Below are 72089 nucleotides of genomic sequence, written 5' to 3' on the forward strand. Positions count from 1 at the left end.
GGAAGCATGTGTTATAGAGAAACTGATTTTATACAGACTGTTATGTAGAAGGTCACGGAGGAGGTTGATATAACATTGTTAAGGACATCCAAGAAAAATATCCTGATCAGAGGTTTATCGGAAACAAAATGCAAGGTTTTAACTTGTAGTTTCCATAAGCATTTATTAAAAATTAATTTTATAATTTTTTATTTTCTTTTAAATTTACAAAAATTCTGTTATAAATGAATGTATTTTATATAAACAAGTTACCTTTAGGTTTTCATGTTTAAACATTTTTCTGTCGTTGGGAACATCGGGACAAGAGCACACATTTTAGTGCACCTGTGACTGACTGGATTCATCCATTAATAACTAACTTACACTTTCAAATTACCAAATTTGAACACACTTCAAACTTACACATTTTTGATATACATAGCTGTGTGACTGAGCTCCAGCCAGAATAAGGTAAAAGGAATACATGTTATGTGTGAGCCTAGCCTACAAAACCTCCCCATGAGAGATCCTCCGTCCTTTTTTTCTTCTTCTGGCTGAACACAGAGGACATCTGCTCTAGGAGAGCAGAGCCATAGGGAAGTAGCTTCGTCCCCTGAATGGATTTCATGTGAATGAAAAATAAAATCTATTCTACAAACTACTGGAATTTGGGGATTTATCTATTAAAGTGGCTAGTGTTACCTTAAAGAATACACCTCTTCAAACAACTATTTTTCACATTCATTTATTCGAAAAATGTTTAGCACCAAACAGCAGGTACTACATCAGGTAATTAGGATACAATGGTAAATAAGACTGGTGAGGTGCTTGCTCTCTTGGAGCTTACGTTCTCATGGCAAGGAGAGACCCACTAAGCAAGTAAGGAAATAAGTAGTATACAAACATCAGATAGTGGAAAGCGCTATGAAAGAAATCCAACAGAGTGAAGAGTAACAGGATGAAGAGAATAATTTAGATGCGGGGTCATGGAAGGTCACCTGAGGATATCACATCTCAACTGAGGATATAACATTCTGAGGCCAGAATGATGCCTTTGCCACATTTCCAAATGCTTCTTTTTACAAGAAGTATTTGTCAAAATAAAAGCCTCCTCTGTAATGTCTTTTCAAAATAATCCTTCCAAACACTGTGAAACGCTTAATATTTCTGCTCCCTTCTCTTTCTGGCATGGATTGGGTCTTGCTTTGGCTAGGGAAGAACAATAATCGATGGAGCCCAGCCACACTTCAGAAGCTGTTTCTCTAACACCTGTGATCTCTAGGTTCCACTTGAATGAAGATGGGTGAGAGTAATAAGAGACTTATCAGGGACAACTTCATAAATTATATAAATGTCTCACCACTACGCTGTACATATGTAACTAATATAAAAGAATGTGGAATGTTATCTATAACTAAAAAAATAGTCATGGGGATATAAAGTACAGCATAGGGAATATAGTCAATAATATTGCAATGACTATGTACAGTGTCATATGGGTAATAGACTCAAAAGATCTGCAGAGGGCTATACTCAAAATATGAATCTATTTATGTAACACATGCAATTAAAATGTAGTGTATTTGTCACATATATGTTTGTATTTTCATGAGAAAGAGATAGAAAGATTGTGCATTAACAGCCTGACCTCTGGGGAAAATGGGCAAAGAGAGAGCTCAGCATTTGTGCTTCCAATCAGTTCTCTGAGTTTCAATCACAAAGGTTTAAAACCAAAAATTGAGTTAAAAAGGGAAAGTTTTCTACTTAGCACTTAGTGTTGGGATTCATTTTGAGAGGTTTTCAGTATTGTTAGTATGTGTATAAAAATAGAATATCTTGTAGTTGCCTATGTATCGTAATTGCCCTATAGTGCAAAACTAAAACAAAATATGTTCAAGGATGTTTTAAACTAAAGAACAAAGTGCTGAGATTTCACAATTGCTAATCTCTGTGTAAATATTTGGCTCACCAAGTTAGACAAATAAAATGACCTCGTTATTTACACCCATGTAATGGGAAACACTGAACATTGGGGGAGACTTATGAGAAAAATAATTACTCTTTTTTAAAATTTCATATGTCAAGGAAACAAGACAAAATTTTTATTCTGCTCACAAAGAATGAACTCTGAGCAATATGGAAATCCTCCACCAGAGTATGAATCATTACATGGAAATATTTTGTCAATTATACAAAATATTTTGTAAATATTTACATTATACGTAAATATTTTGTATTTCTACAAAATTTTTACTGATCTTAGCCTTTGGCTTACTATTTCTATATTTAGTAATTTATTTTATAAAATAGATGCATAAAATTGAAACTATGTATATAAAAGCACATTTATTATGTTTCCACTTGGTTCTCTACTAGACACCACAAATTAAGGTGTCAAAAATCACACGCTTGATTTTCCCCCTCTGACTCCCAAGCACGGTCCTTTCAAAACCGATTTATTCTTCGTCTTTCCCCAATTCAGTAAATGGCAACTCCATCCCTCAAGTTGCTTGGGACAAAAACCTGAGTTTTTATGTTTGTTCTGCTTTAAAATGATATAGTTTATCCAAATGTTTATCATTACTTCTGTAGCCATTCTGCTGGGTCACTGTCATCTTTCTTCTGTACTATCAAACTATCCCTTACCTGGTCTGTTTTCTCATTTGCCACTCTTCTGTCATACTCTACAAGGCAGAGAAGTGTCTTACAAACATAAATCAAATTGGGTCAGTTGTCAGGTCAAATTTCTCAGGTGGCTTCCTCTACACTGAAAGCAAAACAAAAGCTTCTTACTGTGGCCTGTGTGGTCCCCAGTACTTGTAACTGTGTACTTCTCGAAGCACATCATCCACACTCCTGCCCACTGGTTCCTCCATGCTGTCCTCAGTGACCCTCACGCAGTTCTTTGGAGAAGTTTGTTTCTTCGTTAGCAAATTTATACTTTCCTTTCCCTAAATATTTGCATGGGCTGTGCCTTCCATCCACACATATTTCTATCCCCAAATCTTACTTTCTCAGAGTTCTTCCCTGACCCTACTATTTTAAACACTCTCTCATAATATTTGTAGTCTCTTTATTGTTTGTCCCACCTACTAAAATGTGAGGCAAGGAGTTTCCTTATTCACTGATGTTTCCCCTGGATCTAGAACTGGTGCTGACACTAAATAAGTGTTAAGTAAGTCGGTAAACAAACAACCTGAGAAAAACTGGAAACATCCTAAATGTCTATCCCATGGGAGTGGTTAAATATATTAGGGTGGTGCAAAAGTAACTGCGGTTTTTGCAATTATTTTTAACCTTTTCAACCGCAATACCTTTGCACCAACTTAATGGTACCATTTAATACTGTGTACCCATGAAAAAGGATGATGTTAAACTCTATATACTGAAAGAAAAGGCTATTTGTGATACATTAGTAACTTTAAAAAAGCAAGTTACAGAATATAATGTATGTTATGAGTCTATTTATGTAAATGCAATTAAAAATGTAATGTCATAAAAAAATGTAATGTCATATATATGTATTTGTTCATATATATGTTTGTATTTTCATTAGCCAAAGATCGAAAGATTGTGTATTAACAGCCTGACCTCTGGGGAATGGAATTGTGGGGGGTAGGTTTATATGTTTCACTTTACATATTTCTGTTTTGAAGTTTTGTAATTATACTTTTAAAATAATACATTTTAAAGCTCACTCAGAAAGTTCTTAGGTTTAAGACAAAGAATTAAAAGAATATCATGAACAAAAATTATTGCCAAAGTACCTAGGAAAAAAACAACTCAAACAGTAGTACTCTCAGTGGTACACATAGAAAGGACTAAGTAAATTTCAATTGATAAACCAACACTCTTGTCAAAGAAGCCAGTTTCCCCTTAATATCTGCAAGATCTAGCTGTGACTATCTGGATCCTTGCTTCTTAAAGGAGACTCATAGAATCTCAAATCAGAGATTAGAAATCAAAACTCTTCATTTTATAACTACAAGAGGTTATTTTTTTTAAAGCACAACAACATATTTATCATTTGTTTTTAAGAAATTGTTTTTATTAGTGGTTTATTTTTAATCATTTGTTTTTAATAAAAATAGGATAGTTGATATAAAAGCAGACTGTAAATTATGTAAAAAACACAGAAAGCAAAATTTGTCTTGATGTAGTGGGAGTTAGATTTTTCTTTCTTTCAGCTCTTAGACCCATTGTCCAGTATTAGGTAGCCAGCCTAGTTCTTTCTCCTATGTTAGTTTTCATTTTTGAAGCTCAAAAATATCTACACATCTCTGGTACCAATGATATGTGAAAGTATAAACTATAAAGAGTTTATCATGGGGTTAAAATTTCAGATACTCCAAGAATCAAGAGTCATCTATTGTAATGTTATAGTATTTTAAGAGAGTATAAAAAGAGCAGCGAGTATGGAGGGTCCACTCTTGGTGGCTACAAGGGACAGAATCCAGAGAGAATGTCCATAAAACTGTTGCACTCTTTTGGGCTAATGAAAATGGGAGACCCTAAAGGAAGTTTCCAAGCGTTGAATATGATAGAAGTTAAGTCTGTCCTTTGGAACGCGGCTGCCTGCTTAAACTTGATCTCTAACCACTAGCTATCACTGTGTCCTTGTTGACATTCTGTGGAGCTACTGACTAGAAGGCTACTCTGAGAATAGTCTTAAACCTTCCCTGTGTAAATAACTTCTCTTTGTATTTACTCTCAGGGAGGTAGCTTTGTCCACCTTTCAACAGAAAGAAAAGAAATGAGATATCCTAAAGACAAATTACCTTTGAAGTATGTTTATATAAAAATAATTTTTAAGAGGCATAGAATAAAAAGTGGGTCTGGGTATTAAAACTACATTAATATTCTTGAGAAATAGAAAGACAAGTAATTAGTTTTATTCATTCGACTGCTGCTAATTTTGACAGCATTGAAAAATGTGAAACAAAGCTTTGAAGTATTGACTCTAAATTTAGATCCTCATCGTTAAGGTGCATACATATCTGGCTGGAACTCATTTATTCATTTAAGTTTGGTTTTGTGGGCAACCACTGCTTCAAATTGAGTATTTTGTACATGATTTATAGTTGCCAAGGTACATTCAGGAAGAAATATGTATGAAAAAAAATTTTTTTTTCAATATAAAATCTTTGACACCAGAGCTCTTTATTGTTGTGACTTAAAATACCTTGAGAGTTATCTGGTTTGCATTTAATTTTCCTCTACTCTTCCTGTCTTTCTTCACATTTACCTCTCTCTCTTTTTCCTGTGTGTGCCTTTTAATACTTGTAGTTCAAGTATTATGTAAATATAAAGAAAGCACTGGTATATACCAGTCTTCTCACATTCTCATTTTATATTACAAAATCTTATATGAGATCTTATATGAGTAAGGATCTAAAAGTGAAGGTCTGGGCTTATTGCTGAATAATGAATCCTGATGCTAAGAGTTCACAGGAAGACACCACTAGAATCCATCCCATCCATCACTCTACCTCTCCTTATGTATTTACTGAATATCCACTATGCACTCTATACTAAAGTAGACTAAATTAGTACTTTAAAAATAGCTATTGTGTTTGAGAAGCTTATTTTCTTGGCTGAGAGGCTAAGATGGCCATCTTGAAACAATTATTGAAAAATATTAGGCATCTCTAACTAAGGGCTAGGGAGGATTAATTAAGTGTAGGGAGGATTCATGTGGATTGGAATAGTGAAGGAAAGCTTCAAAAGGACAACTGGGTGTTCAATTGGGTAAGATTTGAGTAGGCAGGTGAAAGGAAGAGCTTATGAGTAAATATAAGGAGGCAGACATGACACATTCTATAAAAAAGGTCATATTGAAAATCACTTTGGTATCGTTGACTAATGCCAGTTGTCTTTCCCTGTCTTGGGGTGGGAGGTGAGTAGGGTAGAATATGGAGGAATCGGCAAAGGATAGGGAAGACCTGGCTGGGAGAAAGGCAAGTATCAGAATAGAACTTGTACAGGCCTTTTAACTACTCTCACAAGGAAACCTTAATGCTAGTAATTGAATCTGCTCACAAAATTGTCTATTTTTGCAAAAAGAATTAAATGCAAAGGAGATTAACTATAAGTCCCTGTTGTTGAATAACAAACCACCACGATAACTCCACAATAATACCAAATATTTTGAGGCTCTTGTTTACTGTGCAATTCTCCAATTCTGGCAGAATAACTATGTTTATTGTCTCGGCTACATGCAAGTCTGCTATCATTTCAGATTTTTTTCAACATTAATATGACCTGTTTTGAGCCACAAGAGAGTAGGAATTCCATGAAACTCATTTGCTACAGCGCTCAGCACCAACACACTAATTTAGTCAACTCTTGAGATGCTGTTGTCTGAGGTTGAGGTTATGCTAACTTAAATTAGTCTATTTAAGCTAAAATGGAAGATTGATATTGATTAGCAATGCAGTTTGTCCCCATGCTTGAACTGTTCTATTCCAAGTTAGATGTTACCTTCTGAGTAGAGCCATTCTGTGAGTGTCAGAAGAGAGCTAGAGCTCAGAAGAGCTCATATGATATTGTAATTGATAGTGAGTTGGAGGTATAATATGGTGAAAAGAAAGGTTGACATTAAGCCATTATTAGGAATATAATCTTTTCAAATAAATACGTGGTTTTTCTTTCCTGGAGTTGGTCATTAGTTTATTGTCAGGGGCTCTCTGTACTGTCAAATTGGTTAAGCGGTGTTAGACCGTCTTGAGGATCATGTAAACTTCTCCTTGAGGTTCCAAACTGTAGTATATACCCAAACAAACAAATCCCAAAGTAAGTCACATCTAATAGAGAGCTTCAACATATTTTTGGTTTATATTCATCTCTACAATCCTACTTCTTTCCCTGACATGACAAAGAAAGAGCCCTGCTCTCTATGGTCTGCTTCTCAACCTTTCCTTGTTCCTTGAATTATTCTTCTTTCCCTATTAATTCCAACTCGTCCTGCCTACAGGACCTCTCTCTCTCTCTCTCTCTCTCTCTCTCTCTCTCTCTCTCTCTCTCTGGACCTGTCTCTTTTGCTTTCAACAATTTTCTAATCTCTCATATCATAAAAATATTCAGTAACATCTTTACCCATCCATCCCCATTTGCCATCTTGTCTTTATATCTTCCTGTCAAATTAATCTATAGTGATTTCCTCTGCTTTCTGGCCACCCATTTCCTTGGGAAGATACAAATCTTTTACCTCTCTACTCTCCACGTGGTGCAAAAGTCTATGACAGTCTTAAATATAAGGAGCTATGTGAACTTATAAGAAGGGCAAATCACCCCATTGTGAAGATAGAGGTGGGAGATGAGCCATAAATGGGACCGAAAGGATGAGCAGGGATTTGGCAGATGATGAAGGGAATAAGAGTGTTGCAGATATGGGAAATCATGTATGCAGGCATCAGGAGGTGAGAGATCGTGGTGCATTCAAGGAATAGAAATTCTGTCTTGAACATAGAGAGAAGATAGAGGACATAGCAGAGGTCCAATTACTCAGTCTTAGCATCAATGAGAGCTAGTAAAAGATTTTGAGTAGGGGCCTGCTGTCATCAGATTTAGAAATGCTGCAGGATGGAGAATGCATTGGAAGAAGGACAAGAACAGATAGAGGGAGACTAGTTAGGAGGCTTTTTAGAAATCTGGGCTAGAAATGATGGTGGCCTGAAGGAGGGTGGTGGCAAAGGAGATATTTAGGATAGAGAATAATAGAAATGGGCACTATATATATATATAGCTATCACTGTTGACATTCTATGGAGCTACTGACTAAAAGGCTACTCTGAGAATAGTCTTAAACCTTCCCTGTGTAGATAACTTCTCTTTGTATTTACTCTCAGGGAGGTAGCTTTGTCCACCTTTCAAAAGAAAGAAAAGAAAAACAGAAATTATATATTATATATATATATATATATATATATATATATATATATATATATATATATATAATCATCAGCTGGTATGCTTTAGGGACTGTTCCAGGCATTAGGGACACAGCAGTGAATACAATACATAAAAACAAGTGACTTCCCTTGGGAAGCTAATGCTCTAAGGGCAATGTAGACAATAAAGAAGACAAAGAAGCATAATATATGTATACTCCATAGTGATAAGTGCCAAGGAAAAAAATAGAGACCAGAGGGAGAAATGGAATATTGTAGGATATGACTGTGTAGGCAGGGTTTCATTTTTGGTATGGAGTGAGAAGTTCTGAAAAGACTTAAGGAAAAAAATGGAAAAGGAAAGAGGGAGTTAGCCTTGTGAATATCTGGATAGTAAACAGTAACGTGCAATTCTTGAGATGGGAACATGTCTGGTGACTTGAAGCACATCAAGGGGACCAGTATCACTGGAGTGAATTGAAAGAGGGTGAGGGAGGTGACGGTTAGTTTTATAGGTCAGCATGGCTAGGCTATAGTTCTCAGTATTCAACCAAACACTAACCTAAGTGTCTCTGTGAAGGTCTTTTGTAGACGTGGTTAACATTTATAATGAGTGCTCTTTAAAAAAAAGAAAATAATTCTTGATAATGGGGCGGGGTCTCATCCAATGAGTTGGAAGGCCTTGAAAGCAAAACTGAGCTTTCTATGTACTGTAGACTGAATGTTTGTGTCCCCCCAAGGTTCAGAGGTTGAAACCTAATCCCCAGTGTGATGGTATTTGGAGGTGGAGTCTTTGGGAGGTGATTAGGTCATAAAGCTAGAGCCCTCATGAATGGGATTAGTGTTCTTATAAAAGAGACACCAGAGAGATCCCTCACCCCTTCTGCCAGGTGTGGACAGCAAGAAGACAGGTTGGCTATCTGTGAAGCAGGAAGCAGGCTTTCATTCACCAGACACCATTTCTGCTGGTGGCTTGACCTTGGACGTTTAGCCTCCAGAACTGTGAGGAATTAATTTCTGTTGTTTGTAAGCCACCCAGTCTTTGGTATTCTATTATAGCAGAATATAGCCTGAACTAAGATATCCTAAGGAGAAGAAATTCTACCTCAAAGCAGCAGCATCAATTTCTGCCAAGAGTTTCTAGCCTGCTGGTCTACCCTGCAGATTTCAGACTTGTTAGCCTCCCGCCATCATGTAAGCCAGTTCCCCAATTCCTTGAAATAATTTCTCTCTCTCTCTCTCTCTCTCTCTCTCTCTGTATGTATGTATGTATGTATGTGTATCTGTATATAAAATCTACTGGCTCTGTTTCTTTGGAGAACCCTGATAATACAGGTAGTAAGGTAGTGGGTAAGAAGACTGAATCACCTATGTCCTTGTAGGTCGTGGTAAGGACTTGAGCTTTAGGTTTTAGACGAGAAGCTAGTGGAGGATTTTGAGCTGCAGCATGACATTATCTCCTGTTTTAAAGCATCACGTGGCTGCTGTGTTAAGATGAGCACAAAGGGGAATAAGAGGTGATGGTTGCTTGGATCGGGGTGGTAGCAGTGGGGGTGTTAAGAGTTGATAGAATTCTGGATATATTTTTAAGGTACAGCAAAAGCAAATGGAATTGTTTTTATCATGGATGTGGGGAGTGAGACAGAGGAATCAAAGATGACACTGACTTTTTGGCCTGAGCAACAGGAATAACGGGGTTTGCAGCGGGTTTGGGATAACATCTAAAGCTTAGTTTTGGCAACATTACCTTGAAATGAATGTTGGCCACACAGGCAGAGATAACAAGAAGGCATGTGGATATGTGTCTGACGTTCAGAGAGGTTTAAGCTGAAAATGTAAATGTGGGAATGATGACTGATATTGAATGTGTGTTGTGGGGATCAGAGGATTTTGGTGAGGTGAGGGATGAGGGTGGGCGGAAGGAAGGAGTCAGGCAGAACCCCAGGTTTTTGGCTTGGACACCTGTTAGAAATGCCATGCTCTGTTAGGGAACACAGATAGGGTAGAGATGCTAGGTTTTGCATTTGTTGATTATAAGACATTATTTAACTGGAACCTGGAGATAATCTAGGAGATGATGCAGTCTAATTTTATTCTTTTATAGATGAGGAAACTGAGGTTCCAGAACACCTAGCTTGAATTAGATTGCCCAGTGTTCTTTTTTGCAGTGCTAGAGCATGTGGGGAGCCATGATTTCTTGTTATTCTAAAAAAGCCTTGCAGACTGGCTCAGTTTATGATTAACTTGTTTCGGCTTCTAAGGCATTATCTCTGCCTGCGACTGGAGGGTGCTTGTGAGCTGCTGAGAAAGTAGGTCGGAGTGACCAGTTCTCGGACACTGAGGACTGAAGACTAGCAGGATAATTGGTGGGCTTTGTCATGAGATAATGACTTTGGGAAAGTTTCAAGGATTTTGTATCTTGTATGTAAAAGTTATGAATTTACTCTTAATGAGATAATAGCATTGAGGCTTGTTTAGTAGTTTCTGCTTTTCTGTGTTTTAGGTAAAAGATAACTTTCTGTGATGTAATGCATTCCTTTATCTGCTGACTGTTAAAACTGCACGTATTCTTAGGGTATATAAACGGTGGTAGTAAATAAAGCCGGTGCTTCAGCATCACTGGAGACCGAATTGGCATCATCATAATTGTGAGTGTCTTTATTTAATTCCCACTCCCCCTTTCAGGTTCTTCGTTGATTTGTGGCTGCTGGTCGGCCACAAGAGCACCTGCAATTATAGAGAAGACTATAAAAATAAAAGGCTTATCTTCCTAATTTTGAGGTTGACCCAGTCATTCCTAGACAAAAACAAAAATAGAAAAGAAAAAATGTTCAGTGGTCAGATGGGCTCTAAGGTCAAGTGGGAATTCTGATCTATTTCGGGGAAGATGTAATGTCCAGTGCAGATTAAGACTATCCCAGTATTTTCAGGCTCAGTATTTTAATTTCAGGAAATTAGATTATTGATATTGGGTCAGGCCAGAATGGACCTTTTTCAGGTAGAATAGCTGGGCATCTGCATTGTAGCATTTTATTTCACCATAAAATAATTTCTAAACGAAATGCCTTCAACTGCTATCAGAGAATTCCATTGGCTTATCTTGGATATTGTTTGAACACCAAGGAAAGCTTGGGTGAAAGGAAGCAGAGGGTGGTTAGGGTGATGGTTCAACTCTCCAAGAATTCCCCTGAGGCCATGGGATAGTGAGGTCAGCAAACTTGGGCTCAGATTCTCAGCTTGACCTCTGACTAGCTGTGTGATTTTAGGTACATTTGTTGAACCTCTTTGGAGTATAGTTACCTCATTGATAAAATGGGCATAATGATGCCACACACAGAGAGTTGCCCAAGGGAGTAAATCTGTCAGCCAGCCTGGAGAGGAGGCTGTTAATAATTGCTCCTCGTCCCCACAGTAAAATCCTTATTAACCATTTACTCACTAGCCAAGTCGGTATTGAGGATGTACTAAGAGTGAATTTTAACCCTTTTCCGTGGCCTGATTCCACACCCTTTCTAATTCTTGTTTCCATTAAAGAGTAGATTTCTGGCAAGTGAGAACAGTGGCATGGGGACAGTGCAGGAGAGTGTTTCTGAAAGTGAGCATGTGAACATTCTCAAAGGGAAGAGAAGAGAGGCCACTGAATCCTAGCAGTCCTGTGGCAGGGCCCCAGGATGACAGCAAGGGATCAGAGAAAGGCTTTCTGGTGTCCATGCAGGGCAGGTTCCTTGCCACAGTCAGGATTTCTGTACCCTACAGAAGGGAGAGCCATCTGTCAAGGTCCTAGTGTACAGGGCCAGTGTACTGTGACAGTTGACATTAGGAGTCTTTCCCCATTTACCCCAAGACAATGGAAGCCTCTTTGATTTTGGTGAGACCCTCAGAAGTAGCCCTACTTATGGCTAAGATGGATTTTCCCACTAACCTGTTGAGAAGTGGGTTCAGGGTTAAGATTCACTCCATTCAAATAAATTATAAATTTTCAAATTTAGAGTCACAGCAGTAATTGCCTGATGTCAGTGAATTGGAGCAAGCTTTTTTAAAAAAAGGCAAAGAAGTTCAGAACTCCTATAGCATTCAGTCCATTAGTCCCCTTCCAGCAGAGCAGGGCTCCAGCCTCTAAGGGTCTCAGTCCCTGTGTACTGCTGCTGTGTTCACAGCTGTTTCAAGTCCTCCAACAATGCCTACACAGGATGGCAGGGGCATTAAATGGCAAACTGTGCCTAGCATGTAGTTCACATTCAATAAAAGGAACTGATTACCATTTTTTTCAGCATAATAACCAAGAAGTAGTTCATAATAACCTCAGTAGCATAATAACCTCAGAATCGTTAAGGCCAAAGTTCATCCAAGTGTTAATTTCAGACAGGTGTGTTAAGAGCCAAAACATGTTTGTTGTGAAAAGAGGGAAGTTGTCAGTACACTTTGGGCCTCAGTTATCTTACTGAAGTTTCTCTACTGGCTTCCTCCTAGCCTACTTCACAGTTCCACTAAGCAAGCTAGAACAGGTATAACTTAACTAAAAGCATAAACAATTACATCTATTTCAAACTGAGTTAGCAGCTGTCTGGAACAGACTCTACGCCTTCTAGAGTCATTCTCAGATACTCTAGCAAAGTGCTACTGCAGTATGGCTAACGTATGGAGAGGAATCTAAGTTACAGTATTCAAATGCAATATATATATATTTTTAAATATTTTATTGGGGAAGGGGAACAGGACTTTATTGGGGAACAACGTGTACTTCCAGAACTTTTCCAAGTCAAGTTGTTGTCCTTTCAATCTTAGTCGTGGAGGGCGCAGATCAACTCCAGGTCCAGTTGCCCTCTTTAGTTGTAGGAGGCGCAGTCCACCATCCCTTGCGGGAGTCGAGGAGTCGAGCCGGCAATCCTGTGGTTGAGAGCCTGCGCTCCAACCAACGGAGCCATCTGGCCACCTGGGAGCTGAGCGGCAGCTCATTGACTTCATTCTAGTTGTGGAGGGCGCAGCTCGCTGGCTCATGTGGGAATTGAAGTGACAGCCCCATTGCCCAGAGCTCACGCTCTAACCAACAGAGCCACCCGTCTGCCCCCAAATGCAATGTTTTGAAAAGCAGGCATTTTTGACTTGGAAGCCTTTACATCAAGCTAATGTTGAATACAGTCAAACAGTAACTGTATTTTGATTCTCTGTATTAGAAGACAGTAATTGATGGGAAAGAGGGAGAAATTTATTGTAGGAATGATACCTTCTGTGAAATTTTCTTACATGGTATAGTGTCTAGAGTGTAGCCTTCCTTAAACAAATTGTCACATGATCCTGATAATCTGCAGTGGCACTGATGAGATTACTTAACTTGTTCAATAAGTGTTTAGGACAGCACCTGACACATGTTGAATAAATAAGGTTCTGCTTAGAGACTGGATCAACATCTTTTACCAGGAAGTGTCTGAATCTAAATGTGGCTCATTTGCTACATTTTATAGGGGTCAGTGACTCTGATTTATGTTATCTGAGTATGAACCTTTTGATACAAACTCTTTATATGTATGTATCTAACATTGTCCTGAAAATATTTTTCTTTAATAGAAATCCAACAAACCTTATTTTTTAATTTATCGGTCTGATCTTATATTACCATCTCTCTCTGAGCCTCATTCTCATCTGAGAAATTTCCAGACACTAAAATAAAAATAAAAAATTCAGACAGATCTTTGATTACATAATCCATTTTCTTTAATTTGAAAGTTAAGCCATGTTCTGTGCCAATCAAAAGATGGAAATACAAGTTTAAGTTTGATCCATTTATTATTGTTGCCACTTATGAGTCTATTCTCCCAATTCTCTGCTGTAAGTCCCAATGACGTTTTTTTACTTGAAGCATGTGTCCACTTCTAGTTTCCTTGTGCTGAAATGTTTGGTTTTGGAATGTGAGGTACCTCTCAGGAAACAGAGTGGTAAGGTGTAAAATGAATGTTGGAGTGACATGTCTTACATCACGTGAAATTCATTGTGAAATGCCACTAGAGATAGTCTTTCCTTATATTTAGAGAGCTTAAAGTCTCTATTTTATGTACAATAGAAAAAGGAAATGTGCATTATTTAAAATTTAAGTGTAATTAAAAAAAATATATATCTTAAACATTTATAGTACAAATGTTGCAAAGCTTTCATATGAGCCACAAAATCTTACAAATTATTGTAAAACTGCTTTTGTTCTTTTTCTCCATTTTCCATATGGTCGATTGCTAAGATATTTCTCTTTCTGTATTGCATGACATTAGCCTTCAGTTAAAGAACAGAGGTAATAAATGAGGACTGCCAGAGCTTCAAAAGGTGATATGAAAGAAAAAAAGATAATTAGAAAAAGCACAAGTCCGAACATTAAAATTCTGATTAATATTAGACGAAATGAACTTAGCCCTGGTAAATCAACTTTCAAAAGCACTTACTGTCCTTCAATTTTTATATCCAATAATTGCATCAAACCTAATATTGATCTTTCGCTTTAAAATTGCCATGAAACGCTCAGGAAAGATCCTAAAAGAAAGATACATGAAAATAATTAGGAAATTAATATTAAGTGCATTTGTAAGATATCGTCTCTTAAAATACTTGTTTATCACGTATCATGTCCATGTTCATTTTAAACAAGATTAAGAACTTTAACTCACTATCATTACTGCATGTTATTCCCAATTAAATCCATTTTCTTTTCAAAAGGAAAAGGAAGGAGGTTTAACATTCTTTAGGGTAGAAGTGATTTGAAATATTCAGTTTTTGAAATAAATATATGCCTATATTTTTCAAAAGAGCTAAGAGAGGAGGTGACTAGAACTGAATCATTGAGATGCTAGAGGCTTTTTTAAAAAAAGAACCTGACATTGGAAATGCAGTGAGAAGAGGAACTAATTTTATACTGTATAATCCAGAATATTACTAAAATGTTTCACTAAGAGACTAGGAAGTAGAATTGCTAACAAAATTGCAGACAACAGACTTGGCTTTGAGTAGAATGCTGAAAAAGTTATTTAACTGCTGATTTTAAATTCCTCATATGTAAATGGAAAAAATTAACACCTACCCCACAGTGTTCTTTGAAGAATCAATGTGTTAATATAAAATACCTTAACCGGTGATAGACTCATAATAGGTCTAATGTTTTTCCCCACCCTATATTTAAAAATAGTGAGGAACTTATCACATTCCAATGAGTCTGAGAGAAACTAAACAGAATATGTAAGTCAGTGTAACTATATATAGACATCGGCTGAAATGGCATTAAAATAAAGTTTTGAAATTGCGTACCGAACATTCATGGTCAGGGCAATGATAATGACAGGGTAATTATAAAAATAATAGCGGTATGTAACATTTGTCGAAAATTTATAGTGTATTAAATACTTTAAGTACATTATTTTATTTATTCCTCACAGCCCTATAAAGTCTTATTATTGTCTCCATATGACAGATAAAGAAACTAAGCTTCAAAGAAGTTAAATAACATTCATGTTCAGACTGTAAGCATGTCATACAAACATAGCTTCATCTAATTTGAGTCTTTATGTTAAAAGTCTAGGAAATAGAATTAATTTATTCAATCAGCAAACATTTTGGTGCCTCCTATGTGTTCACCAACTCTTCAAAGTGTAGGGGACGTAGTGATTAAAAAACAGGCAAAATCCCTTCCCTCAGAGTTACATCCTATAGGACTGTAATCACCGAGTGCTTACATAGATGATGTGACAAGTAAAACGCTAAACACTTCACAAGTTTTAACTCAGATTTTACTCACCAAGGAGATCCTTGGGATTTATTATCTAAACCTCTAAGGAATGTTCAACCACAATTACCAGAAGAAGGGGCTAAAAAACCTGACACATGTCACTTATGCTTTAGATCTCTTGCATTTTTTTCAGTCAGTGACTCTTATTTAAAGTATGCTCTTTGAACCAACTGTCTGAGGCAGTTGTCCACTGCCATACAGGTTTCTGGATCCCAGCTCAAACCTCCTATATTAAAATCTCGAGAGATGAGATCCAGGAATCTATTTTTTAAATCGACTTCCCAGGTGATCCTGATACCAGTACCACGTTGGACAAGCCTGATTTAAAGGACAGGCAGGAAGAGGTGTTTTTTTGTTTTGTTTTGTTTTTTTAACCTAAGGCACCTACCTCTTCAGTTTCCCCTCATCACAGCTTTCCCAAATGAGTAATGAAGCCATGTGTGACGATGAGGCATTCTTTAAACCAGTGGTTTCCAGTCTTGTCTGTACATTAGTGTTACCAGCAAAGCTGTATCATTTAGAGACCTGGCCCCACTCCAGACCAAATAAATAAGAATCTTGGGGAGTAGGTCTCAGGCATTAGCATTTTTAAAACTTCCAGGTGAATTCCAGTGTGCACCAAAGTTGAGAGCTATTGCTCTAAATAAATGCATATTCTAAATCTAAATAAATGCATATTCTAAATCTGAATATGCATACAAATCACTCGTGGATCTCATTAAAATGCAAATTCTGATTCAAGCGATCAGGAGATTCCGCATGTCTAACCAACTCCCAAGTGATGCTGATGCTACCGGTCCATGAACCACATCTGAAGTAGCAAGGCTCAAGAATCTCTAAAACTATAAAAGATGATTTAGCAATTCCCATGCTTCCATGTGATTTTGCACAAAATAAGAGCTCACGGATTATCTGTTATATATTTAAATGAATATCTAAAACCTACATATGGACTCCTCCAATATCATTATTCTATGATTCCATTATGTAGTAATATTTAAAAACTGTCCTTCATAAACATTCATTTATAACATAAGACTTCCAGAAATATATACATTTCTTTCTTTAAAAAAAAAACAAAACTTAAAACTTGTGGAAATTATTCAGTTCATTTACCCAACTGCTATACCAATCTTGCTTCAATGATTAACAAATGTAGTTTAAAAATTGAATAAAAACTTGAATAAAAACATGTAATAGATAAATATTTATAATACTGACAAACATAACTGCTGCTTACCTTTCTATCACTGTTAAAAGGTGTATAGAACGTGGAACAAAAATCATTTTCTTCTCAGTCAGGATCCCATTTATCAGCTGGTGCACCACTTCCTCAGGTTCCAGGGTGGGTCCCAAACTGAAATCAGAAGCAGTCTTCAGAAACAAATCATTTCACTGAGGCATCGGCTTTAGTTTAGTGCTAAACAAATAAATTACCATACGAACCATGAAAGAACTGGCTTATAGAATCTAGCCCATCATAGTGCTCAAAAATGGTAGCTACTTTAGCGTTAACAACAATTATAACAACAGCAACAACCATTTAGTTACTGCTTATCATGTACTGCACACCGTACTAAACATTCTACACAGATTATCTCACTGAAGTTTTACAACAACCCTATGAAGGAAAGACTATACTCCCTATTATGCAAATGAGAAACATAGAATAACTAGGACTCAAAAATAATTTAGCTGGATTAGACTGACAATTCATTTTTAAATCTTCAGAAGTCTTGGGAAAGAAGTTAGATACCATTCTACTAGTTTTATTATATACTAAAACTTTTTAGTGAACATTTTCTAAATGTCAGAGGAATTAAAATATAGGAACGTGCCCGGCTCTAGGTTCTTGATCACCATATGGAACCCTTATATTGTGTTTGATTATCTAACGTTATCACTTTATTACTAGGTCTTGATTTAATTTCAACTTGTTACTTAGTTTCATGTTACATCTTCACTGTGTAATCACCCTGGTATATGCACTACTGAGTAGGAGGTGGTCCCTAAAATGTGTCCTTTGTTATTTGGGTGTTAGAATAAGTGCACTAAGAATAGAGTTGCACAAGAGTTGGCCCCGAATTTTAACATTTTACTAATGACTTTGAAAAAAAAGACGCATAATTAAATACACTCATGAAATCTGCCAATGTCTCCAAACTGTTTGGGTGATTAACATTTTGGGGAGGCAGATTTTCAATGGTGTGACTAGCTAAAAGAAGGAGACAAAAAGAATTACATGAAATTTCTTAGGAACAATACAGAATTGTTCATTTAGAAAAAATATATACAGTAAAGTAAAAGTGGGACAACTGAGCAGGGTAGCCTTGTACTTAAAAGTGAGTATGGTAAGTGGATTCATGAAGGAAAGAGAGCAGAGCATAAATATATATGATATGATATTTCATTCTCAGCATACGTCAGTCATTGATTAGAATGCTGTGTTCACCCCAGGACCCTGAAGCAATAGTATTATATATGCAAAGTTTTGCGATGTGACAGGAGAGAAAATATAATAACGAAAGTGATGGCTTTTGGTCCATGGCTGTAAAAAGGAAGGCAATGGAAGCCTGAAGAAGACTAAGCTATCTTTTAGCCTGTGGCATAGGCGGTTATGGGTGCCAAAGAGATGAATCTAGAAACTGAAGGATGCCTGTGCCTTGCAAAGTGTTCAGAGGGAAACTCACTTTCTAGCATACTGCTACTCAATATTCCCAAGTTCCATGAAAGCTCACAAATACCTATCTAAACAGGACAGCACACTCCCTTATTCACACTGTGGCCTTGCTAACCTACCAACCAAATGGGGCTGTACTGACTGAACTCTTTTTAGTGTACTTGATCTCTTTACCTAAAACAGTCTTAGCCTCTGTCCGAGGAATTTCATTAAATTTCATGGCTATCCAATCATTTTTAAAAGACCAAAAGTAAAGGCTTTCAGAAAAAAATTCGGCAATCTTAATCATTAAAAGGTCAGTATGTGGAATTTTTTTAATCTGGTCGTATGTGGAATTTTTTTTTCTGATAGTCTAATGTAAATAAGAGTTTTAAATCCTATTAGATAAACATTCATAATGGATTTTGTAGAAAATATCCAAAAACACTTTGGGCTACCCTGTTGGGGAGCAGAAGGAGAATACATGTGGGAGTATAGGAATACTTAGAAAGAAAGAGTATTTTCAGATAGAAGGACTGTGTTTGATTATCTAACTTTACACTTAAGTAGCTGAATAATTTGGGGAAAGCTATTTCTACTCTTTAAAGTTATGGTTTTTGTTTTAGTGTTTAATCTGAAAAATGAGGATAAATGTTTAACAACAGACTTTAAAGGGGACAAAACTTCCAGTTTTGTAGCATTTTCCAATTTCTATGGTTAAATACTCATTTCTTGGCCAATTTCAAGCTACCAACATGGTGTCACTGAATAAGTGTAATCTATCTTCAGTCCACTGGTAATATGATGATTAAATGGGAAATGTACATATAAGCACTTTCTACAGTTATACCATCAAATTGTTACTCATCACCTTCTCATATAATACCTTTTTATGGTAGTAGCCAATAAAAAGTGGTATCTTTCTGTAGCACATTGAAAAACTAAATTTTTAGAGCAAATAGATTTTACTATATACAGAGAGTGCCAAAAAAAAAAATGTATACACATTTTGGGAAAGGAAAAAAACTGTATTAATTATACTCAACATATACCAATAACAAAAATGAATACAAATCATGTTTGACTTCTGCAGTTACAAGAGGTGCTCAAAGTGGTTACCATCAGCATAATTTTAATAGTTTTTTTCCTTTCTTAAAACGTGTATACATTTTTTTGGCACCCTCTGTATACATTACATGTCGGAGAGTAAACATTTTAAAAGGATGTTCAACAAAAATAATTCTTGGTTGTCAAAAAATTAATGAGAACATCCAATTACACTTAATGTTAATTAATTCAGATTATGCTGCATTATTTACATCACTAATTGGAAAGAGATAACTTATATGAGAGAAAAACATTTCATTAAAAATTGTTCATATACCTAACAATAGAGTCCCAAAATACATGAAACAAAAATTGACAGAATTGAAGGAAGACATGAACAGTTTAAAATAAAAGTTTGAGACATTAATCCCACTTTTAATGATTGAACAAGTAGACAATAGATCAACCAGGAAACAGAAGACTTGAAAAAACAGCATAAATCAACTAAACCTAACAGCATCTACAGAACACTCTTTGCAACAACAGCAAAACACATATTCTTCTCAAAGGCACAAGGAACATTCTCCAGGACAGATCATATGTTAGACTACAAAACAAAAGTATTGTTAAATTTAAAAAGATTGAAATCATACAAAGTATGTTCTCCAACCATGATAGAATGAAATTAGAAATCAGTAACAGAAAGAAAACTGGAAAATTCAGAAATATGTGGGAATTAACTAATGGGACAAAGAAAGGAAATCACAGGAAATTAGAAAATACTTTGAGATGAAGGAAAAAACATAAGATACAAAATTTATGAGATGCAGCAAAACCTTTGCTTAGAGGGAAATTTATAGCTATCAGTGCCTACATGAAAAAAGATCTCAAATCAATAAACTAACTTTCCACCTTAAGAATTAGAAAAAAAGAACAAACTAAACCTAAAACAAACAAAATGAAGGAAATAGTAAGATTAAAGAAGAGATAAATAAAAAAGAATCAATGAAACCCAAAGTTAACTCTTTGAAAAGATCAACAAAATAAATAAATCTTTAGCTAGACTAACCAAGAAAAAGAGAAGACTCAAACTATTAAAATCAGGAATGAAAGTGAGAACATTAGTACAAACCTTACAGAAATAGAAATGATCATAAGAGAATACTATGAAAAAGTATATTCCAAAAATTAGATAACCTAGGTGCAATGTACAAATTCCTAGGACTACACAAAGCACCAAAATTGACTCAAGAAGAAATAGAAAATCTGTGTAGATCTTTAACAAGAGATTGAAACAGTAATCAAAAAACTCCCATCAAAGAAAAGCCCAGGACCAGATGGCTTCAAAGTCTTTCAAAAAAATAAGAGGAGAGAATACTTCCTAACTCATTCTAGGAGGCCACAGTACCCTGTTACTAAAGCCAGACTAAGATATCATTAGAAAACTACATACCAATATCTCTTATGAATATACCGTGTTTCCCCGAAAATAAGACCTAACTGGAAAATAAGCCCTAGCATGATTTTTCAGGATGACATCCCCTGACCATAAGCCCTAATGCGTCTTTTGGAGCAAAAATTAATATAAGAAACGGTCTTATTTTCAGGGAAAGACGGTAGATGCATATATTCTCAATGAAGTACTATCAAACCAAATCCAGCATCATATTAAAAGATCATATGCTATGGCCAAGTGACATTTATTCCAGGAACGCAAGGTGGTTCGCCATATAAAAATCAACCAATGTGATATATCATATTAATAGAATGAAGGAAAGCCCCATATGATCATTTCAACAGGCTCAGAAAAAACATTTGACAAAATCCAATACCCCCTCACGAAAAAAAAACAACACTTGACAAACAACATAAGGGAACTTCCTTAACCTGATTTTTATAAGCAGGTGTATAATGTAGTCTGATGTGTATAAGCAGACTGGAGTAGAGAAGATAACAGGACTTATTAAATACGAAAAAATAACTGTCAGCCTTTCTAATAATCAAAGATACATTAATGTAACATAGAAATACTGTTTTTTCCTATCATATTGGCAAAGATTAAAAGTGTGCTAATATTCAAAGCCTGCAAAGGTGAGAGGAATGGACACTTTATACCCTGCTGGTGGGAGGATAAATTAGGGCAATCCTTCTGGAGGGCAATCTAAAAATTCTATCAAAAGTAAATAAGTTCCTATTCTTTGATCCAGCAGTTCTATCTCCAAAACAAAAAAAATAAATAAATAACAAAATGGTTGGGAAAGTGAGCAAATACACACATATACACATATAGGTACATATGTACACCTACATATGAATATATAAACACATAACATATATTTGTATATGTATACATGCACACATCAACAAGGGTATGTATTTATTACAATAATGAAAGATCAGCAATCTAAATATCCATCAATGGAGAAGTCATACACCCAAAGGTTGCTGGGCTAACTTTAAAATAAATAAGGTAAGGGAGCTCTGTATACTGTGTTTCCCCGAAAATAAGACCGGGTCTTATATTAAGGTTTGCTCCAAAAGATGCATTAGGGCTTATGTCCAGGGGATGTCATCCTGAAAAACCATGCTAGGGCTTATTTTCCGGTTAGGTCTCATTTTTGGGGAAACACAGTATATCAACATAGAAAGGTGAAAACAGTATATTGTTAAGTCAAAAAGGACAGCTTATAGAATAGCATGTACCCGAAAAAGAAATGAATTAAATTAAGAAGTATAGCCTCTTAAATTGGAAAGTTATAACTGGAAATCTAATTTTTCAGTAAAGTGGTTATCTCTGGGATAGCAACATCTTTGTAGGGGTTTCTCTGTATATTATTTAAATTTTGTTTATAATCATAATTATCAGAAAAGCAATAGCGATATTGCCAGTGAAACAGTTAATAAGCATTTAAAAAATGATGATTCTCGGAGAAAAAAAAACTTCAATTAAAATTTTGTAAAAAAAATAGGGCTAGGAATAGTAGGGCATTTGGAGGTAAGTACCTGGTAGGAATTTCAGTCTGCCCCTTTGGGGCTGTGTGAACTTGGGCAATTTTCTTAACTCCTCCCAGTTTCAGTTTAATCCATAAAATGGGTACAGTAAAATTTGTCTTGCAAAATTGTTGTAAGGATTAGGGCAGGTGTAGGCAGACTACAATCTGGGGCCAAATGTAGCCCTCCTGGAGTAGAGCTTAGAGGTAATTTATATAAGGTAAAGCACCTAGTAGAGCACCTGGCCTTCAATACATGCTTTTAATAAAACAATCTCTTGTTTTAACAAAAATAACTCCTGGTTGTTAAAAAAAAAATTACACAGGACACCTGATTAAACTTAATTCCAATAAATTCAGATGATGATGTGTTATAACATTTACAGTAAACCAGTTTCTTTGCAGTGTGTTAGATATGTAAATATAAGAACCAACAAACTACATCTTTGGTGTGCTTTAAAAGAGAATTTAAGTTCCAGTAATAATATGATACCAATTATTTTGAATCAGTCATTAAGAGGGCAGTTCAATTTGCTTCTTTCAGAAAGGCTGTCCTCTGTGTAAAAAGGGAAGTTTGGTCTGAATCTCAGTTCTGCTACTTACTGGCAAGTTACTTGACCTCTCTAAGCAAAGTATTATTGTGAGGTTTAAGAAAACTACTACAACTTTTATTTAGTGCCCAAAATATAAACTAGAATAAGATCTTCTGTTCTCTAACTAGAAGAACTAAATTTCTATATTAAAACCAACTTAACCTCTGGCATCCACTCTAGTATCAGCTTATCTTCAAAGGCATTCATGTGGCAGGACCAAGCCCCAGACCTTTCCTTAGCCCAGTTATTTTCCTGCAACTTGCCTAGAATTATGCCAGCTTCCCTTTACACTTTCTCCTTACAGTAAATTTCCCAGTTGCTTTTTAATTGTACCAGCAGACCTTTGCCAGGAGAGGGCACTCCTCCCCACATGAAGGTTAGCTTTGTGCAGCCTGTCCTGGGGCAAGGGTAAAAAATTAAATTATAATTAAAAAAATATATGGTGTCTGTTTTTAACTGCTGAAAGACAGTCTGAGTGAAAAACCTGACTCAAACATATTCTTTTAGTATCTAAATCCTGAAAATAATGAAGGAAATTGGCAAATTTTATCCTTGAGGATGGTACTCACATTTTCCTTCGATACCCCCTTTCAGTTTTAGTGAAGTCTTTGCATTAATTCATTTTTATGGAGATATAATTGACATACGACATTGTGTAAGTTTAAGGTGTACAACGTGTTGATTTGATAGACTTATATATTGCAATATGATTACCACCTTAGCATTAGCTAACACTTCTATCACCTCACATAATTATGATTCTTTTTGTGGCGGAAACAGCTAAGATCTAGCTTCTTAGCAGCTTTGAAGTCTGTAATACAGTACTGTCTATAATCACTATGCTGAGGGAAGGAAGCAGTTTACTTATTGCTTCCAGAATCCTATGTGTAATATATGCCAGTTATATAAAATTTAGACATTTAATCTGTCCAGGGATATATCTAGAAGGATGTTCATCAATATGTTAACAGTAGTTTCCACTGGGTAGAAGGTTTTAAGAAATTTTTAGAAGAAAATTTCTTATTTGTATTTTTCTGTATGTTGGAATGACAAAGTATACATCACATTTACAAAGACATTATTTCCAAAACAGGAAACATTCAAAATTAACCTCAGAGCAGATTCTTATGAGTTTATTTTTTAACCAAGGAAAGACCACGGTCTGCTCTCATTTTGGAAGATAATCTCCAGAGTACCAATGGAGAATGTTTTTCACACTGTGGTCCTGGGTTCTTTCTATCAGAATTACCTCTGATGCTTGTTAAACACACACAGTTCCAAGTCTCCATCCCTACCACTACTTTGTCCTGACCAAGGTCAGTAAGTCAACATCTCTGGGGGTAGGGCCCCGACCTGGTTCCCAAGCACTCCTGGTGAAAGGTATTATACGTTAGTCTAAGAACCAGTGCTTAGGGGAAGGAAAAAAAGGAGGATTAGCAAGTTCACCTGTGTCATTCATGTTTACATTTATGTACATTCTCTCCCTCCTTCTTTGTCTTTCCACCTGTTTTCCCACAATCTACAGAAGCTGAAACTGAGATGAATGAAGGGCATGGAATATCAGATGTTTTTTTGTTTTTTAAATTATTTATTTAATTTTTTTTCAGTTATAGTTGACATTCAATATTATTTTATATTAGTTTCAGAATATCAGGTGTTTTAAGGATTAAAATACTCAGGAAAACCCAAAGAATGGCTCATATTCACACAATCACCAATCCTTTTATCTCCGTTTCTGTCTCAACTTACCTGGTACTTGGGTTTTTGATGAAGCCAGTGTTAATGAAATTAGGGCAGAGACATGATGTTTTGACTCCAGTTCTTTCTAAGGCAGCCAGTTCTTCAGTCAAAGCTCTATGAAATCCAACAGCAGCAAACTTGCTTGAACTGAAAATAAACAGGTCACAAAATAATTCAGGAAAGCTGCCGCATCTATTTAATTCAGATGTCTGTTTTCCTTAGGTAAGTGTGGTCCTCTGTCAAGCAGCACAGATAGCACCTGAATCTCAAGGCTCAGCCCAGACCTACTGAATAAGAATCTGCATTCTAGAGGATTCTCAGGTAACTTTATAGGCACATTAAAGTCTAAGAAGCACTTGATGTAGAACATTTACTGTATCTCAACATCATTTATCAGAGTGACAACTGAGTAGGTGTAAATGTCTTTTAGGAAAATTGGTAGGGTATTTGTTTTGTTGTTGTTTTCATAAAACAATAACACAGTAGCCTGCTCATTATTATGCTCATGAAATTCATTGGAAAATTCTCCTGGATAAGTCCTATTCTTCCTTTAAGTCTCAGCTGGACTTCCTCAAAGGAGCTTTTCCTGACCCCTAGTCTAAATTATTTTCCCATTATATGGTACTCTGCAGTTTTCCATGACAGCACATCTTGAATTTCTAATTAAATATTCAGTCAGGTGAATTTTTTCAATGTCTGTCCCTCATACCTTTACTCTAAGCTCTGTGACTATTTTGGTTTCCAGTGAATCCCCATGGCCTGGCACAGTGCTTGGCCTGTAATAGGTGTTTAATAAATATTTGTCAAATTAATGAATCAAAATGCAAAGCTATTCTTATTGTCATAGCTCCTTCATTTGGAAAGAGAAGGGAAATTAATCGTATTTTAAGTGGACATTACTTTTCCAATTAGGGTTTTGTTTTTTTAAAAAACTTTATTGAGATATAAATTCACATACCATATAATTTACCCATTTAAAGTGCAGAATTCAATGTTTTTGGAATATTACATTATTTATGTTTTAAAAATTGTGTGAAAAATATATAACATAAAATTTGCAATTTTAACCATTTTTAAGTGTGCAATTCAGTGGCATTAATTACCAGATTGTTTTTCCATTAAGTTGGTGCAAAAGTAATTGCAGTTTAAAAGGTTAAAAATAAATGCAAAAATCGTAATTACTTTTGAACCAACCTAATATAAATCTTTATGGATTAGCAAGTATACAAAGCAACTATAAATTCTTGCCAATTAGCCTGTGCTTTGGAAAATACAAAGCTGTTGAAAGGAAAGTTCTCTTTCACCTTTTTTCTTTTGATTTTTTTTAGAATTTTTATGTTTTATTGGGGAATAGTGTGTCCCTCCAGGACCCATCAGCTCCAAGTCAAGTAGCCGTTCTCAATCCAGTTGTGGAGGGCGTAGCTCAGCCCCAAGTCAAGCTGCAAATATCTTCAATCTAGTTGTAGAGGGCACAGCTCACTGGCCCATGTGGGAATCGAACTAGCAACCTTGGCACTATGAGCACCATGCTCCAACTAACTGAGCCAACTGGCAACCCCCTTTCTTTCTTTTTAAAGCTTAGACATATATTGAAGGCTTAAAAGAAAGATTGCTATAATAGATTCAATTATATAAAGTGTAAATTTGTACTTTGAAAAATAAAACAAATATAATCATATCTAAGGTTGATTACTGTAAGCCAGACACTGTCCTCAGTTATTCAGATTCATTGTTTCATTTAATCCTTACAACTCCATGAAACAGATATTATGATGATCCCCATTTACCAAAAAGGAAACTGAGGCACAGGAGGGTTATAGAACTTGCCCACAGACACAAAACAGAGTGGTAGAATCAGGCTTTAAATCTGGGCAATTAACTAGGCCTCTATATATTATACTCTAAACTTTACTGGCTCCCAACCAAGTGAAGAGGCAAATAAACTAGTAAAGTATTTGCAAAATGCCTATAAAACAAGGGTAAGGGTTGTCTTACATGGCAACTTTTGTAAATGAGTAAGACAATACTCTAATGGATAAATGGCTAAAAGACATTAGCAGAAAATTTATAAAATAAAAAATATCGAGGGCCCGCCCGGTGGCTCAGGTGGTTGCAGCACCGTGCTCCTAATGCTGAAGGCCGTGCTCCTAATGCTGAAGGCGGCCAGTTGGATTCCCACATGGGCCAGTGAGCTGCGCCCTCTACAGCTAAGATTGTGAACAACAGCTCTCCCTGGAGCTGGGCTGCCAGGAGCAGCCGGAGGTTGGGGTGAGCTGCCGTGGGCTACTGAGTGCTGCCAGGAGCGGCCGGCAGCCAACATGAGTAGCTGGCAGCCGGGGTGAGTGGCTGGTAGCCGGCGAGAGCTGCCTGCCATGAGCTCACGACCCACGATCGGCGACCGACTACCTCAGGTGGGGTGTGGGGAGCACAAGGCTCATGATACCAGCATGGGACAGGGAGCTGTGAGCTGTGGAGTGAGGCGGGGAGGTGGAAGAAGGTGGGGGGGGAATAAAATACCAATAGATATATAAATATAAAAATGTTTCATTTCATGAGTGATTAATGTTTATTACAAAGTAAAACAAGATAGAATTTTTGCCTAGCAATAATGGTCAGGATATGAGGACATTTTTATTTGTTTGAGTGGTTTTTCAATGTACAAGTTATTTTTATTTTATATAATTGAATTAGCAATCTTTTCGTTTTAAGACTTCTACGTGTCTAAACTTAAAAAGGAAAAATGAGAGAGAACTTTCCACAGCTTTCTGTTTTCCAAAGCACAGGTTAATCAGCAGCCTTTCTTGGAAGGCAATTTGGCAAAAGGTATCAAGTTCATTAAAGTACGCCATGCTCTTAGATCCAGTAATTACTCTTTTAAGGATACCAATAGATACATAAATATAAAAATTTCATGAAGGCAAATAGTTAAAAACAAAACAATATATTATTTATTTATTTGTTTGTTAGTTCATTTATTTGAGGTAACATTGGTTTATAATATATAAGTTTCAGGTGTAGAACATTATAATTCAATATCTATATATATGACACATTGCTCACCACCAAAGTCTAGTTTTTATCTATCACCATACACTTCACCCCATTCACTCTAGAACTTGAATGTTTGAAGGCATTATTAGGAAGTCATGCTTTCCCCCCACCTGCTGGACTTGGAGTTGAATGGATATTACTCTGGAACTGCTGGTAGCTACCTAGGGCGTTTGGAGGCAAGGACCAGGTAGGAATTCCAGTCTGCCCCCTTGGGGCTGTGTGATCTTGGGCAATGTTCTTAACTCCTTCCAGTTTCAGTTTGTCCATAAAATCGGCATAGTCAAATTTATCTTGCAGAATTGTAAGGATTTAGGACAGGTGTAAGGGAAAGAGAGCCTCCCTGAGACTTGAATTTATACAAGCAAACAATTCCTCTTTTGGCCTGGGGAAGTTTAAGTTTTGTGTTCCTTGCAACTGAAAAAGAGTCCAGACGAATAAATTACCCAACATTAATGGATAAATTAAATAGTGGCATACATGTACACTGGCATACCATTCAGGAATTCAAAATGATGTTGCACATATAAATTTACTAACATACAAAAACATGCATTTAAAAAGCAAGATTTGTATGTAGATTTTTTGCAATGCCTGACTACATATCTGCATTTAAAATGCCCTAAAAAATTATAGCAAACACTTATCATGGTTATTGCTGCATGGTGAGATTATCAGTAAATTTTCTTATTTTTTTCTTTTAATAAGTGTATTTTCTGATTTTTCTTAAGTGAGTCAAAAGTGCAGGAATATACTAAAACTTATGATTAATGATCTTGAGCAGTGAAAACAATTTTATATTTTTGAACTTCAGAGTGAATTTATTTTTAGATATACATGAAAAATAAAAGTGGTTTTTTCCTACACTTTGTAACATTACATCAAATTTCTTATTCTTAATAATCTAATATTTTTCATTCCAAACTATTCTTTTAAATAACATTTCATTACAAGCTAATGATCAGGACTTAATTTTGCCACGTCTTTCCCTACTGCTAACTTTCATGCTTATAAATTGGCTATTTGAGTTGACAAGATATATTCACCAGAGTTTTGTGACACCAAATTATTTTTAAAATCAAGATACTTTTGGACAAAATACTTAGCAAGCAGCAAAATAATAGAGTCAAAAGATTAACCTCTCTCACTGTGAATTCAGTTCTTTCATCTTGCATTTTTTTTCACATTAATCATTGAAACTACTGAACTATAATTCCAACAGCATCTGAAATATTTTTTTCTAACATAGGTGATTAGAGCTGTAATAGACTCTTTTGTTATAGTTGCAGCAACTCTGGACAGTAATAGCTGAGGGCTGAGTTACAGGGAAAAAAAAACAACAGGTTATTCTAGGTCCCCTCTTATTTCATTCTAACAAATAGAAGCCAGAGCATATATGATTAATTCCATCAGGGCACAGCATTCTGGAAGCTAAAATGAGAGGTGCGACCTTACCATGTTGTGTGAATATAGGGAAGTGGAATTGGAACATAATACCCTGTTGTTGTTCAACACTTGCAGGATTCCAGATTCTATGCTAATTCATTGCATCATATGATTTAAACTTGAGAACATTGTGATGAGTTAGTTTGGTGCTATTCTTAGCCTATCTTATAGATACAATGTACAGAGAAGTTGAGTAACTTCTCAAAGGTCACAAAGTTACTAAGTGATTGAGTCAACATTCATAACATCATTATTCATAGTAATGCAATCCCGGAAACAACCCAAATGTTCATTAACAGTAGTATGGATACTAAATTATTAGCTAGTCACGTGATGCAGTACTATACAGGCATGCAAACAATTAAACTACACTTATCAACAACAACATGGAGAAACATCACAAAATAGTGTGATTCCATGTACATAAAGATCAAAAATAGACAAAATTAATTAACGGTGTCACAAGTTAATATAGAAGCTACCTTCGGGAAAGAAATAGGGATTGGTGAATGGGAAGAGTTTATTTTAGTTTTTGACCTGCATGGTAGTTAAATAGATGTGTCTACTTTGCAGTAATTCATTGAGCTGTACACTCATGATTTCTGCATTTTTATAAAAGTATTCTGCATTTTTATTAAATGTATGTTACATGTCAGTGAAAAGTTTATGTTTTAAAAAGCAGCACTTCAGTTTAATTGCCCAGTTGTGACTAACAATTGCTTTCTACTGGGAGAAGTCTTCAGTGAATCTATGTGGAAGTCAGACCACTGATCAGATAGATGCTGAGCAAAAACCAGAGAGTCAACTGAATTGAAGATAGTTGTCAGTAAGGATCACAGACTGCAACAGCTCAGGCCAGTGATAGCTGGAAGTGCACAAACCACTTGTGTAGTTGCAACCCTCCGTTTTAGCTCAAATGGCATGTTTGTGTGAATTAGAAAAGGCCACCCCTATTGTCAAGCTAATTGACTGCCGTCTTCTGGAAAATCATTCAAGTCTAAAAGGACCCGAATGTGAACAGTGCACCCTAGAATTGTGTAGTGCACAATCTGCACAACGGGGTGTGTCATTCCTGCTTTGACAGTACTCCATGAGAATCTTTACTTCTGTTGAAAGCACCATCACTAGTCACCAAAATAAATTTGTTTCTCACACGAAGTCTGTTCTCTCTTGGTTTTCATTGCTAACAACAGTAGGGTAGAATCAAATCAGAATCAAGAGCTACAGTGTTTACTACGGCAAGGGAAGGAGCAAGAGTGACAGGGTTCACAGTCCTGTAGAATTCTCTAATCCTCTTTGCTTACCTGGGGACTAAGACAGAATTGAGCGGGGCAGTGGATTGTCACGTAGTAGCCTAGCAGCAGCACCTGCAACTATCTTTCATCAAGGAAGTGAAATAAATGCCAAACTGATTTAGCCCTTGATGGCTAGGGGATAACTGCCCAACTTCAATTGGCTCTGAAAGAGGTAAAATACAATCTGGCACTCTAGGTCTAGTCTGTTTTGTGACTGCTTCAGCAGTTATTTCATTCTTTTTTTTTTTTAAAGACACTCAATCCATGTCTATATTTAATTTTAAAACTATTATAAAACAAATATATGTTAAGAAAGAACGCAAAGAAGAAAGAACACAGATGAACAAAAAGATCAAATAAAAATTATTTTTCTTGCTATTACCTAAGCATAACCATTCTCTAGGTGTGGTTAGAGTAAATGGTTTGGTATATATCCTTGCAAACTTTTAAAATGCAAGATTTTATATATACATATATACATATATATATATGTATATATGTGTGTGTGTGTGTGTGTGTGTACACACACACACACACACACACACGTATAGCCAAAAAAAAAATGTATGCACATTTTAAGAAAGGAAAAAACTGTATAAATATATACCGGTAACAAAAGATGAATACAAGTCACATTTGACTTCTGCAATTGCAAGAGATGCTCACAGTGGTTACCATAGGTGTCAGACACTTCTGATTATGGCGATCTACTGCTTGAGCAACATTGACCAAAGAGTTAACATCTCTTACAATGTGTATACACTTTTTTGGCACCCCCAATATATACCCACCCATGCCTATGTCTATGTATTTATACACACATCTATAGCTACATATGCAACTATATATTGTTTCTAGAATTTAGATAGGTAATTCTAAAAGAGCACAATGGTAGAAAACAAAAGAGCCTTATTTGTGTGCATGTTTATTTGCATAATCATAGTTCAACATTTTAAGAGTTATTATTTGCTAAAACATACAAACGGCCAAGAACTGTCAGGGTGTATGCAACCCGTTAAGATCACCTTGGTGACGGTGGCCTCACTGAGCAATTCTTTATAGCATATAGTGGAGCACACCATTACTGAGCTCTGCTTGCTATATAGTAAGTTCTATTATTATAATAATAACGTTTTATAATGGATAACTATTATAAATATTTTTACAACATTTCCATTGTTTGGATACTTTTAATGTTTAGAATCCCAAATTATACACTCTCTCTGTCTTTACACTGTTTTGTTTCCACAACATTACTTTATTAAAAATTATTAATATTCACTTCTGTTCATGGTACAAAAATAGTGCTCTTGTTTTGTAATTCCTTGCTGCTAAAAGGGATGAGAAGTGTTTTAAGTAGTTGGTTTGTAATTGTATAATTTTCCTGCAGCCACCTTTAGAACAGTCAACATAGGTGGCGATTGATGGTTGATAAAGCTGTTGCACAAGAGACTCTGTGTAACTTCCTGCCTATTTCAGCAACTTCAACTCATCATTAACGGTAGTGCTCATGGGACAGGGTAAGAAACCACACACAAGTTAAGCATAGGAATCAATGAAGGAAACACATGTTCACTTACCAATAAGTCACTAAAAAGGGGGTCACGGTATGCCCAGCCGCTGAAGCCACGGTGACAATATGGCCATGATTACACTTCATCATCTCTGGAAGAAATGCCTTTGCAGTCTAGATATAGTTTTTATTAAAAGAGAAAAAAATACTGTTATTTCTGATTCACAGACCCCATTGGGAATATTTTGAAACAAATGTATATTTTGTTAATATTGTTCCTGGCATAAATGAAAAATCCTAGATTAACTGCCAAATGACTGGATAGGATGCCAAGATTAGAAAAATTAAGCTAAATAATGGATACTGAAAACTTTGAGAATCCATTTCATTCCCATTGTGAACTCGTGTCCACCTTTTGTCATTGATGTCTTCTATTATCTCATACATTGAATAGGTATAATCCAGCGTTATCAAAAGGATTTACATTTAATGTGAAATTGTTAGAAAATAGTTTGGTTATGTGATCAAAATACTGAAGTGAACAACAATCTTCTAGTAGTCACTGAATATTCATGCCATAAATACTTATTGAGCACATACTATGTGATGGGGATTCAGAAGCAAGTAAGACAATATCCTACATTCTAATCAAGGTAGAAAGATAGGCAAACTCGTAAGTCATAAAAATACAAAGACAGATGTCAGTAACTTGGGAATGTTAACACAATACTGTATTTTCACCATCTAACACCAATATTCTTTTGAGATTACTCATCCTAAACTTACATCCGAAAAAAAAAACAAAAAACTCTATGGAACCCTTTTAGGAACTGGTTATTTGGCAATGTTTAGACTCTTCTAAATCTTTCTCTCTCTCTCTCTCTCCCAATGGGGGGAGAGAGAGAGAGAGAGAGAGAGAGAGATGGATAGACAAGATCTTGAATGGTGAGCTTCAAAATAAAGTTCGCAACTTTGGGGCCAGGATATAATAGCAGGCCTGGGTCTCATGAGAACCCCGAAAGCAAACTGGGTTCACCTTTTATAGAATCACAGAAGATGACTCAGATGGTCCCCTAATCCCTACTTCATCTCCAAATAGGATCACACAGAATTGTGAGGCTCTAGCTTAGAATTAAAACATACATAACACCTTAAGTTTATTATTTATTAATTTATTATTATTATTAATTTTTCTGAGGGGGGAAGAAGAATAATGGATGAGATTTGGTGGTAGCATGAAAAATGATCTCTTTGTATATTTTCCCTGGTACCTGAAGAAAACTTTAGTATTGAGTTGGTATGTCCTTATGTCTACTGAAAGCTCCACTTTAAACTTGATCTTTGAGTCTTACAGAAGGGAATGTTTTTGTAAAGAAATCATACTTACCCAGAAATGTGCAAGTACATTAACTTCAAAAGTCTTTTCAATCTGAGCATCTTGGGTAGTAAACAAATCCGATGGATAGACCACACCAGCATTATTTATTAAAATACTAACATTTCCAACTTCTGCCTTCACCTTTAATAATAAGAAAAATATCTGCATCATTAAGAAATATGAGGGTAGGTTTCCATGCAATGACTGTTAAAGTATCTGTTTTTTTATTAGCTATGCGCAAAAAGTAGTTTTGAATCTATGTGCCAACATGGAAAAAAAGAACCTTTTAATTTTAGGTACTGAATTTCAAAACAGCTGTTCCTGTAAGTTTGCTCGGTAGAAATTTCTTTTGCAATTTAGTCTCGTGACTTTGCTCTATTGATTATAGCTCAAGAGTCATTTGGCTAACATAAACAGAACCAGTGACAAATAAGCTGCATTTCATTTTTTAAATACTTCTTCAAAAGGTAGGCAAAAAAAAAAAATAAAGGTAAAATTAATTGTCCAATACAGGGACTATTTTGGGAAACTATGTAAAACTAATTACAACATTAAGCTGGCTACATCTTCTATTTATCATTTTTGATCATCCCATTCTATTGCTCACTGACCTTTCTCCATCAGGAGGCAGTAGGCTTAAGGGCTGGCAATACAAGAATATCTTATTCAATAGTCAATGATATGGTAATAAGTATATATAGTACCAGGTGAGTACTAGACTAGACAGGGGGATTATGTCTTAAATTATATAAATGTCTAACCACTGTGCTGTACACCTGAAATTAATATAATATTGAATGTCAACTGTAATTGAAAAACTGAAAAAGGTGGGGGGAGATAAAGGGGAATAAGAGGCTCAAATGTCCAGGTATAAAACAAATAAGTCACGGGGCTGTAACGTACAGCATATGGAATATAGTCAATAATATTGTGATAGCGTGGTTCAGTGTCAGATGGTGGGTGGACTTATGATGGTGCTCACTTCTTTAGGTATATAAATATGAATAACTATGGTGCACCCCTAAAACTAATACAATATTGTATGTTAGCTATATTTTAATAAAAATCTTTTAAAAAATATCTCATTCAATATTTTTCTGTTTCTTTGAGTAACTAAACTTCTTGGTATACGGACCCTAGAGTTACAATGCATTTAGTTATACATTGTGTTCCAAATAAAAGCTGGTTTCTCTTAACAGTTATCATTATTTAGAGAGTGCTGCGTGCGGTGTGTTGGGGGACTAAAGAAGAGGTGGCAAGTAGTCTATTAAAAATGTTCACATATATAAGTGCTATGCATTTTACACGATTTCATTATCTCATTTAATTCTCACAATTCTATGACGTAGCAACTCAGTATGCTCCTTTTAAAGATGAGGAACATGAAACATAAAACGGCTAACTTTCTTGTTGAAGTTCACATGGCTTTAAAAGTCACATAGAACTGGTACTCTTCCAGATTTTCTGACCTCAGAGCCCAAGACAAGTCTCCAACCTCAAAGAGCAAGGCAGCCAGGAGGGGAAGGCCACCCAACCTCCCAGCAGGACATCACTGTGCCATTGGGAAGGCTCCTTGGCCAGAACTGAATTTCATCAGGTTGTATTTAAATGATTCAAGAGTCAAGCAGAAACTGTTGTTCAGAATAATGCCCCTAAGTTATTGAGAAAAACAGATATTTTATGTGGGTGAATTGATGAAGCTGCTGTCATACCTTCAAATTGACATGAATCGAAATATAAATCAGTTTTATATTGCCAAAGGATCTGCCTATAGACCCTCTTCACCCTTCCTTCATCCTTGAGCTCCCCATCGTCACCTGTTGTCTCCCCAGGATGTGAATGGCTGTTTTCTACATTTCTTAATAATGAAAGCAAGCGGAGCATTTAACTGTTATTTAGGTGGCATAAAATTGTCCTGAGACCATAAGAGCCACATCTAAATAGCTGCTTCAAAATACCTGATAATCATATCTCATTGTGTATAGCGTTTAAGCCTATAGTTAGTTAATCTTAGAAGAATTTCAGTAAAAACACTATGGTCAAAATACATGGAATAGCTTCAAATAATAATATTCTCTTTTCCAGAAAAGCATATTCCCAGATGAGTCTGGAAATGAATGGTTTCCATTTGGGTAACTAAGGATGTTGGGCTAGTAAATCTCAATAGTGGCTAATCACAAAATTATACAGACAATATGGGTTGTTCTGTTATAATACTAACAATTAATTCTTACAAAGTGACTACTGACTGCCAGGTACTGTTCTAAGAACTTTATATCATTAACTCACTTAATCCTCAAAACACCCCTATGAGGTAGGTACTGTTAAGATCCCCATTTCATAATCGAGGAGAGTTAAGGACAGAGAGGTTAGGTAACTTGCCCAAGGTGATATAGCTACTAGTGACGAGAAGAGTGCTCATCTCTATGAAGAGAATAATTGTTAATGTAAGTAAAATAGTGGCTGTTAAATGCAGGTGTTTCTTACATCTAGGCCTTCATCTTACTGTACCCCTTCCAGGAAAGGCATTTCCCACCCCTGGGCTGGGTAATTTCTACTAATTCTTTTGACTTAACTCAGGTCTCACCGACAATAGAGGCATTGGTTTGAAACAAAAGATTACAATTTAAAAACAGCAAATAAACATGTCCCCAAATCTAAAATTCCCTAAAAGTTAAGAGTTTCTCAAGTCTGGCTGAATCAGAATCTTTATACTGTACTGAATCAGAATATCCAGGGTTGAGGTCCAAAGTGTGAATTTTAAGGAATTTGCCCAAGTAATTCTGCTGACTTAGCTATTATTACCACATTTAGCATGTATGAGCATGTTGAGAGTGAGACCCCATTGTATATAACACATCTCAGTTGTATGTAGAACAGGCAAATAACGCTGTATAGAAATAGGTGTATCTATGATCAAAGTCTGATAAACAGGTTTATCCAAACTTCCTAACCCAATTCTTTGACTGAGCTTCAGAAGAACCTGTCAGTTATCTGCAGGGTCATCCAAGGATTTCCCTGTGTCAGAGTCAAATGGGAGAAGCGTAGGTGAGTAGGGTACTAAACATGCAGATTCCTGGGGCCAGCCCTCTACCTACTGAATGAAAACCTCTGGGGTGCCTATTTTTTAACAAGCTCCCTGGAAGATTCCAGAACACACTAAAGCTGGGGAACCTCAGGTCTAGGTTCTAGTTCTGAGTCTGCCACTATCTAGCCATACAACTTTGGGGAAATCACAAAATTTCTGTTAGCTTGTCTGGATCATGACTGGGTCATCTCCAAACCCCTCCCAGCTCTGACGTGATTGATTCTAACCAAATGTAAAATTTCACCTTCTTCGCAGAGTTGTAAATGTCTTCTCGGTTACTGCAGTCTACCACAAAGGCATAAGCCTTTGCACCCAGTCTCTTGCATTCAGCAGCTGTTTCTTCAATTCCGTGCTAGGAAAAGCAACAAGGAGGGCCAGGAGAATAAAATAAGTGATGTGAGCACATATCAACAGCTGAAAATAATTAAGAGTAGTCAGATTCTTTTAAATTAGGATTGGACAAGAATTTAACTGACACATTTTTGACAACGATACAGGCGCATATTGTTCTCAGTACTTTGACAAACTTCTTTTCTTTGGAACTGAACTTAAAGCAGGCTTTATAAAAGAAGATAAAAATCTTAAACTACTGGTTTTGTATCCATGAATTTTACATTGTAAATGTATGTATGTACGAGTATGTATGTATGTGCATTTTGTATCAGGTTTTTTAAAAAAAATCACATTAAGCTTTTATTCTGTGTCACTAAAAGCTATTCACGGGCATCAGTTTTCTGGCTGCAAAATAAGGAGTTAACTACGTTCATTCATTCAGTCACTTACTCCTCCAACATTTTAATGTGTAGGTCATATTAACGGTGTTTAGAAAGGCCCCGGGGACACAAATATGAAAGAGTCAAAATCCTGACCTCAGTGGGCTCATCGTGTAGTAGAAAGAAACATAAATAAATATAATATTTAGGTAGGACCATATGAAATTGTTATTGTTTTAGAACAAAAGATTGAATATTAGCAGTTTTGTATGGTTCAAACTAATAGAGTGGTAAGTATAATAATGGAGCTCTAGAGAGAGAGTTATGGGGACATAGAGAATGGATATGCAATATAATTGTAGAAGAAGAGGTTACCTGAGTTAGGTCTTAAAGATGAGTAGAACAGCCATGCAAAAAGAGGCAGGGCACGCCAGGCAGAATGTAAGCAAAGGGACAGAAAGGAGAAAGGTTCTACGGGGAAGCACTAGGTGATTGGTTTTGGTGGGTCATCAAGACCAGTGGCAGTCCAAATGAAAATATATGTCATATTAAATGTGCGTTACTTGGCATATACCATGTGCCAGACACTGTGCTAAATGGTTTGTATTCATCATTTGGTATAATCCTCCCAGCCCTCTGAGATCAGTACCATTCATCCATTTTGCAGAAAAGGACCCTGAAGCTGTAGGAAGTTACCCACGAAATTGGGTAAGTAGTCTGTGAAGAAACAGAAAGCTGAGATGAGCCTGACCACACCATTATACCAGACATTCGCCACCTTGACCATACCAGACTAGGCTGGGCCTCGTTTGTCTCTTTCATTGCACATGTAATTATTTAATGTCCATTTTCCTTACAAGAGTAAGGGCATAGGACCCTATTTGTTTTGTGTCACTGTGTTCTTAATATCTAAGCAACAGATACTCAAATAGGATTTGTTGATTGCTATCTCGATCACTTACTCACTGGGTTAGCTGTTATCTAACTTTACATAAAAATTCTTGTTTAAATTATTGGATGTTAACTAATGTGTAAGGTGTGGTGTTTCAGGCCACCAGGTGCTATCCAGAAACCTCCTTGTACATCAACCACTGGCCAAACATAAGATTCTAAGTCCTCCTCTCTTCCTTAAGCTTACACCTATTCTGATAAAAATTACACTGAAGATTTCTTTTCACTAAAATATGATTTAAAAAATTACTCTTGGAAATTAGTATGGCATAGTAATGTTGATTTCTGTTGGGTATCTTTTAAATCCACTTATCTCAGTGATGGCAAGTAGGATTTTTTTCTTAATAGGTACAAACCTCTTACTCTTTTCATATACTAGCTAAAACTTTTTGCTTATGATTAGGATAGAGGGATCAGTGAAATCAAGTTCAGGAGGGGATTACAAATTATTTTCAGGGCAAAGGTGAGTAAATTTTCAATGTTAACTGGGCAGTAACTGAGAATCATATTATCGTCTAGGTCTGTGTATCATGTGATCATAAACACATTAATTAATCCGTATTCCCCCACCCCCCAACGTCTGTAAAATGGCAAGAGTAATTTTTTTCTACCTACTTTACAGAGATGCTGTAAGAGGTCGTTGCCTGCAAAATGTATACACGTCTACAGATTAAAGTTACCAGAAAGTAAAACATAGTAAGATTATTACCTTATTTATATCCCACAGAACCAATTTGCTTTTAAGTTTGGCAAATTCATAGGCAGTCAGTCTCCCGATTCCATGTCCAGCTCCAGTAATCAGGACGATTTCTCCGGTGACTGATTTTTTCTTCTTAGGAATAAAAAGCTTCAGGAAAGACTCTAAGATGCAGATGATCAGCAAGGGCAGAAGCAGGAGGGAGCTCAGAAAGAACTGCATCGTTTTTGTTCTTGCGAGGATTTGGTAAGTTTTACAACCACTAAATTGCTTCCGGGGAGTTGTTCCGTCCAACACTAGCAATAATAAAAGAAAAAACAAGGAAGGGCTCCTTTATCCAACAGAAACAAACAACTCTGAAACCGTTCCTTCCGCTGGGCTGGGCTTGGTCAGGTCTTTTACAATTGGCTCAGACTGCAGCGCGGGGCGACTGCTCGCTGGCTCAGTAATCTGGGGAGGGACAAAGTCCGGAGGAAAGCAAAGCTGCCTAGTTTTGGTTTGCGCTGCCCACACCAGGTGCGCTGCCCAAGTGGTCTTTCACCCACTTTCTTCTGATCTCGTGAGCTGACCTCAGAGGGTTGCCGCTTTTTTCCCCTAAACTGGATAAATTCCTCTTAAAGTTACAAGTTTTTAACTGACAATGTCCGCAGTCCAGATGCTTGCTAAACCTGATGGTTGCCCATCACCAGTTAAGTGATGCAGATGGAGTTCCTGTCTTAACTGAACCTGGGGAGGCCGCCAGTTGTTCTGTCCCAGCTGAGAAATAACGTCACATCACATTTTCGTTTGAGCTAAGCACGGTTTTTGGAGGACAGAGGAAGTTTAGTCCTTTCAGGGACAACGATAATCAAGACCCAGGAAATATCTGATCATATTAAAGGAGATTGTTTTCACAAGGAAGAGCACCATATTTGGATAACTTTTTTTCACTCAACCTATTAGGATTTGTGAAAAAACATATTACCCTTTCGTAATTGTATATTTATCCAGCGTAATAAGTCACTGCCTATAGAATGGATAATAAGGTAGAAAGAAAATCACCTTGTCTAAAGATTAATTAATGAATTTTTGGTTTAGTAGCCTGTGTACGAGTATGTAACTATTCAATATAAAACTGGTGATTTTAAAAAATCCTAGTGATTGGTTATTGAAAAAAAAAAGAGACCCAATTCTGGGTTTGTGTGCATTAAGAGCCTAATAATTGTCTATTGTATGTATTTTCTTCAATTCAGTTCTTGACAGTAATTGAATTGGGGCTTTTTGTAAGACACTGCAGTGCTTGGAAAGGGACTTTTGTCATGTGTATTTAAGAGGCAGGAAGAGCACAAGAAATGGAAGTTCACGAATAATTTATATTCACTCTTCCCTCTTACTTAAGCACTCCTGCACTATTATAGGGGATGAAGAGAAAGTGATAGTCCTGCAAAAGTAGAACTCCACTCTGTAGTTCTTGAGTATTCTGAATCTCATCTGCAACTCTTTCTTACTGCCCCCAAATCCAAGTTTACAATAGTACAAACTGTATAGAAAGTTTACAAGTTCCAGAGCTTTTTTCCATATCTATTATCTCATTTGATTTTCAAATAGCCTCCTAGGAAGTAGAGGAAAAAAATTAGTTTTTTCCTTATTTTATAAACAAATCAGTTAGATCCACCTTTTAAAGTTCCCACAGGAAGTAAAAACTTGGGGCTAGACACAGGGTTACTGTTTGTCAAACTTTTTTGCCCAGCACCTATAGGAAGAAATCACATTTTCCATGTGTTTGCTTTTGTATATGTTGACTTTAATATATATTGAGGCTCTGACTCTATTTTCCTATTAAGAAAAAACTGGGTGGGTTTGACTCACTAAGTTAACCAAGGTTCCGTTGGTCTAAGGAAAGAACCCATGGTTGAATTTGTTCATACATAAATGCTATATGTGTATGTGACTTCACCTCCCTGTGTCTGTACTTCACCTTCCTAATTTGTAAAATTGGGATGTTATTAATACCTTACAGGATTCTTGTGAAATTCAAATGAGTTAACATAAAGGACGGTACAGTTATCAACTATTCAATTCTATATAAATTATAATTAACACTAATATAACATGAATGGTTTTGTTAGTTTTGTGAAAGGTTTTTTGAGATGATTAGCTACTACTCTGATACAGTGGTAAAGTGTGTGGTTTTGTATACTTGTGGTTTTAAAAAGTGGCTTACAATGGGAGAGCTTAAAATGTTTTATATGTGGAGCATCTCAGTTTCTTGTTGCCTTCCCACTTGTTGGAGAGGCATAAAAAACAAACAAAAAAAGGTAAGCCTAAGGGTTTCCTCAACAATGTTTTGATCATTTACGATGTATAGTCAGGCATTATATTGCAAAACAAACAGATGTATTTGGATAAGCTATTATCTAACTCCCTCCAGCTCTGAAATTCAGACTTCAGAGCCACTTGTGAAGGCCTCTATCCAAGAATGACAAGAAAACTATTCAAGACTTAGACAGTTCTTTTTATCCTCTCAATAACCTTAAGAAGTAATAGGTTCAGTTGAGATCTCTATCACATGAATGAAGAAATAAAGGATTAAGAGAAATTAAACAGATTGTCTGAGGTCATAGTATAAATGGTTGAGTTGAATTTAAGTCTAGGTCCTTATGACTGCTTTAGATTGCCTTCTTTCTTAGGGCAAAAAAGAAAAGCTAAGCCAATTCTAAATCACTGTGAAAATCCAAAAGGATCAAAACTGCCACTGTTTATAACATCTCCTACTATTCATAACTCCAACAGCTTTCAAAACACCTCCCTCTCATACTATTACATAAATGACTAATTAGCAGGCAATAGAGTATAGCTGTTAAAACAGTGAGTTTTAATTCCTGCTAAGGTTTTTATTAGGGATTAGCTATGCAATCTCTGGTTAATTACTTACCCTCTCCTCTCATCTGTAAAATGGATATAATAGCAGGTTGGTTGAGTAAATGAGATATTTAAAATGCACAGAGCTACTTATATACAAATGTATATAATAAATGATAGCTATTACTATATCCGAACCAATCATCAGTAAGGGGGTCTGTTTGTAAGGCTCTGGCTCTGTAGAATCCTAGAGGATTCAGAATGAAAGGCTACCATACTTAGTACTTGCACAAGCCAGTGAAAAATAATCATTTTCTTCTCTCTGTTACACTAAAGAATACTGAGGAAGACCACCCAGAAATGATTTTCAGACTGTGCTGAAGGAAGTACTTTGAATGCTTTTCTTGTCATCCTTGGATAAAGGCCTTCACACTTGGCTCTGAAGACTGAATTTGAGAGCTGGAGGGAGTTAGAAGTTAGCTTATCCAAATGCGTCTTTTTTCTTTTATAAAGTAATGAATTCAAAGTAATGAGTATATCTGGTTTAAAAATGATTCAGCAGGGCAGGGCAGATATTAAAGAGGCAGTCTTTAGTCTGACGTTTGTCTAACTTCTCAGATCGACTACTTTTAATCCATTTAGCTGTCTAATGCAGAGCTGACTTCCACGCATCTAATAAAGGCTTACAGTGCCATTGCCTGATTAATCAATAGTAGACATTATTAATCCGTTTTCTCCTGTGACAGCTGAGGATGTGGCTCACTTATTCCTCCCCTAACTCCCTTCTCCATATATATATATATATATATATATATATATATATATATATATATATAATTATATTGGGAATATATATAAAAATATATAATATATAATAATTTTATAATTATTAATATTATATATAATATATTATATATTATAATATATACTATATAGTCCCAATATAATTATATATATATATTCCCAATATATAAATATATTGGGAAAAGTATATATTTATACTTTTCCAATATAAATATATTGGGAATATATATAAAAATATACAATATATAATAATTTTATATTATCAGAAGAAATCACTGTCGTCTCAATATTATATATTATATATTATGACATATAATATAATATATATTATATATAATATATTATATATTATGATATATACTATATATTCTCAATATAATTATATATATATATATATATATATATATATATATATGGAGAAGGGAGTTAGGGGAGGAATAAGTGAGCCACATCCTCAGCTGTCACAGGAGAAAACTGATTAATGTCTTCTATTGATTAATCAGGAAATAGCACTATAGAATATGTAATATCAGGAAATATTATTAATATAATATATATAACATAATATAATATATTATATTAATATATAATACAATATATTATATATCATATATTATATTACATATAATATATTAATATATAATATATAATATTAATCATGAAATGGCACTGTGTAATATATAACATATATTATATATTATAATATATAATATATATATTCCCAATATAATTATGTTATTGTCTTTACTACTTTTATTTGGTTATGTTGAAAACTTTTCCAATTTTAATGTCTTATTCCAACAAATATATGCTGAAACTTTTGGCTTCTCATTTTGTAAGAGGAGAGTATGCCCTATTTTCCTCAGCTGTCCATTTCTATGTCCCAACTTCTATTATCTGTACATTTACTTTCACAGTGTCAGGACTGGTAATATTTAATTCCTGTTTTGTAACTGTAATATTTTCTGTGCTTGGTTTATTGGTTGATTCTGAAAACTGAAAGTCAACAAATAGCATTTACATTCTGTGACTAGCTACAGTGGTCTTCCTCAGCATGATGCTGCTTATTAGATGGTGTGGGACAGACTGGACCAGAAGAAATCACTGTCGTCTCGAAATTGTTCATCATTGGCCTTTATGAAATCTGAGGCAGCATAGCGTTAGAGAAAAAAACTCCAAAGTTACATTGGAAGACTAGCTCCATCATTGTCTAGGTGTGTAAATTTAGACAAGTTATTTAAACTCTTTGTGCCTCAGTTTCCTTATCTATCAAATATTAATAACCACCTTACAGGATTGTCAAGAAGATTAGAAGAGTTAGCATATATAAAGTATTTAGAACTATACTTGGTACATTGTAAGTGTTATATGAATTTTGAAAAAAAAAATCAATGAGTGACTTTGGGCATTCATCTTAGAGGAAAATTTGGAGGTAGCCAATGCTGTAAAAGGTTGTTCCTACAAAGTTATTCTGTGCTATGGCTTCTTGTTTTTCTTGGAATATTTCTTACCTGTTGTAAGATTGTGACTTAAAGGACCTAAATTCAAATGCCCCCAATTTCTCTATTTAGAATGGAACAAAAATACAATTACGCTTTCCATAGTGTAATTTTCTCTAATAATCTGCTGTATACCACATTTTCTCATTTTGCAGCTATGGTAATGAAGCAAAGGCCCTTATTACAAACTGCACTGCAATGTAAAATGCACAAACTGTCATTCTTGAAAGTAGGTGAAGATCTATTTAGAAATGTAAGGTAATTACGTTCATTTTTTTAATTCAGTAATTTATTTATTGAAAAACAAGAATTTTTATGTAATTTCTTGGTTTAGTTTTTAAATTATTTTCTGACTTAAACAGAAAAACTAAATCTTATCCATCAAAAAGAAAATGGGTCTTTCCCAAAACAAAAGAATCAAAGAAAATGCCATTACTATACTGTGGGAAGTCTGAAAGGAATTCTTCCTTTTCTTTATACCTTCAAGAAACTCTTTTAGTGTCTTTATTCTTCCTAATAAAACACTATTAAGGTATCACTATCAATTCTATTTAATTCAGTTCAACAAATTTAATTACACATTCTATGTGCAAGGCAGCATGAGGGATATGAATTACCATTATCCACCGCTTAACAACGTTGTTAAGTGATTTCATCATTGTGTGAACATCAAAGAGTACACTCACACAGACCTAGATGGTGTTCTTACTGATTGTGCACAAGGTCCCGCTGCTTGCTGCAGGAAAGCCCAAATCGAGAGCCGAGGTTGGTGAAAAGAAAAGCAGGTTTTAATCCAAAATGCCAGCCTTAAGGGAAGACAGTGGACTGCCTGTCACAAAGACTGCCTTCCTGCTCTTCATATCGCCAAAAGGTTTTATAGACATGCAAGGAGGGGCAGAGCAAAGGAAGGAGAAGTTGGCCAGGCAACTTCAGGAAAAAGTGCTTCCTAGAGGCTGGTCTTCCCCGGGGTCAGGAGTGAATCCCATACAGATGGAAAAACCCTCCGCAGTTACCCGGCCATGTGTGTACTGACCCGACGTAAACAGAACCATTGGAACTGGTGTGCGTAGTAAACAATGTCATCAAGGTTGGTGGAAGGACAGGGAAGCAAAGGAGGGGAAAAAAAAAACTTTCAAAAAGTCCCCAGCCAAACCACTGTCAAATCGAATTACATCTGAGGTTTAAATTTCAAAAGTAGAAGATATAGGGTCACTGTTATATAGCTTAGAACACACCTAGGTTATATGGCACAGCCTACTGCTCCTAGACTACAAGCCTGTGGAATATGTCACTGTACAAAACCACACAATGAGACAGGTTAGTAAGCATGTTGTTAGGTAGACAGGGAAGTCCCTGGTGGAATAAACAAAAGACAGCCATATCCTGAAACTTCAGTTTATGAAACAACCCCTTAGCTCCAGGACAAAATGTAACGGCACCTTGAGGTTAATAAATTATCTCATAAAATTCCTTTTGGCCTGACAAATGGAACAGATGCGATAGATAGGAATGAGTTATTTCGCTAACGCCTTCAGGATGGGCTAACAGAACAAACCTGGTAGTTGAATTGCATTAAAAGGCGCCAGCTCCCTTTCCTCAAACAGGCAAGGGAAGGTATAAAGTAATAGCTTTTGCCTCAGCCACTGGGCACCCCATTCGGGACCCCCTCCTGCTCGGGAGCTCTGAGCCTTTACTTTTAATAAATTATCCTCTTTCTAAAACTCTTCGCCTCTCCTTGGTCCATGCTTCCATTCTGCGTGTTCAAACACGATCCCGGCATACTCAAAAATCTCCATCAACAGATTAAATCAACTGCGAGAGAAAATGACACAATGAATCAAGAGGTTGCTGCTGGCACAACACCATACTGTTTTGCAGCAAACTTTTGTTTTATAACTAGAGAGAATATACTCTGAAATGTCAATCAAAAGGATAGAATAGTAAATATATAAACTAGTAACAGTCGTTTATTATCGTTGTCAAGTGTTATGTATTGTACATAATTGTATGTGCTATCCTTTGATATATCTGGCAGCATAGTAGGTTTGTTCACACCAGCATCACCACAGACGTGTGAGTAATGCATTGCTCTGCAAAGTTATGATGACTAAGAAGTCACTAAACAATAGAAATCTTTCAGCTCCATTATAATCCTATGGGACCACCATCATACATGCAGTCTGTAGTTAACCAAAACTTTGTTATGTGGTGCATGACTATAGAGAAAAAGATATCTATCTCTTTAGGAGTCTACAATCTAAGGAAAAGGACAGACCGGTAAGTTACCCTGCAAGGGTGGGGGGGACAAAACAAATAGAAACAAACAAAAAAGTGCTATGGGAGTAAGGGGAGAGAGATTTGATTTCAGGTTAGGAATGGCTTACTGTGAGACAGGTTAGTTAGCATGTTACTAGGTAGACAAGGAGGTCCCTGGTGGAATAAACAAAAAAAGCAGCCATATCCTGAAACTCCAGGTCCTGGAATGTCTCCTTCACTCCAGGACAGAGATACGAGAATATGCCTTGAGGTTAATAAATTATCTCAAATCCCCGTTGGCCAGACAAAGGAGCAGATCTGATAGAAATAGGTTATTTCGTTAATCCCTTGAGCATGGGCAAACATGGGCAAACAGGACAAACCTGATAGATGAATTCCATTAGAAAGCTCCAGCCCTCTTCCCCAAGCAGACAAGGGAAGGTATAACAGTAAGAATTTTTTGCCTCAGTCACTGGGCTTCCCAGTTTCAGGTATCCCCTCCCACTCGAGAGCTGCAACCTCTTCTGCCTCTAATAAACTATCTTCTTTTACAACTCCTTGCCTCTCTCTGGTCCGTGTGTCCATTCTTCGGCTTCAGGAGACATGATCCTGGCCCACACCCAGAAATTGCCGGCGGATCCTACATCATCTGGAGGATTCACTTGAGTTATGTCCTGAAGGTGGGTAGGATTCTAACAGGCAGAGTAGGAATAGGGGGAGGGGCATTTCAATCTTGCTCCTAAATCCAACTAGGAAAAAAAAAAGTTATTTTTGCAAGCCACTATTCTAGTCCACTCTGAATTAATCAAAAAACTTCTTTGTTTCTCAAGTACTTAAAAGAAGTTAAGTCTCGTTTCTTGTACTGCCCAGAAATCTAGGGACACTATTAGTCAAACTTGATCTAGCCACGTTTTAATTATTTCCTTTTGGATATTGTACTAGACTGTTTCAAATCAATGTAACCACTATTTTTGAGCATCTTTTCTGTGCCAGGCACATACTCCTCTTTCTAAGGACTTCTCCATTTCTAATTCCTTCACTGAATCATCTTTTGCCTCTATTTCAATTCAATTCAGCAAGCATTTATTGAATGTCTGTATGTGCCAGTAGCTGCACAAAGTGATAGGTGTGACAATATTAATATTTAGAAGAAGCAAACAGTCCAATGTATGAAACACATATGCGAAATGATGATTGCTGAACAGTGTGCAAAGTACTGAGAGATAAAGAGGGTTAATGGGGTTAACGGGGTTAATGGAGGCTCAAAGAAAGGAGTAGTCACTTCTCCCTATGCAGGTTAGGGAATGCTTCACAGGCAAACTTAAGTAGGAGTTCATCACATTAGTGCATAGGAAGAGAAGGGAGAGCACTTGTAGCACATGGTACAGGGCATGCAAGGGCATGATGGATATGACATGGCATGTTCTGGGCACTGTATAAGATTCTAGGAGGGAGAGATGGGAGATGAGACTGAGCAGGTGGACTGAGGCCAAGTCTTGTAGGGTTTTCTATGTTAGAGGCTAGAATATGATATCCAGTTGGAGATCAGGCATATTGGTACATTTTAAACGGTAGGATAACATGATTGAGTACTTCATTCATGTAACAAATTACTACACACCTCCTTTGTACCAATGGTTGTAATAGGTGCTGGGTTTAGAGGGGCAGTGTGTCATGGTAGCATAGGTTAAGAGCACTGATTTTGGAGTGAAATTTCTAGGTTTGAATTATGGCTCCATCGTAACTACCTTCATCACCTTGGACAAGTTAGTTAATCCCTCCACACCTCATTTGCATCCCCTATAAAAGAGTGATAAGAATAGAATCTAACTTTTAGGATTGCTGTGAGGATAAATCTATTAATATACACAAAATACTTGGACGAGTTTGCTATCACTATTGTTGTTACAATTTTGAATAAAACCACCTATTCTCTGTCCTTGTGAATCTTACACCCTGGTAGGGAAGATAGAAAATGAAGTAATAACCTATATGAATATGTAATCACAAATTTGCTATTATAAAAATTCTATGGAAGAGTCAGAGGGGTGCTTTGACAGAAAAACAGGGAGGTGGGAAAGATGCTTTCTTTATTTACGGTGGCCAGAGAAGGTGATATTGAATCTGAAGTCTGAAGAATTTGTCAAATACTCTCTTCTCTAGACATTTAACCTAAGCCGATAATTTCAATTTTCACTTCTCTGTGATTGTATCTTAGTCCGTTCAGTTTGCTATAACAGAATGCCATAGGCTGGGTGGCTTATAAACAACAGAAACCTATTTTGACAGTTCTGGAGGCTGGGAAGTGTAAGATCAAGCTGCCAGCAGATTGGCATCTGGTGAGAACCTGCGTCTTGGTTTATAGATGGCTGTCTTCTCCCGGTGTCCTCATATGGCCCTACCTCCAAATATCACCACATTGAGGATTGGGTTTAAACGTACGAATGTGGAACTACACAAATATTCAATATATAGCAGAGTAACTCACAGATGTACTGCTTTGGACTTGACCTTTGTCCTGAATTTTATACATTTTATCCAATTTCCTGTTGCACATTTACCCCTCAAGTTCTCTCACAACAATCTAACTATACTCTATCTTCTTCTTAAAGACTATGAGGAAAATGCCACTCCAACAACTTATTTTTCTTTCATATTTTTGCATAAACTTTAAAATGTGTGATAACCAAATAAAGCCACAAAAACATATGGACTATTAAAGGAAAGAGAAAGACAAAGTCAACTGCTTTATCAAAAGGTTATTTTCATTATGTAGCGATATAATAAACTTATTTCTGTTCCTGGGTTTAGGAGGCCTCAGGTACGAGAGAATAGAGAAGTGGAGGCAGCTTGATGTAATGCAGTGTCTTTAAAATATTTTATGTCACGATTCACAGAAAGAAATATGTTTCACACTGTTAGGCAATACATATGTACAAGTGCAAAAGCCCTAAGGTGGGATGTGTCTGGTACGTTTGAGTGAAACACCTATGGCATTTAAAGTCAGACTGGCATGGGATTTCTGACCTTCACTTACCTACCGGTCATTAGGCCTAGGAAGAACCAAATATTAGTTTCTAGGCTTTTTTTTTTTTCTCTAAGCCTTGGACACAACTTGATTTAAAAAATAATTTCTAAACTTTATGCTTTCCTTTAATGATCTTTGAAATTACTGAACAAAAAAAAATTAAATTAATTAATGTTGAAGTATGTCTTTGGGAACTAATATCAAAGATAATTAATCATGTTAATGTTTAAGATGTGTTTCCCCTTCAAACTACACATTTTCCTAGAGATTCTGATTACATAGGCCTCTTTTTGCCCTCTGGTCCATTTTCACCCTCAGTAAGAATCAGTTATTCATGCGCAGTGGGTCTCAGAAGTTTCTTCGTTTGTGATATGAGCACCATAACTCTAGCGTCCACAGTACACCTCCTCCCTGGGAAACTGTTTGAAAGAAGTGTATATTTTGTGACAGGTTTGTTTAAAACTTGTCTCCTTATTTCTAGTCACATCTAATGCTGGAGGGTAAACGGGAGAATAGCTTTTCTTTAGTCTTCAGCTTTTCTCTGTAATTTTTTTTTGTAGCATAAATGATTAAGGAATGATATTTAAATGTATTCCTTAATAATGGGGCAATGAATAACATTTGAATAGTATATTGGAAGATAAACAAAATTGTATTCCCTAGATTCTTTTAAAAAAAGAGTACTTTTTCATTGACCTGGAATATTAAACCTTATTCAATGCTCTGGATTGTAAAGGTGATATATTGATTGAATCAAAGATTAGAGGATCAAATAGGCACGAAAGTTAATAATTTCTAAGAATAATTTAGCCACAGTAGGAAAAGTTTCGGAAAAACAGTGATCTATCAGGATGACCAGTTAAGAAAATATCCTATAAGGAAATTATCTAAGTCTGTGCTCTGAGGAAAGTATATCAGTAAATTCATCAATGGGATTATAAAGTTGTCAAACTAAATATATCTTAAACCAGTCAGTTGTTCTGTATCTGTAAAGTTTTCTGCCTCAGAAATGAGACCTGAATTTGAACCCGGATTTCTTATCTAAGAATTTCTTATATAACTGTGCAAACTATACAATTTTTAATCTAGGTTTTGAAAGAGGTTGCCATTTACACTCTGTACTGGAATTTAACGCTGTTTTTTTTTTTTTTAATCTAATTTGCTTACTGTTTTCTGCTAAGTGACTCAGAGTAAACTTTGTACCAAGAGAAAGAGGTTCTGAATCTTTCCTATAATCTCCCCCTTTGTTTTATTCTAATTTGTTTTCCTCTTCAGGCTACTCTGGATATTCATTATAACTTGATTCATTTCATAGGAAATTATTCCCTTATGGAGAGATGAGGAAGTAAATAAAAGCTTGCAGGACTATTTGCCCTTGACTTATAACCCTGGGAACTAGAGTGAACTTGCTTAATTCAATTCTTCTTTCACACTATTGAGAAGTTTACTTCCTGGTAAGCAAAAGCTCTCAACACTATTCTATTTTTGTCACCTTTATTGTCTACAGACTTCCAAAGCACAAAGGGGTTTATACACTTGATTTTCCCTGGAGCTATATAAAGCTGCCAGAACCTTGGTTTTATGATCTCTCTTGTGTGAATTATAAGAGTCTATTTACTGTGCCTTAACTATCTACCTGCTAGTGATAACCTTTGAGAGGTCACTGCTCTTTCATAAGCCTTGACATTACGTCCTTGAGAACAGCCAAATCTACCGTTATTGTGCAATGGTAAAAACCAGTTACATGTTGGAGACTAATGTGCAGAGAAAAGACTAGAATAAGGCCAAAAAATGATAGGTTGGTCTTTTACTCAGTTCTTTTTTTTACCACCCATTCCTAGGGTTGTGTTCATGACCTTGATATCCCTAGTAACTGCACTGCATCCCAACCTCAGCTTGGAGCCTCCCACACTCTCACCAGCACCCCTCATCTGCCATCTCACTCACTTGAATACACCCACTGCAGCAACTACGTGATTGGTTATCCTGCAAGCAGCTGACTCATCCACTTCCTGATTACCCCACTCAGTTGCTCCCCCATCTCCTTACTCAGCTTAGATCCAAACTCCTACATTGTAGTCAATTATCCTTTCTCACTTCCTCTAGACTCACCTAGTGAAGACCCAGCCGTCATTAAACCCTGCTGTCTTCTATGCTGTGCTTGCACCAAGAAGCTGAATATTTTGGAACACAAATAAACTGTTAAAAACAAGACAACAGGTGCAGAATGGAGTCACTTATGCTAAGCCCTGTGTCACCACGCCTAGATTTAACACCTATGGAATGCAGGGTCTTAGCTCCCGCTCCTCACACATGAACACAGGATATGGCGAGGCCAAAAAGGAACAACAGAGCCATAGATAGTGGAGTCATACCACTATATTCTCGATGGCGGCTGGTCAAGACACAAAAACAAACATCTACCAGTATCCCAACAGGGGGTCTTCCTGCACCCCAGTCTCGCTGGCGGCCAGACAAGACACCGGAAGTAGGATCCACACGATCTGCAATCTGCCATCCACGGTTGCTAACCCCACTTGCTAACTGCAACCCGCCATCTGCTTCTCTGTCAACCAACCAACCCCCTAGCATAGCCACGGCAGTTATATTAATGGCTAATGGCTAACTGGTAACAGTTAATGGCCACCCAGCCTCAGCGGATGGCCATCTGATTACAGCTGATGGCCATATAATAACCAAGCCAGCACCTTTCCACGTGAGGCCGAGAGCCAGGAAACTGCTCTCTGGGACTCTGTCCCCACAACCTAACAATTAGTTTCAGCCTTTCCCAGGAATGGAATCTTCAATCAGTCAATCTGGAATTATTGGACAGCACTAGTGAAACAATCTGCTTGATAGACTCCTACTGCACCAAGAGTAAAACTTCTTTGTTCTACTTTCTCCTGCCTATGGAAGTCTTTCATGTTGTACAGCTCCTCAGATCTCCTTTCAATCTACTAAATGGGATGCTGCCCCATTCTTGAACTATTGAATAAAGCCAATATGATCTTTAAAATTTACGCAGTTGAATTTTATTTTTTAACACAACAAACAACCTCAATGATGCAGAGTGAATTTGTGAACACAAATTTCAGATGGGTGTGAAATACTCTCTGGAGGAAATTTCCTGTGATGCTTCCTTTCCCACTCTCTGAAAGAAGCCCTGTCTCATGTTGTCCTCTCTCTTCAAACTGCCTATACTCTCTTCCCTACCCTCACTCTCAGCTGATGAACCTGTCTCAACTGACAAAAAGAGAAGCAATGATAAGGAATGTCCTCATCCTCCAAGTACCAAATCAATCAGCCTCTCTGCCTCAGACTTCTCTACCTCCTCTTCTGTTCCTACAGATGGAGTGTCCCTGCTCCTATGTCCTCCACGGGGAAACTCCTCCACTGGGCGCTCGATCCCATCGCGTCCTGCTGCTGCTGTCCTTCCAGCCTTCGGAAGAGCTTCACTTTTGCAATTATTCCCTCTTCTTCCTATTGGAGCTGAGTTTTAAACTGCAAGTAGCTCTCTGCCTGGAAGGCAAGTCCTTCTCCAGAGCCCTAGGCATCAGCTCTATGACTAGAGCTGATTATTGTTGAATCATTTTCTAGCCATCAAGGAGGAAAAACTTTTCTGTTACCCTCTTATGTCAAGTAATTGAGGTTTTGTGAATTACACACACACACACACACACACACACACACACACACACACACACACACACAGATTAGCAAGAGAAAAGACCGGAGTTCACAGAAAAATGTGATTTAAGCAGCAGGTTAGAATTAAGGACTTATATACCATTTTAATAGGGGAAGGGGAGAGGCAGAAGGGCACTCATGAGAAAACAAATGACTTTTAGGTAAAATAAATAGGCCCTTAGGAGAATACATGGGAGATATGGTAGTTCTGTGAAAACGTCTGTGACAATCTTCCCTGGTTGTGAAACTCCCCAATCTCCTTGTGAGATGATTTATGACAATTGGGTTTTTTGGGAGGCTCTGCTTGAGTGGATAAAGAAGTTCACTAAAAAGCCTATTATTCTCAAGTGCCTTCAACTGAAAATAATTTTTATGCTACAGTGGCATCGTGGGGACAGAGTCCCAGAGAGTAGTTTCCAGGCTCTCGGCCTCACATGGAAAGGTGCTGGCCGGGTAGTAGATGGCTGTCAGCTGTGGCTAATTGGCCATCAGCTGTAACCAGTTAGCCAATTGGCCACTGATATAACTGCCATGGCTGCGTTGGTTGGTCAGTCGGTTGGGTGGCAGGCAGAGAAGTGGACAGCAGGTCGCACGTTGTGTGGCTCCAGCCTCCAGTGAGACTATAGTGGTATGACTCCCCTACCTATGGCTCCGTGGGAGTTCCTTTTTGGCCTCACCATGTCCTGCGTTCTTATGTGGGGAGCGGGACCAGAGACCCCGCAGGCCGCCCCGCTCAACAAATGGCGCAGCGAGCAGGGTCCCCCGCACGACAGGCACATTCTTCACCCCTTCACAGCGTTGTGCTGAATCACTCTCATTGGCATACAAACACTCCTATCTTAAACAACCTTTCCACCTTTATCACAACCCTTTCCATCTACCACTGCATTTCTCAACTCTCCTTCACAGGAGCCAGAGGGATATTTTAAAAATGAAAATTAGATCCTGTCAGTCTCTTAATTAATTTACTCAGGCCTCTCATTGCACTAATCATAAAATGCAAACTCCTTTTCCTCTTTTGCAAAGTTCTACATGATGTGGTCTCTGCCCGCTTCCCTGGTCACATTTAATCCTTCTCTCATCAGAACAACTATGTCTTCCATAGAAACTAAACATAGAACCCAATTTCTTTGAGACTTATGAACAGTAGACATAAACAATATTTCTTTGGGACAGATGTGTAAGAGACAACGAACTAAAGGAGATTTACTAATCCAATACAATTGGGACGGCTATTTGAAAGTTGTGCCTTGAGTGTATTAAAGGCTATCTTACTGGCATGACAGAGTTAATGCAGCCCCTTTGGGTCACCCAGTTATTTGACTTTTCATGGTCAGCCCCTTGGTATTTAGAAGGGCCAAGTAACTGCCTGATTTTCAAACAGCAAGGAACTGTCTGCCATGGAAGGCACAGTCCTGCACCAGAGCCCTAGGGCTTTGGCTCTGTGAACTGCACACAACTTCCTTATCCTCCTGGGGTAGCTCATGCCCAACCCGTCTGCAGGGCCATAGGGACCAAGAAGCACGCAAGCTTGCAGCATAGTCTGTACCTGACACAGAGCCCACTGTTACTATGGCAACACAGCCTTCTGAGTTAATCAAGTAAAGTGTCCAAGAATATTCCCAACAGCTGTCTTTATGTATATGCCACTTTCGGACCACAAAGAGGCCAGGACGCATTGTTCCTCTTTGTTAGTGGTGGTTATGAAATGCAAACATTACCTAGAATTTTACCACCACCTAGATTCTACAATTGATATTTACTATGTCATATCCTTGAAGTCATTCATCCACTTAATTTATATTTCAAAAATCTACACACGTAAGACCAGCACATACTTGTACTCAGTATTTGATGGTAAAATGTAAATCTGTTATAAGTACAATAAAACATAAATTCTGCATACCCATGCACTCCTTGAATGTGGATTCGTCAAAATGACTACCAGCAATATGTCTATTGTCTCAAATACGCACGCACATGTAAATGGGGGTGCTTGTGAATGCAACGTCCCCATATAAAATCTCCTGGAGTGAGAAGGGACGGGGACAAATGGGCAGGGTTCTGGGCCATACAAATGAACTCTAGTATCTGCTTCAGCCTACCTTTAACCAGGACAGGAAAAGCTTGATGGCATCAATGGGGAATCCTGTGTCATGTTTCCTACAGAGGGAAGAATATGGGGGCATTCTCTAGAATTGGTAGACTATGTCTGTATAGGACTGATTTGGGCTCAGGGGAAGAATATGGCCTGGAGTTCCCCTACTCAGTCATAGGGACACTACCATATCCTCCATGTAGTCCTAGCTCTTAAACTCAGTACCTGGAGTTTTACTTTTCCATGTGCTACTATGGCACTTTTAATTTATCTCCTTGTTACACATTAATGTCCCATTTTAAAGAAAATTAGTTTCAGGTGTAAAAAACATTGCAATAGTTAGACATTTATCATTTCTATCCCTCACACAGTGATAACTCCCCCTCCCCCAATCTACTACCCCTCCGACATCGCACACAGCCATTACATTTCCACTGTCTCTATTCCTAATGCTGTACTCCACTTCTTGTAAATATATATATATGTGTGTGTGTGTGTGTGTATATATATATATATATATATATATATATATATATAATTATAGTTGACATTCATTATTGTTCAGCTTCAGCTTCAGGTGTACAGTGCAGTGATCAGGCATCTACATCATCCCAGAGGTGGTCTCCCTAATGAGACAAGTATATATCGTATACCCCACAAAATCTTTACAACATTATTGATTACATTCCCCAAATTGGCTTTCGTATCCCTGTGGCAATCTTGTGGTTACCGACTGTGCTTTCTAATCCCCCACCTTCCCCCTTATCCCCACCCCCCCCATCTAGCAACCCTCAGTTTTCCTCTATGTCTCTAAGACTGTTTCTGATTAGTTCGTTCATTTATTCTTTTCTTTAGATTCCACATATAAGTGAGATTATATAGTGTTTGTCTTTTCTCTGTCTGACTTATTTCACTTAGCATAATGTTCTCTAGGTCCATCCACATTGTTGCAAATGGTAAGATTTCATCCTTCTTTATGGCTGCGTAATACTCCATTGTATAAATGTACCACAGTTTCTTAATCCAGTCATCTACCGATAGGCATTTTGGTTGTTTCCATGTCTTGGCTATTGTGTATAGTGCTGCAATAAACATAGGGGCGCATAAATTTTTTTGAATTAGAGTTTTGGATTTCTCCGGATAGATACCTAGGAGTGGAATTGCTGGGTCATAAGGTAGTTCCGTTTTCAGTTCTTTGAGATACCTCCATACTGTTTTCCATAGTGGATGCACCAATCTGCAATCCCACCAACAGTGCACAAGGGTTCTTTCTTCTCCACATCCTCGCCAGCATTTGTTGTTTGTTGATTTATTGATGATAGCCATTTTGACTGGTGTGAGACTGTATATCATTGTGTTTTTTATTTGTGTTTCTCTAATGATTAGTGAGGTTGAGCATTTTTTCATATGTCTGTTTGCCATCTGTATGTCCTCTTTAGAAAAATGTCTCTTCATATCCTCTGCCCATTTTTTAATTGGGCTGTTTGTTTTTTTGGAGTTGAGTTGACTGAGTTTTTAAATAAATTTTGGATATTAACCCCTTATCAGATATATCACTGGCAAATATTTTCTCTCATTCAGTAGGATCCCTTTTTGTTTTATTGATGGTTTCCTTTGCTGTGAAAAACTTTTTAGTTTGCTGTAATCCCACATGTTTATTTTTTCTCTTATTTCCCTTGCCCGAGGAGATTAATGTCCCATTTTGGACATTGTTTCCTAGCAAGCCTAGCCACAAAGCTACAAAGGGAATTCCAGTTTTCTGGCAAGCTTTAAATGCTCCACACATAATCTCAATAAATATTCCAGTGGTTGGGGACCATTGGGCTACCAAAGATTTGACTACTGTGTTGATATTGGTTAGAGACTTGGCCATGAAAGAGATTTACATTTGAAAACGGCACACAGGTTCTGAAAGTGGAGGCGGGTGGGGCGGGGTCTCTTCCCAGAGAGAATTAAATCTCTTTTAATTTATAATTTGCCCATTTAATTTTGTATTTGCACCGTGGTACAGTTCAAGTGGCTGAATCAGTAAGATGTCTGCCAAATCCTTTAGCAAGCAATATGTAAATATGCAATAGTCAACTATAATCAAATCACTTTTCTGTGCCAGAGGAATGCCCTTCAGGAATGCTACTGTATTTAGGAGTACAGCTTTCTTGTGAGCACGCCCAGGACTGCCTAAGGACCTACGCTAAAGACTTGTGTCATTTTACATTTTTACCAGGATTTTGTGTTGACCTTTTCCCCTCTACCCCTGTTCACTTTAGGTGAAAGTGATCTGTCCCTTTTGATAAAGTCATGTTAACTCTTAAAAACAAACAAACAAGTACACTAGATATATAGAAGATGCCCTACTCAAACTAGTAACAAATGAAATGCACATACACTCCAATAGACTGGAGAAATGGGAGGTGGAAAGTTAGGGATGGGGACTCATAATTATGGACATATGTCCAGATAACTCTTATAGTCCTCCTTGCAGCCCTGCTACTTTATGCAGTAGTTTTGATTTGATGTAAATCCATGTTTCTAAGTTCTTTCTCTAACAATATTGATGAGAGGTTATTTATGCAACCTTATGGAGCTCACTTTAAGGAAGAAATTATCGACTTAAAATATGGAAACAAAAATATGTTTTTTTCTTCAACTAGCTGTTAAATAAGCTAACTTTGTTTCTTCCATGTAACAACCCTAACAATAAAAAACTTTGGAAAACACTTATTTTCAACTGCAAAAGAGCATCCTTTGAAATCTCTTTCATGTAGCACATAGTAACATTTGCAAAATTTTCCTTAAACAATTTTCTTGTCTAAGAAAAACCTGAGAGTCAACAAGGCCTTCTTTTTTTTGGTAAATGTTCTATTAGAGGATGGTTTGTTGGGCTTTTCGAATGTCCTGATCATGCCCAGTCCCATTTTATAACTGATTGCATTGAGAACATGCTTGGCTCTTTGTATAGAAGACTAAGTTTGATTGTTGGTTCCTGCTTTGCTGATGCAAGCTACACTACAGATATATTTATTATTTAGATACAGATGAACTATGACTTGTGAAGACAGTTATTGTGTGGACTATTGCATAGAGGGTGGGTTAGGAAGATTCTTAGGGAAAACTGTGCAGGGGTCTCACTGTAGTAGTTCTGTATCTTTTGAATAGCCCTGTAGTTGTACTAGTAGATTCCCTAAGAAAGGGAGGAGGAAGGAATAGAGAACTGAGTACTTATATGTGCCAGACATTCTGCTAACAGGACTGCATAAAGGCTTTTCCTTTTTCTCCATTTTATGCCTAATTGACTCCTAGTCTTCCTTCTGATGTCACCTCAAGTATTACTTCTTAAGTGGAGCTTTGACCAAATCTCCTTATTATAAATTCTTAGAGCACTATGAACCTCTCTTCATAATGTCAATCATAGTTGCAACTTATCATTTACGTGTGATTATTTTTACCAATGTCTTTTTCCTCAACTAGCCTGTAGATTCATGAGGGCAGTGCTCTTGATTGGTTTTGCCCATCATTGTATCCACAGTACCTACCACAGGGCTCACACACATCAGGTGTTTAATAAATATTTATTGAACAAATGCATGGTTAAGAATTTGAGTTTATAGTCAGACAGTCCTAAACTTGAGTCCCACTATAGTAGGTTGAATAATGACCCCAAAGGATATGAGGTTCTAAACACTGGAATCATGAATGTTACTCAATATGGAAAGGGTTCTTTGTAGATGTAAGTAAGGATCCTGACATGGTGAGATTATCCTAGATTATACAGGTAATCACTATATGAATTCACAAGTGTCCCTACAAGAGAGAGTCAGAGAGAGAATTGACACAAACAGAAAAAGGGAAGGCAGTGTGACCATTTGGAGTGTTGCATAACTCTGGAACGCAGCAGCCACCAGAAGCTGGGAAAGGCAAAGAATAGATTGTTCCTAAGAGCCTCCAGAAGGAGCGTGGTTTTGCCAACAACTTAATTTGGGCACAGTGAAACTGAGTTAAAACTTCTGGTCTCCAGAACTGTGAGAGAATAAATTTCTATTGTTTTACACCATTAAATTTGTGGTAATTTGTTACAGCAGCCCTGAGAAATGAATACACCTGACTTTACAAATTATTAGACAGGCTGTGTGATCTTGGGCAAGTTATTTAACACTTTGGAGTCTATATCCTCATCTCTAAAGTAGGGACAATCACATGAGCCCTCTTGGGGTTATTGTCAGGGTTAAATGTGGTAATATGTGTAAAGTGCATAGCAAATAGTAGTTACCATATTTTAAGTGCTTGAAAAGAATAATGTTACATTTTAAGAATATTTAACAAAATTTATCTTCTTTAATTCTCATGGTTCTATGACATGGAGTACCATATCTCCTCATTTTACAGGTGAGAAAACAGGCACAGGGAAGTTAAATAATTTGCCCAAATTACATGGTCAAAGTGAAAAATATTATGAGGATAATACTTTTAAAATATTTTTAGATGTGTTTTTTTATATTCTGGGTATCTTATTGCCCTGGGACACCCTGTCCATAGGCATAATGGTTTCAGTGTTTCAGGGGGAAGAATAGATATGAATTAGAACAAAGAAGTGACTGTCAAATGAGATTTCTGAGTCTTTAGCACAGGATTAATTTTGAAAGCTATGCTTTGTCAAGTGAAAAAGGGTTTTAAAATTTCCTTCAATATGCATTAACTTATTATGAAACAGAATTGGTGGATATGAAGTCTCCCCTGATTGAAAGAACACAAAAGATATGAACAAAATCTTTGCCATAAGGGAAGAGAAGAAGGAAGCTGGCTACTTCGGACCCAGAGGATTATGGGAAAGAAGAGAGAGATGACAGTAGTGGAAGGGAGTATCTTGAATCCAGAAACCTGACTTTCCATTCTGAACCCTGCCCTATTGTTGCTGTTCATCCAGTTACAACTTTTAGAGTACCTACTCCTCTAAGTCCTAAGGAATAAAGTTTGGTGGAGTATTAATGGCTTTCCTAATTTGAATTAACATGGCCTAGAAGATCTTATATGATTTGCTCTTGTGTCAAGATTTTTACATAAAATAAACCCAAATAGTGGCTTATTTTTCCTCATTAGTCCAGAAGCAGGCTATCCAGGACTGGTGCAAGTACTTGAGGAAGTCATAAAAGACTCAGGCTCCTTCTTGCATCCTCTTCTGCCATCCATAGATGTGGCTTTTGTCTTTATGGTCTCAAAATGGCTGCTCCTTCTCTAGGAATTGTGTGCTCCTTTCCAGCAGGAATAAAGGAGGGAGGGGAAATGGCAAAGTGTTAATAGTTTCTGCCAAATGAGCCCTTTTTCACCAGGAAAATAATAGTCTTCCCAGAGACCCACCCGGTAGGCTTCCACTTTCATCTCATTGGCCAGCAAGGGTCATATGGCCCCTTTAGCTACAGGGAACATAGGAAGGTAAACTTTTAACTGGACACCTTTCTACGTGTGTCATAGAAGAAGGGAGGATGGATAAACATATTGGGAAGCAGTTATTTGAGTCTCCCATGCTTCATCGAAGATCACGATTCCCCTGGCTTACTACTATGCTTTAGCACATTGACCTTTCTGTTCCTTGATTATGGCCAAGGTCTTCCCCACCTCAGAGATTTTAACACTTACAGTCCTCTCTGCCTGGAATACTCTTTGTGGGGACAGAGACCCAGGGAGCAGTTTACAGGCTTTCGGCCTCACATGGAAAGGTGCTGGCTCGGGTAGTAGATGGCCATCAGCTGTGACTAATTGGCCATCAGCTGTTACCGGTTAGCCATTAGCCACTAATATAACTGCCGTGGCTAAGCTAGCAAGCGCGGATTGTGGATTGCAGTTAGCAAGTGAGGTTGGTTGGCAGAAAAGCGGATGGTGGGTTGCGTATCATGTGGCTCCTGCTTCCTGTGTCTCCAACCCAGCTGCCAGCGAGACTATAGTGGTATCACTTCCCTATCTATGGCTCCGTGGGTGTTCCTTTTTGGCCTCACCATGTCCTGCGTTCTTATGTGGGGAGCGGGACCAGAGACCCTGTATGACACCCTGCATGACAGTCTTTCCCTGCTTATCCAGTGGCTGGTAGCTTCATGTACTTACGTACCTCTCAAATGCCACCTCCTCAGGAAATCCTTCTTTGATACCCTCCCCTATAATCTAAAGTAGTCACTCTTGCTTTAGTTATTTTCCAGAGAAAGTTGTCTATTTTCTTCATAGCACTTCTCCTAATCTGCAATTCTTACTTATTTATAGATTTTCCTCCCGTAGAAAGTAAGCTTCATGAAAGCAGGACCTTTTCCATCTTGTTCACAACTGTCTTCCTGTCACCTACAGCAGTGCTTGGTAAATAGTAACTAGTGAATATTTGATGTATAACAAACTAAATGGAAAAAGGGAGAATAGAATTCTTACTCTTATTTTTAGCATACCTATCAGTTCCAGTAATCACATACATTGCTTTCCTATTTAAACATATTTCTCAGCATCTTTTGCCAATCTCACCAATTATGATACCCGTAAAGTTGGTATGTGGTTTCCAAATAAAAAAATGAAATAAAAACAAAAGGCTTCACTTAACTTCTGATGACACCCATTTAATTTGGGATATGGGTAAATGGATAGTTATATAAAACAGTGAATATTTGAGATTGCATTTCGGTTTTTCCCAGCAGTCAGCTGCAGCACACACTTACCAGGTAAGTTTCTGCAGATCTGGGAGTACAGTCCCTGAGAGGAGGAACCTGGGAGACTCAGCTGTCTGAGCTAATTGTGGTGCAGTCCCAGTGCCATGGAGTTGGTTTTGTTTGCATAGTTGTGTAGGTCTTTGAACTAAGTCCTCTGCAACCTCCCTTAAGGAATGTAGAGTTAGAAGACCAGGCTCAAAGAACTTCCTATGAGAACTCCTTTCTGTTTTTTCCGTTCTTGGATCAGAGGTTTTGTGATTCAGTGACTTACTCCTTTCCTTCCTAATGATTGTCAGCAGACTTTAAAATGAGCTCCACCTTTTAAACAGAACCTGCCTAATACATTTCCAGTTTAAGCAGAGCTTGATGGCTGTCAACAACACCAAGAGCAAAATTTATCTGATCAGAGGAATCAAAGTCCAGATATTTTTTAAAAAGCAAGCATTTTAATGATAGCTTCACTACCCAAAAGAATTGTCAAAGATAAAGCTGCATACCAGTTAAAGCTGAAAAGACACATTTTATTCAGTAATACTACTACATGAACTGAATTCAACTTCCCTGAAACAGAAGGCTGGAGATTTTTTAAAGGGTGTAGTGTGTAAAGGGAAAGGCACTGACAGGTGTCAAGGGGGTCGGTGAGTGATCCATGTGACTAGGCCATCTGGGTTTCTTACTTGGCACTTATGAGGAGAAACAAACTTCCGTCTTCATGACAGGAGGCAGTACTGCAATTCGAAGAAAGGAGCCCAGAAAGGAGTGAGGCCCTTATCCTTCCACAGGGACGGGGAGCAAGCTCAGAGTGATATTCCCTGAATGCTTGCATTTCAAAGATAGGTGCTCTCAGGTCCTTGAGGAAACAGTTCTGGGTCACAGATTTATGGCACGAAGGGCAGAGAAAGGATACGTAATTGCAAGCTTTCTAAGGACACTGCTCTAAGAGAGGGGTTCTGGGCCTATGACCAGGTTTTGCCTGGAATAAACAATTAAGTCTCCTGGTGGTGTTGAATTTTTCAAGGTAGACATTTTAAGGGGGGTGGAAGTTTGGGGCAGATGCTGGGATCATCCCAGGGGCAAGGCCGTAAGTTGCTAGAAGCCATTGTCGAGTTTGGTCAAGTCTCCTCGTAGGGAGGTTTGGATGGAGTCGTTCTTTGGTAAGAGTTTCCCCCTCTTCAGAACTGTAGTTTGATTAATCTGGATTTTAAAACGGTCAGTTTTAAAACTGTCTATACCACACCACTGCAACAGTGCATTATGTACTTAAGTTTAACATTTACCACATTAATAAGGTAATAATTATAAAAGATAAAATCCAAGTTACAGACTATTTTGGACAATCTGAATTTCCAACTTTCAATTTGGCTCGTTTTTGCCTCGAGTTCCTCCTGGCTGTGTGCCTATTTCGCAGCTGGTTTACTCCTCCACGGGTTTGTCAGGACCATAACCCACAAAGCCTTCCTTAAAATTAGCAACTGCAGCAACTTGGTAAAAGAGGAAGAGAAAAAACCTCAGCTCCATTGGTTTTAAGTCTCTTGTCTACCTCCTTTTCCCATAACCCCATAACCCCTTACTCAGCGGTCACTAAGACGCGCGTGGTTCACTATACCGGCTGCCTGTAACCGTTTCTGGCCTGAAGAAATAGGCCAACAAACTTCTCTTAATTCCCATTCATGTTCCTTCTTTCCCCTTCATTTCCGAGTCTTTTCCCCCCCCACTTTCTCCTTTTTCTTCCGCTCTGCCCGCGCCTCGCTCTACGACCCCTGCGCAGACTAGAAAGCAGAAGTCAGGCGCTCGGAAGCCGGTCTGGTCTTTGCTTTGCGGCACAGCCGTAAAGCGTCGTCACGCACCAGGAACGTCAAAGGGTCCGGGTCACTGATCCCGGCAGCTGGGGCTGGGAGCGGTGGCGCTCCTTGGTGATCTGATTGCTTTCGTCGCCCTGAGGGAAAAGCTGGACTGTTATTTTAGGAGGACTCCTGGTCTCTGTGTATTTAGGAGATAGACCTAACCACTCCCTCTCGGGATCGGGAGGGCGGCCGGGTCCTAGTAACCCCTAGGTACCCGGGGACGGGGCTGTGGGGCAGGCGGAAGCTGCGGGCTCAAGCTAAGAGCGGCCTCTACATGAAGCCGCCCGCGGGACGCTGATGGCCAGACGCATCCTGGGAAAGACGTTAGCCACGGTGTCTCTCTCTGTGGCCTTGACCTCTGTGACTGTCACGTGCTCGGTCTGTAGCAGCATTCCGGAGTGCAGGTATACACCCCTTCCTAGCGCTGGCTTCTTCCAAGACCGAAGGTTGCTGTGGGAACCAGCTTCTGGTCTCGCGGATTCTGTAGGCTTTGCTTGCGTTCCGGTTTTTACAGCCATATACGTACACATTTTCAAAAAGGCTCAAGATGTTTTATCTGCCCTTTGAGGAAAACTACTGATAGTGATCTTTCTTGATCTCTGATGTTGAAATTTGCAATCCTCCGTATGTCTCCAACATATTGTCCACAGTTGTTTGGGTGTGGATTTGCCCCTTGCTGTTTTTTTTCCCCTGGTTAATACTTAAAACATGATTAAAGTTAATACATGCACACAGTTTAAAAATGTGGACAGTATAAATGGTGTAAAATGAAAAGTGTTAAGTTATCATTCCTTCTCTCAACCTCTACTTTTGATGTTTTTATTATCTACCTCTTTTTCTTGATATGTCAACTCTGGATAAATTTAGGGATTTATGGTGTCTCACACTGCCTCTTATTTTTATTCTCCTATTCTTTGGTTTTTATTCTCCAAGTTCATTGTTAAGGAAATACCGTGGCTACTGAATTACTCATTCAGAATTCAGTCCTGTGCTTTCTGTTAGTCATCTTTTCTATGGAACTGTAAATTTTGACAAGAACCTTTTCATTCCCTAAATGCTCTAAGAGCAGACTTAAAAAAAAATTATATATCCAGTTCATTTTTTTGTTAGTTTCAGGTGTATGAAACCACTTAGTGATGAGACATTTATATACCTCACAAAGTGATAACCCCAGTAAGTCTATTACCTGACACTGTACATAGTTATTACAATATTATTGACTACATTCTCTGTTGTGCTTTGTATCGCTGTGGCTCTTTAAAATTATAGTTGACTTTCAATATTATTTTATATTAGTTGCAGGTGTACAGCACAGTGGTTAGACATTTATGTAATTTATGAAATGATCCCCCTCGATAAGTCTAGTATCCATCCGACACTATACATAGTTTTTACAATATTACTGACTGTATTCCCCATACAGTGCTTTACATCACTGTGACTCTTTTGTAACTAACAGTTTGTACTTCTTAATCCCTTCATTCTTCTCACCTAGCCCCCTCCGATCTAGTGACCATCAGTTTGTTCTCTGTATCTGTGAGTCTGTTTCTGTTGCGTTTGTTCTTTTATTTTGTTCTTTATATTCCACATATAAGTGAGATCATATGGTATTTTTTTTCTCAATCTGGCTTATTTCACTTAGCATAATACCCTCTAGGTCCATCAGTATTGTCACAAATGGTAAGATTTCATTCTTTTTTCATAGCAGAGTGATAATGCATTGTATATATGTACCACAGTTTCTTTATCCAGTGGTCTGTTGAAGGGTATTTCAGTTGTTTCTATATATTGGCTATTGTAAATAGTACTGCAGTGAACAGAGGGGTGCATATATCTTTTTGAATTAGTGTTTTGAATTTCTTTGGATAAATACCCAGGAGTGGGATTGCTGGGCCCTGAGGTAGTTTTATTTTTAATTTTTTGAGGAACTTCCATACTGTTTTCCATAGTGACTGCATCAATTTGCAATCCCACCAGCAGTGCACAGGAGTTCTCTTTTCTCCACATCCTCGCCAGCATTTGCTTGTTGATTTCTTGATAATGGCCATTCTGACAGGTGTGAGATGATATCTCATTGTGGTTTTTATTTGCATTTTTCTGATGATTAGTGAACGTTGAGCACCTTTTCATATGTCTATTGGCCATGTGTATGTCCTCTTTAGAGAAACGTTTATTCAGGTACTTTGTCCATTTGTTAATTGGATTGTTTGTTTTTTTGGTGTTGAGTTGTATGAGTTTTTTATAAATTTTGGGTATTAACCCCTATCAGATGTATCATTGGTGAATATCTTCTCCCCATTCAGTGGGTGTCTTTTTGTTCTGTTGATGGTTTCCTTTGCTGTGCAAAGCTCTTTAGTTGTTGTAGTCCCATTTGTTTTTTTTCTTTTGCTTCCCTTGTCTGAGGGGATATATCAGTAAAAATATTACTAAGGGTAATGTCTGAGAGTTTACTGCCTATATTTCCTTTTAGGAGTTTTATAGTTTTGGGTCTTACATTTAAGTCTTGAATCTATTTTGAGTTTATTCTTGTACGTGGCGTAAGAAGGTGGTTCAGTTTCATATTTTTTGCGTTTACCTGTCCAGTTTTCCCAGCACTATTTATCAAATAGACTGCCTTTACCCCAGTGTATATTCTTGCTTCCTTTGTCATAGACTAAATGACTATGTAGGCATGGGTTTATTTCTGGGTCTTTATTCTGTTCCATTGATCAGTGTGTCTGTTTTTATGCCAATACCATGCTGTGGCCTTGTAGTATACTTTGATATCAGGTAGCGTGATACCTCTGGCTTCGTTCTTCTTTCTCAGGATTGCTGTGGCTGTTTGGTGGTTCCATATAAATTTTAGGATTACTTGTTCTAGTTCTGTGAAAAATGCCATTTGTATTTTGATAGGAATTACATTCAATCAATAGATTACTGTGGGTATGGACATTATTGAAACTATATTAATTCTTCCTATACATGAGTATGGCATATGCTTCCATTTATTTGTATCTTCCTTAATTTCTCTTTTCAATGTCTTATAATTTTCTGAGTACAGGTCTTTTACTTCCTTGGTTAAATTTTTTCCTAGGTATTTTATTTTTTTTTTGATATATACCAAACTGTACATTACATCCCCATGACTTATTTATTTTCTAACTGGAAGGTTGTACCTTATGTCTACCTTTACTCATTTTGTACCTGTGGCAACCACCAATCTGTTCTCTGTACGTATGCGTTTTTTTTTTTTTTTTAGATCCACATATAAGTGACATCATATGGTATTTGTTTTTCTGTATCTGATTTATTTCAGTTAGCATAATGCCCTCAAATTCCATGTATATTACAGCCTGACTTTAAGTAATGTTACATTACGTTAGGTACAATGTAAGAACCGTATAACAGTATATTTCTATTTTCCAGTTATTCTTCCTTTTTGCTACTTTTGCCATACATTTTACTCATGTATATTAGATTGTAGACTGTTCTTAGAAATGTATTACTTCATGTAAACTTAAACAGTCTTGTTTTATATTTGTTTTTATTGTTGAATTTCCAATACAAGCTACCCTTCCCCAACTTTTGTGCTAGTAAAAGTAAACTTCTGTCCATTTTTCTCAACTAAAGTAAATCAGTGTAGGTTCCAATTAATAAGATTTACCAATATTTTCTGAATTTTCACATTTGAAAATAATCTTTCACAGATATTGGACCTTTATACTAATATGCATCAAATTTGAATTTTCTGAGTTTTAAGTCTTTGAAATTGAAAAGTATATTTTGGGGTCTTTGAATTATGTTCTTTAATTTTTGTTGTTGTTATTATTTATATAAAATATTTTCCTTTTTGTTTTTTTCCTCCCAGAAACTCATTTTCATCCTGTGGGTTTCATCTTACCTCCAACATCATGTCTGGTTCTAATGGTGCCAAAGAGAAGTCCCACAAAAAGGCTCGGACATCTCCTTACCCAGCTTCCAAAGTTCAGCGCACCAAGGTTCCTAATGAGAAAGTAGGCTGGCTTGTTGAGTGGAAGGACTATAATCCTGTGGAATACACTTCAGTCTCTGTCTTGGCTGGACCGATGTGGGCAGATCCTCAGCTCAGGTGAGCAAATTCGCTGGCATCAGCTGGGTGTAAGACCTTTAGAGAAGGTAATGGTTGTATTTATAAATTTTTATTTTGACAGCTGAAAAAAATCATTTTTATCTAGTGCTTGACTTTGTTAAAACTCAGTTTCCCTATTTGCTTGAATTCTTGCCAAAGTTAGACAGTCCATGTTCGTTTATTCTTCTGGGGGTTTTATGATGATCATTCCAAATAGGTTAATCTATTTTGCTATGGAGTTTTTTGTTTTTTGAAATGACAGCTGGTGGTAGTTGTTTTCATTTGTTTTGTCTGGTTAGCAATAGAACATCTATTGTGGTTATTTACATACACAGCTAGACTTGTATTTGAAGTGAAAGTATTTATCAGAAATTTTTTTCCAGATTGCTAAAACCAGGATGATAAAATTAGACCAGTGTGAAAAAATAGTAAAGGAATAGATAAAGGAGAGAGAGAAAAACAAAAAACTCAGGCAAAAATATGATTTGATGAAATTTATTGAAATGCTACATTGATTTGCATTTTATGTTTATGTTCCTTTTAATAAATACAATGATAGAGTTTTTTTAATGTACTAACTATGAGCTAGGCACTGTACTAAATGTTTAAAAGCACTATTTTATTATAACTATTCTGGAAGGCAAATAGGATTGTTATTTCTACTTTATAGAAAAACAAAACACACACAAAAAATGGAAGCACAGAAAGTTTGCCCTTTGCATATTGTAACAGAGCTAGTAGATGGAATAGCTTGGACTTGAGCTCTGACTCCAGAATTTGTGTTCTTAACTGCTGTGGTAAACTGCTTAGTCAAGGACAGTTTTATAAGTTTAATTTACTGGGTTTATTGTAAATAGTCCTCTTAAGGCATTATTTAATTAGTTAAGTAAAAAATTTGGCTAGTTGGATAGATCTAGTATTAGTTCCTTGGATTGTTAAACTTTACCATGGACTTATTGCTGTCACTTGAAACTACAGTTTCCTTATTTTATCCAAAGATGTTTTTGTAACTTTGTGATAGTACTTGGATTATTACTTAATCATGAAGCTGACCTATGGAGAAATTATAAGCTTTAAGTAAGTTCCATTTCCTCCTTTTAGAGGAAGTACGCATTTATACATACATTATACATACCCGTTATGCACAAATAAAATTAATGACAGGGATGCTACATCGTGTAAACAGAGGAAGATTGAATACTTTTCGTAGTTTTCATTCAATTTTTTAAAAGTTGAATTTACATCACCACCTAAATCAAGCTTTATTACTAATATTAATGCTTTAATGATAATTAGATTCATGCTTTTTAAATTTTAACAGTGAATTTCTAGAGTCCCAAAAGCATTCTAATTCTGGTTTTACAATTTCATGATTTTTACCATTATTTGTATTTGTGTGTTAGATGGAAGATTGGTTCGAAGTCTTGAGAGAATATGTGGATCATTCAAATTGGAAATTACTCCCAAAAGAGAGCACAAATATTTCTGTGCTCACTTACTGGAATTAAAGCAAGAAAAAAATTGAAACGTGTCAGAATTGCCCATGAACTGTCCAGTGCTATACAACTCTTTAGTCACTGACAGTGCTGTTATGTCAGTGATTTCTTTATCTATACTGGTTTTAAAATATTTTTGGGCGGCCGGATGGCTAAGTTGGTTAGAGCGCGAGCTCTGAACAATAGGGTTCCCTGTTTGATTCCCACATGGGCCAGTGAGCTGTGCCCCCCACGACTAGATTGAAGACAATGAGCTGCTGCTGAGCTTTCTGAGGGTTGGCCAGATGGCTCAGTTGGTTAGAGCTCGAGATCTTAACAACAAGGTTGTCGGTTCAATTCCCGCATGGGGTGGTGGGCTGTGCCCCCTGCAACTAAGATTGAAAACGGCAACTGAACTTGGAGCTGAGCTGCGCCCTCCACAACTAGACTGAAGGACGACTTGGAGCTGATGAGCCCTGGAGAGGCATACTGTTCCCCAGTATTCCCCAATAAAATAAAAATAAATAGTTTATAAAAAAAATTTTTTTTTGTTGCGGTATGATATAAATACAATAGAAATACACATTTATTTAGTGTGTAGGTATAGCTCAGTAAAAATTTAATCTTTATATAGCTCTGTAAATACTTCTTAGATTAAGATCTGGGACATTTCCAGTATATTATATCTATTTTAATCTACATTATATTTATTATGAAGTTTGTGGGGTGAATTCACTATTTTGTGGGTTTACTTTGATAAAAGTACTAATCAGTGTACATCTGAAGAAATTAAAATTACTTTGTGGCAATAGAAACATCAAGATATCAGAAGGAATCTTATTTTTGAACTACACAGGAACCAATAATTGCCATATTTTGCCCACAAACCATTCCTTCTTGCTAATAGTAATAGACTTTTTTTGTAGCGTGCCGGAGGAAGTCCAGTTTTTCTGTCGTTAGTCCTTCCCAGAGGGGTTATGATATACATTCTTGTAAGCTGTTTTGGTTAAGTGTTGGTGGTATTGGACATTATTTCTTATTTTATATTGGTATTCTCATTACAGTGAAAGTAACTTTTCTCCCAAGTTTAATGAAAAAGATGGGCAAGTTGACAGAAGGAGCCAGAATGGCCTATATGAGATTGAAAATGGAAGACCTAGGTAGGTATTGGGAAATATAATTAACATTTATTGAGTGCTTGTGTATGCCAGACATTGTAAAATAATTTATATATGTGATCTAATTAAATCGTCACACTAACTGTGGGTGGATTTTTCTAGTTCTATTTACAGATAAGGGGAGAGAATGTAAGCAATTTACATATAGTGAGTAAGTGGCAGAGGCAGGATTTGAATGTGTCTTTTTGTAACTCAACCTTCAAAGTAGAAATAATTAATTGAATAAGTTAACAGACAAAGGGTTGAAAGTTGTATGTTTGGTAGTTATTTATTAAATAGTAGAAGGAAGAATTTATCCAGCTCGTAAGAGTAAAAATAAAAATAGCCCAATCATTTAGCATCAAGAATCTTTCTGTACTTTTAAAAATGATTTTTCTGCACAACTCCAGAAGTTTCCGTTTTCCTTAAGTAGACATTATAAACGTTTGGAAGACGTGAAAATTAGCATTACCCAAATAAAACAGAGGAAGGGTCACAGATGGTTCTCACCTTGTAAAAATGTTGTAATTTGTATTCTTAGTTCCTCTGGGACTGGGAAATTGACAGTGCTGCTCTCACTGCAACCTGCTCCTTTAGTTTTGCAAAACCCTTTCTTTGGTCGGAACTTAGTTGCCTTTCCATGTTATTGAATCTTTCAAAGTCGAACACTCCTTGCATTTGACTTATTCCTTAGGTTCTTTTCTGGGTAAAATATATTAAAAGATATGTACATATGTAAAATGATAGGCAGCAAAAGCAAGATAATATGTTATTTTAGTCCAGTCTCTTGGACTAATAGAAACCAACTCTGGTTTGCTTAAGCAAAAAGTGAGCTGTGCTCTAGCACTATAGAATCTCAAGGAGCCCAAAGCAGAAATTCCGCTAACTTTAGGAAAGGGTGCAATAGGAAATCCACCCGGATTGTCTCTCTCCCTCATGTCTGCTTTTCTTTATACCTATGTTGCCTTCATTTCTCTTTCTCCACAAACACCTTTCTCTGCTTCTCAGGCTACATGATATTCTATATGTCTTTTCTAAAACTTTCAGTTTATAAGTTATAGGCTTGGTCATCTCTAAAACTAACATTCTCTCTCTTAATATTGGCTTTGATCATTTGTGTTCAGGGGTGGTTACATGGAATAAAACATAGTTACTGGCCACCCTGCCCCTCTTCCTGTGAATTTAAAAAGTAGAATTTTTGTTACCTGGCCAGATATCGTATTGTGCCTTTTTGTCTTTATCTGCAAGTCTTGCTGAAATATTTTTGAGTCTAGTACAAAACAATATAAAAATTCATTTAGCTTTAATAACAATCACTGGGAAGAATAGAATAAAAAGAGAGGGTAGAAAGAGAAATTTTGGCAAGTTATTTACTTTTACATACTGGGAGGACAAAAATATAATATTAATCAGGTAAGATCTCAGATTAGGGCATTTTACTGGTACATAATGATGAAATTTGAACATTTAAGGAATATTGATTGAAAGAAAATTACTCAGACATGAGTGTTGCTATGTTTATCTGACAGACTTTTTAATATTCAATAAATGGCATTAAGTTAAATAGTAAGTTGACATTTTTATAAATTTTTTTCTTTAAAATTTGAATACTTGAAGTCCTGAAATACTAAATAATATATACTACTGATAATAAATATTAAGAAGCCATTGAGGAAAAATGGACTTTAAAATGTAACAAAAAAATATTTTAATGGGAAAGGTTATAGGACAGTGGAGCAGAAAAAGAAGATGATGAGAAAGTGAAGCATGGGTGTCCTGAATCAATCATCACTGTTGTAGCCATAGATGATTAGGTATACAGCATTTCATCCTCCAAGATTTAAGAGT

General features: G+C 36.9%; 2 protein-coding genes across 2 annotated transcripts in view; one reads left to right on the forward strand and one right to left on the reverse strand.

Annotated features, from left to right (window-relative positions):
* Positions 1-13562: 13562 nt before the first annotated feature.
* HSD17B11 (hydroxysteroid 17-beta dehydrogenase 11) lies at positions 13563-39139 on the reverse strand. The gene is made up of 7 exons (XM_033106437.1): positions 38801-39139; positions 36672-36779; positions 33349-33480; positions 32029-32135; positions 24669-24806; positions 16871-16987; positions 13563-14384 (listed from the first exon to the last, which is right to left on the reverse strand). Exons 1-7 carry the CDS (start codon positions 39008-39010, stop codon positions 14303-14305), a joined length of 894 nt encoding a protein of 297 aa, XP_032962328.1. The 5' UTR covers positions 39011-39139; the 3' UTR covers positions 13563-14302.
* Positions 39140-63510: 24371 nt separating this feature from the next.
* Positions 63511-72089, forward strand: part of NUDT9 (nudix hydrolase 9) — a 17734-nt gene continuing 9155 nt past the window's right edge. Inside the window, exons 1-3 of the mRNA XM_033106517.1 lie at positions 63511-63926; positions 67370-67609; positions 70149-70244. Coding sequence (XP_032962408.1) covers positions 63820-63926; positions 67370-67609; positions 70149-70244 — 443 coding nt within the window. The 5' untranslated portion in view covers positions 63511-63819. The remainder of the gene's footprint in view (positions 63927-67369; positions 67610-70148; positions 70245-72089) is intronic.

The sequence above is a fragment of the Rhinolophus ferrumequinum genome, chromosome 5 (assembly GCF_004115265.2).
Source record: "Rhinolophus ferrumequinum isolate MPI-CBG mRhiFer1 chromosome 5, mRhiFer1_v1.p, whole genome shotgun sequence".
NCBI classification, from domain to species: domain Eukaryota; kingdom Metazoa; phylum Chordata; class Mammalia; order Chiroptera; family Rhinolophidae; genus Rhinolophus; species Rhinolophus ferrumequinum.

Bases quoted from the DNA above. Each gene is read 5' to 3' on its own strand.
- HSD17B11 (XM_033106437.1), bottom strand. From the start codon at position 39,010: ATGCAGTTCTTTCTGAGCTCCCTCCTGCTTCTGCCCTTGCTGATCATC. The intron at 36,780-38,800 runs GTAATAATCTTA...TGCTTTTCCTAG, and splicing joins TTCTGTGGGATATAAATAAG to CACGGAATTGAAGAAACAGC. The intron at 16,988-24,668 runs GTAAGTTGAGAC...TTCTGATTTCAG, and splicing joins ATCAAAAACCCAAGTACCAG to TTTGGGACCCACCCTGGAAC.